Source organism: Fulmarus glacialis, unplaced genomic scaffold (genome assembly GCF_000690835.1).
Source record: "Fulmarus glacialis isolate BGI_N327 unplaced genomic scaffold, ASM69083v1 scaffold49381, whole genome shotgun sequence".
Classification (NCBI taxonomy): domain Eukaryota; kingdom Metazoa; phylum Chordata; class Aves; order Procellariiformes; family Procellariidae; genus Fulmarus; species Fulmarus glacialis.
In genome coordinates, this window is record NW_009196856.1 from 1 (window position 1) to 56287 (window position 56287).

The 56287-nt window shown below is 39.7% G+C and overlaps 1 protein-coding gene across 1 annotated transcript; it reads left to right on the forward strand.

The window, feature by feature from the left end:
• Positions 1-26593: 26593 nt before the first annotated feature.
• Positions 26594-43241, forward strand: LOC104072763 (protein FAM171A1-like). The gene is made up of 5 exons (XM_009572330.1): positions 26594-26681; positions 26760-26987; positions 32395-32487; positions 37552-37710; positions 42851-43241. Exons 1-5 carry the CDS (start codon positions 26594-26596, stop codon positions 43033-43035), a joined length of 753 nt encoding a protein of 250 aa, XP_009570625.1. The 3' UTR covers positions 43036-43241.
• Positions 43242-56287: the final 13046 nt, after the last annotated feature.

Genomic DNA, 56287 nt, shown 5'->3' on the forward strand with positions numbered 1-56287 from the left:
CATGAACCCGTGCTGGCTGAGCCTGATCCTCTGGTTGTCCGGGTTGTCTTATGGCTCAAGAGGCTACAACCTTCCTTTGGTTCAGTGACTGGAACTGGAATGTCCAGTTTTCTCCTTACACCAGCAAATGTGTTCATTTTGTGCTCTTTCTAACCTGATGAAGATATAATCACTGGCAATATGATTAGGACGTGTAGAATATGGAAAGGTTGATATTTAAAGTCACTAAAACAACTATAATGACTCATAACAGGGACATGAACCTACAGAGTAGACCTGTGAGGACTATTGATACATTTTTATCTGTGTAACTCAGCAAAGGTGCAGCCCATCAGATACTTTTTTCAGACTCTTCTGTGTCTGATAACCAGACAAATATGCGAGCTGGAAGTTACTGAAGTGAATTGTAATGACTGTTCATCTGCCCATCGATGCAACTGTTTGGCTCTTTTGTAGCTCTGGTGGATAGACTGTAGATATTGCAGTGATACTGAGCCACATCTGGTCTCTTGGTAATGTACATGTGCTGAAAGTACAGAAATTGGACTTATCTTTGTAGAATCAATACAAGGCAAGCAGCAATTTGAGTAACACCAAGGAAGAGCTTGACTCTTTGCTGCTTTTTTATGTAAATGATTGCTAAGAAGTAGGGAAAAAAAAAAGCTTAGATTTGGACGTAAGAAGAGAGAGGAAGTAGAGCTTTCTATCTGGAAAAAATGAAAGATCTTTAGACTGAGTCGGAATCTCATCTAGAACGTCATGAAGGTCATGTTGCCATCAGTATTCATAGCAGGTTTCCCTCCTTCTTTTCCCTTCCCCCTTGTAGCGGGGGGAACCCCTACACACACTCACACTCACTCACCCTCCAGTAACAAGCCAGGGCTTGGAAAAAGTAATAACCGTCATTCCTGAATCCAAGATGTAGAGCTCTCCTTGTAGCGTTACTTCCTGTAAAGTTGGAGAATCACTTCATAGGATCATGAGGCTACTAAAAGGGTAAATGTCTTTACTTAAAGTACCCATGAATATTAACATTGTTAATGGAGTTTTTCTCCTCCTGTCCAGACAGTATAGCCATACTCAGATAGCATTGATAAAGTTACAGAGCAAGACAGGTGCTGAATGGACAGACCTGCAGACCCTCTAGGTCTTTCCAACCAAACTTCCTTTAGGGAAAAGGACTGCCTTAATCGTTCATTTTCTTGATGTTCTTTCTTTCTGTGGTGTGTGTTGCCTGATCTAGAGCCCCAAACTGGATGGCATCTGTGTGCTATTGCAGAAGGAACTCAGAATAGTTCTGATACAACCAAATATGGGGTTCTGTCCATTACAAGTTAACTTGCTTAAAATGCCAATTGGGTTTGTACTTACCTGTCATCAATATCTTGGAGAAAAAAGTGACCAGTTTAAAAAATGGGAAAATAATTGAATTATACCTCAAAATCCTGTATGCTTTGCTTCCATGTGATAATTCCATCAATGCTGTTTTCCAGTGGTGCATGCCAAGAGGAGGTTTCTGTCCTCGGGAGAAGGAAACTGTGCACATTCTTTCCTTTTGTCCCTTTCCCCAACCCAATGCACAAAGGCAGACTGAGGGATAAGGGGTTGAGAGCTGCAGTATTCTTGTATGTTGTATACCCAGGAAAAAACATCCCGTCAGTCAAATATTCATGCAGATCTTTGAAGACATTTTCTGAAGATTTAAATTTGTTCTTTCTTCACTCACGTAGCTTCTCTCCCCCCCCGCCCCCCCCAAAGTAGACTGTCTGAAGTCGCATGTACTGTGTAGCTTATAAACACAGGCTAATGTGGTTAGTGAGCCTTTTCTATATTCAGCAAGAAAGTCTAATTGAAGGCATCCATCCAAAAACTTTCCTAAATATTTACCAAAGTTGTGGAAGTTTTGGTCGCTTACCATAATGCTTAAATCAGCTAACAGCCTTAAAAAAGAAACTTTTTAAAAGGCCCACAAAAAACAAGGTAGTGATGTAAGCCAATTTAAGTAGGCTAAATGTGAAAGATTATATGCAGTGTTTGGAAAAAATACAATTAAGCAATGTGGGTTTGATTTATGTTATTCTTGGCAGGTAGGTGGTGTTGCTTTTGCATCACCATATTGCCTTTTCGCTTGCTTGTATCATGTTGACTTGTGAGCAACCATATTAACTTGAAAGTGAACATTTCAATGCTCTTTAAGCCCTGTTTGTTCAAAACATGCTTTTAATGAGCACGCGCATTTAACTGTAACAGATTGAAAACAGGAGGACTCTCCAGTAGAAGAATTTGTATTTTGAAAGCTTGCCCACTACTGTCCTTTGTTTCCAACGCTATGGTAAACTAATGCAGTGTTACAGCTCTGGCTTCTGCTTGTGGTTGGGCTTTTTTTTTATTTGGGGGGGGGAATTGGCTGTAAGTAAGGGGATATATCCATTATATTCACATATAGGAACTGTTAAGTAGGATACTTTTACTTTCAACTAACATTTAATGTGTATGTTAAGTCAAATGTCAATGAAATTGAGGTGCAAATGCAGTCATTATTGAAAAGATCTTGAGGAGGCATCAGGAATGAAAGCACTCCAAGGAGAAATAGAATCCAATTGATTTTAAAAAGTGGCTTGATGATGATAATGTTCTCTGTTAAGCATGGAGGAAAAACAGATTGCTTTTTAAACCAGTTTCCAGGCTGCTTTAGTGTTATGTCTTTTCCATACTACTCTTTCACTGTTTTTTCTCAAAGGACATCTTTCAGCAAGATCACTCTTTCAAGACGGTTTAGAATAAGATAATTTATTGCAACACAATTTGAGTGAGGAGTGTTTCTTGCTATATAAAATCGTACAGCATCCACTTTGCTTTCTCTTTTAAACACAGTAGACAGCAGGCAAAAAACATATGGTTGCAAGATATGGGATATCTAAACTAAAATCTCAACACTATTCTTTTCTAGGTGTAACTAAAAGGAGAGGGGCACATATAAAATGCAGGAGTCCTAATTTTGTAGGCAGGCTTGTTTGTTATCAATATGTTTGTGGATTGACTTAATGAAGATTCCAGGAAAGCTGGGATTGGACCATCTGAAAACTAGAATATCACTTAATTTCATTCCCTCAGTGTATTGTCTTAATTAGGAGATGATTTTCCTAGAAAACTATGTGGTTTTTATGCATTGCTTTCACCCTCATAGTGGTATCAGTATTGATAACAGGCTGATTAACTACATTTTTAGCGACTTTGTAGTGGTCAGAAAGCAAAGGGAGATAATACCACTGAGGGTTAAAGATTGCTTTGTGAAATTGCTCTAAACTGACAAATAATGGTTTGCTGTCTTTGACATCTGTTGAATAAATGAATGCAGCTGAATTTAAGTCAGCTAAAGGGAACACTGCTCTGTTAATCAGTCTCCCTTTCCCCTTTGTTTACCAAGTACTTCTTGGAGAGACAGTTTGACTACAAACTTTTTTTTTCCAATTGCCACGTGATTTTGCTGCATAAATCTTCATGTAGATACATGGAATGTTTTTCTATATCAATGTTAAGCTAGTATGGGCATTTAACTTGCTTGCAAATCGAAGTACCAAAATAAGCATGCTGTATTCTTTGCATTGTCACTGGGAAATGGTGACCTTCCCTGGAAGTGTTGGATTTGAATGCTTCCTGCAGCCTAAACCAGATGATACAAAAACCCCTCATTATGTCTCCAGTGCAAGATTTTTACACTCTTAGAGCTTTATCTGATAATTGGAGCACTGCAAAGAAAAGAAGTCAGAATAAGATAAGAGCTGAAAAGCAAGTCAAATGCCAGGGAGTAGCAGTCCTGCATTGAACAGTCCTGTTGCTTTCTTCTTCTGATGAAACCTCCACAGCCCCTGAGGAGCTGTAGTAATGGGGAATAACCTCAGTAGACCTGGAGGGTGGCCGAAGACCATTGTGGTACAATCGTCCTGCCAGTACATGGTGTCTGGTTGACAAGGGGGAAAGGTGGATCTTCACAGAGTTCTGCTTCTGGCTCTGGTGCTGTAGGATTTTACATCGAGGTCATTTTTTATCAGTGGGCATGCTGTGCATAGATGGTGTGATTCAAGCAGCCACACCACATTGCTGGATCCATTCTGAGGTGTGACATATTTCAATTCTTAAACATACTGTGTTCTTATGGTACTGAATAAATATTCCTGGTTTTGAGCTACAATACTGAGAACCTTCCAGTCCTCAGAATGTCAGCTACAATAAGTTTTTGCTTGCCACTTACAATTAAACAACCGCCAGACTGAATGGTGCTGAACTGAGGTTTGTCTAAAATCGTAGTATTATGAAGGCCTTTCTGGTCAGGTTTCTTGGCTCTGTATTAATACCATATGATGAAGTGTTCTAGCCCTGAAACAAAGCCTACGTGGAGTGGAAACTGTGGTTTCTTGATTTAACTGCAAGGAAGTTAGTCCTCACTCTCCTTTATGCATCTGAGCCAATATTTCTATTAAAGATGTAATGCATAAGGAGTGTTATGCATAAAACCCACAGAGTTTTGTAGGAAAATAATCTCCTGATTAAGACAATACACTGAGGCAGTGAAATTAAGTGATGTTCTGATTTTCAGATGTTTCAATTCTACCTTGTCTAGGCTGAAGGAAATTATAAACTTCCCATTTAATTGTTTCCTTTTTATTAAATGACTCATCTTAAACATTCTTTCCTTCTCCTGCATGAAAATACGATTTTAGGATAGGCAATGTGGTAGTATCACTAATAGCTGTAAACTATATGAGGACGTATACTAATAAAATAGGTTGAATTCCTGTGGTGGCCAAGTCTTACTCTGCCTCTGGCACAGAGCGTGACAAAAGCACTTGGTGTGCAGCAGTGGGTTGTCAGTGTGTGTCCTGCTGTGGTGAACTGTTGCCTTCTCCTCCCTATAACCACAGATGCCATAGTAACCTTCTCAGAAGGGAAACTGCTGCTTTTAAAACACCACCCACAGATTGAATTTTCTGCATTGCAAAATCTCAGCAACCTATTATCTGTTTCACTAGCTGTCAAGGTATTGACTGTGAAAGTTTATAGTGCAAAATTAAAAACCCTGTATCCTTGTAGACTTGTCAAAAAGCTGCAAATCTATTACAAGTAAAAAAAGCAAAGCATAATTAGATGTCTCAGTGATCTGCACAGCCTTTCTTTGCTCTCCACCTTTCTTTTTTTTTTTTTTTTTTTTTTTTTTTTTTTTTTTTTTTTTTTTTTTTTTTTTTTTTTTTTTTTTTTTTTTTTTTTTTTTTTTTTTTTTTTTTTTTTTTTTTTTTTTTTTTTTTTTTTTTTTTTTTTTTTTTTTTTTTTTTTTTTTTTTTTTTTTTTTTTTTTTTTTTTTTTTTTTTTTTTTTTTTTTTTTTTTTTTTTTTTTTTTTTTTTTTTTTTTTTTTTTTTTTTTTTTTTTTTTTTTTTTTTTTTTTTTTTTTTTTTTTTTTTTTTTTTTTTTTTTTTTTTTTTTTTTTTTTTTTTTTTTTTTTTTTTTTTTTTTTTTTTTTTTTTTTTTTTTTTTTTTTTTTTTTTTTTTTTTTTTTTTTTTTTTTTTTTTTTTTTTTTTTTTTTTTTTTTTTTTTTTTTTTTTTTTTTTTTTTTTTTTTTTTTTTTTTTTTTTTTTTTTTTTTTTTTTTTTTTTTTTTTTTTTTTTTTTTTTTTTTTTTTTTTTTTTTTTTTTTTTTTTTTTTTTTTTTTTTTTTTTTTTTTTTTTTTTTTTTTTTTTTTTTTTTTTTTTTTTTTTTTTTTTTTTTTTTTTTTTTTTTTTTTTTTTTTTTTTTTTTTTTTTTTTTTTTTTTTTTTTTTTTTTTTTTTTTTTTTTTTTTTTTTTTTTTTTTTTTTTTTTTTTTTTTTTTTTTTTTTTTTTTTTTTTTTTTTTTTTTTTTTTTTTTTTTTTTTTTTTTTTTTTTTTTTTTTTTTTTTTTTTTTTTTTTTTTTTTTTTTTTTTTTTTTTTTTTTTTTTGTAAAATAAAAAGAGGCAGCAGCATCTCCTAGCCCAAACCCCGATAGCAACCTTTGTTTTCCATTGAGGTGCTGCTGTGTAAGTTTATAGGTCTTCCAGTCAGCCTGAGGCTCTGCTGAGAAAGCAATGATCTCCTCAAAGGAGAATAAAAGTCAAGAATATTTTTCTTGTCTAGTATGGCCTTGGCTTCAGGATGCTGTTTCCTTTTGACTGGTTCTGTAGTGTAACCGGAGGCTCCATGTGCTGCTGAGGCTGATTCAGTGAGAAGATTTGCATAAAGAAGTGTTTGTTTCTGTTTTTGATAAATCCAGAATAACTCCTTTATTATTCTTTGATATCATTGCCTAATTAAATTAAAAAAAGAGAGATAGTCAGCAACTCATCCTTGCCCACAAATCAGACAATAACCACTGAACAAAATGAACCCAGTCTAAAACATTACCATGTAGAAATCAACTTAGTAGATTTTTCACATTGGTGGCAGTGGGGGGTGGGCAGGGGTGGGTGGGTGTGTTTGTTTTAAGGCTGAGTAAGGAGAAGAGCCTCAAACTGTGTCTTTAGGACTTGAGTGTGGTGAGCCCACAAGGTGGTAGAAGAGTGGTTCTTGGTTCACTGTCTGCTGCTGGGTCTCTTGGTTCCAGTAATGCAAGGAAATCCGTTTTCAGCACTCCCACGTGATGGTTCCTGTGTTGCTGTGGCAGCAAAGCAGGGTGAGAGTTGGCTTCCAAAACAGGCACGTGAGGCAGTGAAAAATCAAGGCAGCGATTAGTGTGTCACCAGATTCCTGCTTGTTCTTGCAAGGAGGTTGTCATCCTCAGCCCACTCACCGCATTGCGAGCCCTCTTGAGCTAGCTTTGAATAAAAGAGACATTGTGATCGTACTTGCCAGGGAGGCAGTCTCCCCTTCAGCATAATGAAGAAATACTTCCATGTGTTCACCACGCAGTTCACAAAATATCAAGCCCCTATCAATCTCTTTTATTAAAAACTAAAAAAAAGGAGGTTAGGAGAAGCATCCATTCCCCTGCAGTCACCTGGTTCTCTGTTGGTCCCGTGTGTCATACTGAGCATCTCTGTCACGCTTCCCTGGAGGAGCAATGTGGGAAAGAGCATGTTGGCTAGATGTGCAATACAGCCAGGCTCCTTGGCATGAGGAGTGCCTAGAGCTGAGAAACTTCTCCCATGCCTGCCTGTGGTCTATTCCCTCAAACCCCAGGAGTGCTTGTTGTTCTTTCTTCCTTATAAAACCTTAGCCAGTCGTCTTCCTACCTGACTCTGTCTCCAAGCCTGGGCAGAACCCAGGCTGGAAACTAGAGGGGTCTGGTCACTTGGTGAACTTCACAGCTGGTTTTCCTACATGAAAACTACTATTAAAGTTGTATTCTTGGAATTAAGTTTCATACACATCAGATGATTTAGGGTTTTTATTATTTTTTTAAAAATGAGTTCTGTGAGGAAAGGACTCTTTTTTTGCTAGATGTGAATTGTAAAGATGAATGTAGGATTTTTCAGACCGGATATAAGTAAGAATAATTTTAAATACTCTATTTTGTGTGGTTTTTTGAAGCTCTTTTGTAAACTATGAATTTATTGTGTGTGTTCTATTTAAAAATACGGGTTGATTAAATCTTCAGATTGTAGTGTATAAGGCTTGAATTACATCTCTGTTTATTAATAAGCTGTCCTCACTAATAGTGCTTTTGAATCTCTCAAAAATCCCGGTATAGCAAAAGCCAAAATACTGCAAATGAAGCCTATGTGTCTGTAGAACGTAGGTATGATAGGCAATGCTACTCACACTTCTAATGCCGTTGGCCTTGGTGGTGTTGTCCATGTGCTTGCAGGTTAAAAGCTTGCTTTTCTGGGTGCTCATTTATGGCGGTCAGGCAGCTGGATGTGAGTAGGGTGTAGAACCAAACAACTGCCTGGTAAACACTTTCTATATTCTGTATGGTCTCTGGCACTTCAAAGTAAAATTGGATTAGTGTTAAGAACTAATTATTTTCTTAATGTACTAACCATTTGAACAATTCAGAACTAGTTTGTTAGATGTATACAGGCCAGAGCATTCAAAAATAGGAGCCTAACCTTACACTCCAAATGTTTCTTGACTTTTTCCCAAAGGTAATATAGGAGTGATGGTGATATAGGAGTGTGGACCTGGAATCATGGAGGTGCATACAGACTACTTGGAAAACTTCAGTTTCCAGACTTGCCAAAGCTTGCGGTTTCTGAAGTAGCTTAACCTGGAAGTGAAGAGAGTCCTGCAGTTGTCCTTTGCAGCACCAGTGAGCATTTCAAATAAAACTCTAGCGGAAAATTTCTGTGTAAAAGGTAGCAAAAATTTTACTGGCCATGAGGGACATAATTAAACTAATTAAAAAAAAAATCATCAGCTGTAGGCATTTAACATCCAAAAAACCACAAAGATTTTTGGAGTTAAGGTGGGATAGAAAAAGCAGCTATGACACATTTTGCATTTAAGCATACTATTTTTACTAGTTTTCACTTTAGGTATTCATATCTGATTGCTGATGTGTTTCAAAGATGTATAGGTGTCCTCCACCACCGTTCATCGCTGTAAGTGACAAATCTGTTCCATTTGACTTTTTTTTTTTTCCATAAAGCAATGTGCAGATCATCTTCTAGCACTTACTTAGCTGCTTAACCTATGGTTCACTTAAGTGTTTGCAAGAGCCATGTGAGATGCCTTTCTCATTGCAACTTGCTCTGGTTTTATCTTGCAAGCTGCAGCAAGTGACTCAGATGCTGAATGCTGTCACACAAGCTATGCCAAAGCTTTAGGGGGAGAGAGGGGTCCATCATGTGCCTTGCAGTTCTGGCCGGGGCGGGACCCAGATGGTTTACAGCTATTCCAAAATTTCATCTTGTGGAAACCAAGTTGCGGGAGTCAGAGGGGATGGCAGTACTCCTAGGTCTCCTCCCAGCACAGGACTGGGATCAGCTGAAGCAGTGCATACAGACCCGAGAGCTGAGAAATTTCCCTAAGTCCCATAGCAGAAGACTGGAGTTGGTGTTTCTGCACAACTCAGGTGGTTTCAGGGCACGCTGTTCCATATACTGCCCCGCACCCCCTGATACCCTACTGCTGGTTTTGATGCTTGCATGATGTGAAGTCAGTGCTTGTATGAGTCACTCTGTGCCTCTGGGGGGAAGGAGGGAGGGAGGGATGGGGAGAGGGGTGTAATATTCCTGCAGTCCCTGAGCAGCATCAGAGCACAATGTGTGGGTAGAAAAGTGTTTCTGTCTCTTGCAGCCTGTCTTGACTGCTGCGAAGGGAGAAGGCAGAGCTTTGGATTATTTTTCCTCCCCTCTCCACCTCACTACTTTACCAGCTAGCTGACAGCCCTGAGATGGTGGGGTGAGAGTGGTATCTGTGGGAGGTGAGAGGCCAAAACAACCTGGTGGGCCTGCAGGAGAGTATGCCGGCTGCTGAGCAGAGCCGCCCTGTTCTGCGGCCTGGCTCCGTGACAGCTCGGCTGCGTACAGCCCTTGGACCAAAGCCTCTTGGGATGCAGCGGTAATGTAGTCCTGTGCAAATCAAAGGGAGCAGCCTGAAATACTCAACTTTTCTTTTTTTTCTTTTTTTTTTTTTTTAAATGTTCGAACACTCCCACATCCAGGGGGAGATGATACTTTGAATATACAAACCCCACATGTGTAGGAGGATCTTAAACTTGAATAGCCAGCTGCTGTAATAACTAAAACGTAGCAAATGATCCCGAAGAGAAAGGGGAAATGGGAGTCAAAAGGCCAAGGTGTTCTGGCCTAAAACAGATGTTGGCAGTATCCGGGGTGGATGTTCTGGAAGAGGAGTGAATTTTGGATGATGTCAATGAAGTGTGTAGGCCCAACGATGGGGGATGGGGCAACCCCCCCCAGCAGAGCACTGAGGAAGCCCAGCTGCTCTTTGCTATCTGTGGGGAACATGGCTGTGCGCTGCCTCTGCTGCCTTGCACCTTGGTCCTGAAGAACTTGGCAGGCAAGGAAAGCGGAGCGATGGGTGTATCAGCGAGCAGGGCCTGTGGCACTGTGTAGGTGCTACACTTTCACTACCACACCAAGGAAAAAAATTTTCTCTGCATCTTGCTTCTCTTCATACTCTTGGATCAATTTTAAGGCAGGTCCAAGTAAGAGGAAATTGCAACAGTCAGATCTAGAACTGATGGGAATTACTGCAATATGATAAAGACTTACAAAGGAAGGAGGCTCCAATATTCAGGGAGAAAATCCCGGGGTTTTTTTGGTTTTTTTTTTTTTAAATACTCCAGCGAGACACAGGGACAGCATCTGCAGACCTATGACTTTCCCATAAGCATCTCTCCTCATTCTCATTTCCTTGTTGCAGTGGATGGAGAATGTCCACCTCTTCCCATGTCTTCCTGTCCCCTCCCATCCTGCCCAAGCTGACAGACATGGCAGGTAACCAAGCGGGCTCCCAGCTGCATTAGCTGTCTCTGCCTGTGGTGTTAAAGTCCATTTACTGCTCACACCAACTCAGCCCAAAGGCCTTTCCCTTCACAAGGATACATTCACTCATCTTTTTTTATCTAATAGGAGGTGAAAGTCCCACTGAACACGAAACCTTGTGTAGATCCTCTGCAAGCTAACAAATTGTTAGAATAAATGTATTCATAGGCTTTAATTTAACTCATGCGAAAGCTAGATGCTGCCCTATCTTCATTACATTTTCACCTTCTGGTATTGCACAATTTTTTGTTCTGCTAGTTTGGAGCTCCTTTTCTTAAGTGAGTCTGTGAGTATCTGCTTCTTAAGAACCTCAAACCAAGAAGCAACCCCACTGTCATCTGAATAGACTTCCTTTATGATTCAGCAATAGTTTTCAGCCTTTGTGCTTTTATGGATCCTATTAAAAACATTAAAAATTCCAGTAACTGTAAAAATGCCAGTATAACTCGGGTAAGCCTCATGGCTTGCTTTTTTAAGACTTGCTCTTTTTCAGGTGTCATTTGTGAATCTGTTGATGTAACCTGTAGGTTCAAGGGCCTTTGTATGGAGCCTGAAAAATACTGCAGTGAAAAATGAAATAGACCTGTAGGTGATTGCTTTCCTTGAAAGGGAGTAGGTCAAGTATCCATCTGTTAACTGTTGCAAATAAGTGATATACAAGAGTAATTAGGGCTGCCCACACAAAATCAGAGGAAGATGCTGGTTTTGTTGTGAGTCTGCTGGAACCTGTATTTTCCTCACCCTAGATGTGGGAGCTCCAGGGCTCTAGTGTATCAGGTGGCTTTCCTGTTGCTCTGAACTTCATGGTCATACCATGTTCCAAATATTCAAAGTATTGCGCTACATGATTTTGTGGGCTTCTTTTAACTCTGGATTTCATTGATTTGGGAAAAACGTTTATTAACTTCAGAACTGAGCTGCCACACTTGCTGGAATCAGCGTGCCTGCTGTCACTGTGATTTAAAAAGGATGCATATTTTCAAGAGGACTCTTTTGGGAGCAGAGTTAGCAAGGGTTGCAATTAAGCTGCTGAAAAATGAGTAGTCTTAATTTAAAAAGCAATTTCAAATTTCAGTGCACTTTGTAGGATGAACTTCTGAAACCTATTTTTCTCTGCAGGTTGGTACAATCTCATATGAAACTTGGGATTGGTTGTCTCAAACTTTTGCAAAGAGTAAAATATAAAAAGCATAGAAGTAAAAGTATAAAAGTAAAATTTATGTGTTTTGTTAGTTTTGTTAGTTTTGTTTTTTAACCATGTCAGGACTGCTATTTAAACATATTTGCTGTAGTTGGCTATAACTGCTATTTAAATAAAACTAAGCTTAAACAAGACGAATTGCTCTAGTGTAAATGCATTTTTTTTTCAGGTTTTTAATTTGAATCGCTTGATTGAATTCACCTCTAGCAGAGCTTTCTCTTTTTCCTTGTAAAAACACGTATATTAGTAAGTGATGGAGTTTTGGAGTGGAAGGATAGCAGGGCAAAGGTACCTAAATATGAAGCAAGGTGTTTGACAAACAGCTCTGAAAATTCATAGCTAAGGTACTAAACACGTCTTGTCATCTTGTCCAAGTTATTTCAGCAGTAGCTCATGAGGTGGTTGTTTTAAGCCAAGGTTGTTTTAAGACTTCAGCACAAGAGTGGATCCGCAGACCAGGATTCCTGAGTGAGACCATCAGCCTCATGCACCTTCTTATGCTGCGCCAGGAACCTGGGCTGGGGAAGATGCTCTGCCTGCCAGAGGGGCTTCCTGGCTTGGAAGCAGACCTTCTTGCCTTTCACAGACCGTTTCCCCATGCCCTCTGACGTAGCCTGGGCAGCAGAACGAGAGAACCATCAAGGCCAAGACCGCATGTCTTCAGAGTCCAGGCTTTGTTACGGCTGGTGTAACAGGCAGTCCCCAGGGCGTTTTGCCAGGAAACCCCTCTAATGTGGAAAAGGATAGGCATGGTGCAAAAGTAGCTTATGGCCCGCAAAGCCATCTGCTCCTACCACTGTCTGTGTTGATGGCAAGTTTAGCACTGCATCTCTAAGTGAATCATGAAATTTCACCCATTATGCTTCCCAGGTTTGAATTTGATTTTCTGAAAGTCCTTTCTACCAAGGGAATTGGAGCAGTGGCTCTAGAAAATACGTTTGCTGAGGTTCCTAGTTGAAAGGAGATTTTAAGAAATTCCACCCACCTCACTTCAGTCTTAACATGGCAGTAACAAAAGTGCATTTCACAAGTAGCCTTCAGAGTAGACAGCAATGTTTTACGTGTAAGCATATCCATTTAAAAGAATGTGAAATGTATTTTGCTTTCTTTGGTACTGCAGGTAACATAAGAATCACTTAACTGAGTTACTATCTTGCATATTGTGTGCTACTTATGTTCCCAAGTTTTTTGTGGTCCATGTGAATATAACCACAAAATAATTTCAGCCCAATTTTAATATTCATTTAATGGCCGGAAAGATGAACTTAAAATCCAAATATTAAAGGTTGTTTCATTCGCATTGGCTATTAATGATTGTTACGTGCCACCCTTTTTCTTTAGTTAACTACCCACTCAGATGGAAGTATCTGATTGAATGGTCCAAAACTAAAGTTAAAATCTTCTTGCTCACATTGAACATCTTGGCATTAGCGTAACTCAGCCATTTCTGGGAGAAACTTGAATCTGCAGATATGCTGTTTTACATTGCCATTTAAGACAATTTGAAATTTATTTTTAATTATTTTGTCTCTCTTATACTGCATCCACATGTATGTGGGTAGGGGATGTTAATGTGCCTGTATAATTTTGTTGTAACTACATAGAATCAGAACTGTCACTGTTCTGCTGTGTTGCATTGGCTGATACTCTACTAGAGTAGTGGACCCAAAGTCCTTTTCTCTTTGTAAAGATCTAAGGCAGCTCAGCTGATCGTCAGCATCCTTGGAGTAGACATCCAGTTTCTACTGGACGAGTGCTGCTAGTTTTCCGAACCTTTCCTTTAAAACGATGCGTATTGTGCTCTGCCCACTGATGGATAGAAGTCTCTGTAGTGCTAGTACGGTAGCGCGGGGCTGCCTGGGAATTTGGGCTGGCTTTGAGCAATAATAGCAATCTCCTGTCCTTTCACTCTTCCCTTAAGTAATTTTGTAACCTCAAGAGAACAACTGTCTGCTTGGGTTATCAGACCAGTTACTGAAAAGCAGTAAAACTGCTTGCTGTGGGTTGTGAGTGTGTGTATGCGCATACACACGTACGTTGGGTTATGTGTTTAGGTTTTTTTTCCCCAGGGCCTAATGTGAAGAGGGGAAAAAAAAGTGGGGAGCAATTTTGATTTAGAACATATGCTCAGCAAAGCAGGAAGAATACCTTATTTTTCTATTGCAGAATGTTAATTTCCCACATCCCAGGACATGTTGAAATTATCTGAACTTGAAAATTAAGTGTATAGTAGCTCAGAGAAGTGGATGTCAAATAAAATAATATGAAGCATGATACTGCTAAAAATTGGTATTTATAGATTTCATAAGCTGTTAGATTTCAGAAGGAAAGATGAGGATTCTGGTATCTCTGTTTTACATATTACAAGGTGGTTAGGACTTCTGTACTGCTCACTGGAATTGTATTTATGACTAAATATGGTAGAATAGGTTTTAAATTTATTGGGCTGGCTCCTTTAAAATATTGGTTAACTGTTGTTGTATACTGGTATTTTTCTTAGCAGTTCCTTTGTAAGTGAGAACAGAATTAATTGCAAACAAAAAAAAATAGAGATTATATCGCTGCATGAAATACATATTATCTTAACTTCAAGGAAGTATCTGTAAACTTCTTTTTAGAATGGGTGTGATATGGACTGATAGTGTTGAGGAAACTTTTAAGTAAATGCTGTCATTTTTAGTGTGATTAGCTGGACCTTGTCTTTTCAGTTTAATTTAGCATACACATATGTGTACATGTATGTATAACATACATGAACCCTTCATCTGCTAACCATATATTCGTCTTAGGCACAACGTAATAGAGCATATTTTGCCCTTTCAGAAGTTGATTATTGGCCTTGTATATGTATTTTTTCATTTGCTTCCCAGGAGATTTCCCCAGCACATCCTGTTAATGCAGCTTCTGTATAGAAGTTTAGCGTCTATATGATTTGGTTATTTAGAAATTCCTTCCTCCTGCTTCCCCTTTAAACATTGCTTGTACGCAGTAGATCATTTTCCAAACATACAGCTGTTTGTTTAAACCCGTATAATACTTTAAAATGCTTACTTAATGTATAGGCTAAAAGCGGCCTACAAAATATTCATGTTGATGTCTGCGCCAAGGAAGCAGAGAGTTCCGCTGGAATGTTTTCAGTTCTACGTATCTGCGTGTTAATGGGAAAGTGGACGTATTTGTCAAACTAAGAATGCCAGCAGCCCTTCGTGATAGTGTTACTTTTAACCAGATGTGTGTTTTGCAGCAGGAGTATAAGAAATAGAAGAGGTAAAATGAAAGAATCTGAGGGATTCTGTGCTGTGGGAGAGAGCTTAAGCAGAGTGATGTTTACATTATAAATATCTAAAATGGGTTTATGCCAGAGTGTAAGCAATAACCCCTTTCTGGTGTCAAATGGACAAACGAGTAAACAATACGAACATTTGTCAGTCCAGTACTTTCTGACTGGGCTCCTTCTGGTAAGCCACACGTGCAGGGTATAATGTTTAATATCAAATGTACTTATCTGAAGATATTTAGTGGGATTTTACGTGGGATTTTTGATTCAGCACAGTGACACACAATCACAATACCAATGTAACTTGCACTTAGCAAATAGGAAATATAGCAATGGCAGTAACAGTTAAATCACAACACCAGTGTGATCCCTGTTGCTGATCTCTATAATATGCTCAGCATCGTGACACTGGGCAACACCAGCCACCGGGAAGGAATATGTGGGTTGAAACCAGCTCAAGCCCGTTGCTCTCTTCGAATTTATTTATTTATTTTGTTAGTTGTTCAGTTTTTTACTCTTTGCTGGGCTGAGCCATGTACACACCCCTTCCCCATGCTGGTCTGGTAGACATTCTCTCTCTTAATGAACTCAAGGGAGAAAGGTTTGATCCACTCAACTGTGGTGTAGTCAGTTGATCCACTCAACTGACAGAGCTGTTCATCTAAAACAAAGGCCACCCTGGGGTCCTTGTCAACACATCCTTGTGTTGAGATGAAGTCAGCTCTGTTTGCAGCAGCTGCGTCAGTCACACCCTGCATTATTCCCTGAGCTTCAGGGCACGTTGCCCTTGCCCATCTCCTCAGCCTTCTTCCATCGTTTATTGGCCAATCACAGCATTTTACATTGAGATTTATCTCTAAAGAGAACAGATAATTCACCGATTTGTTTGATCAGCCATTTCTGCTGTGGTTCGTTGGTTTTCAACATTCTGATTTGTGAACCCCAGGAGTCCTTCAGCGGAGTGTGATCCCCTTCAGGCCCCCCCAGGCTGCAATTATACAACCTAAACAAACTTGCTTCTCCAAGTCACTTTCGCACATTTCCAAAGCCTGGACCACAGACCTCGAGGTTGAAAACCTTTGTCTCCTAGCTACAGTGGTAGTCGTGGGATTGTGATAAGCACCACTGGGAGCTGCGAGGTGACCAAGAAATACCAAGGTATGCTCCAGTGCTCTTCCCAATCATGGAAAGCAATATAAGCTGGATGAGCAGCCTATCAAAACCCTGGTCGTTGTCACTTTGTGGGTTTTATATAAAATGAGTCTGTAAGAAAGATGAATGTTGCAAGAGTAACTGTAACTGTACTTTCCAATTATGATTGTGAATTTGTGGAAGAGCCAATAACTTCCGATTTACATAACTGACTTCCAGTGTAGGGGAATAGAAAGTAATTTTTCAAAATTCACAATTTTAGTCTGATTAGAAATTTTTTTCTCATGAAATCTTAACAGCCCTAAAATTAATGCCCTGTCAAGAATTAAGATCACCATGGCTGTTATGATAATTCAAACTGAAGCAAGTTTTGGTCGCTGAGTCAGTTGTTAATGCTCTGCATATATATGCAGTCATCACAGCTGAAATATAGACAGTACAGCAGCCTGGTTCAAAAATATTAATTGAAAAATTAATTGACTTGGATGAGAAAGCTTCTGTGTGACTGAGATTGGATGAAGGAGTAAACAAAGGGTAATGACAAATGGCCATGTGTCAAGCTGGGGATACTTTACAGTGTTAGGATGCAGGGAACTGTAGTGGGTTCTATTTTATTTGAAGTCTTTATTCATTATCTAGAAGAAGATCTAGATCACAGGTTAATTAATTTTTTTTTAGCTATTCCAAATGAGGAAATATAAACATTGTTTTGAACAGGAAAATCTCAAAAACTTGGAAATATAATAAGTATTTTTGTAGGATAAGAAAGTTCCAATATAGACAAGTTGGGGGACGATTAATTCTAATGCTATAGTGAGGAGAAAACCGAAGTCACGGCAACTGGCACGTAGAGATGTTAATGAAAGCATGCTTTTCAGGGTCGGGAGGAACCCACAGTAACCTCCACCCTGACAGAAATGCCAACTGTGGCTGTAGAGGTTCTGGGGTGTTCAAGAGCTGTTGTAAACCCTGCGTAGTGCCCGTGCAGAAGTCCTCACTGCTCCAAATCAAGCCCTTCCCTGGCATCGTCACAAGCATCCAGGAGATTTTACTGCTGCGGTGCCGGTATGCAGTAGTAGAGGTACCGTAGTCAGGAAGTTATTTGGGATGCCGTTTGGGATTTGGGACTAACGCAGAATAAAGGTCTACCGCAACTGTTCATACTGTCAAATACTGACCTAAAGCTTGTCTAAGTCAGGAGAGGGACAGGCGGCCTTCCAAAGTGACTGTAGGGGTGCAGTTACTTGAGGACTCTCAGGGTGTGGTTCAGTGGTCAGCTGAGCTGGCCTAATTGCCTGTGGACCAGCAGGGGTGGTCCCAATTCCCTTCTTTTCCTCTGCCGGTGTTGCACTTGGCCAGAAGACTTCATGCCTCTCGGCCCCCACACCTTGCCTGTTCTGCTGATTTTGGCACTTGGGGCTGCGTTTCTTCAGCAGTTCAACCTGATAACCTGGCAACAAGCCATTTGTTTTGTTAGGCTGGTGCTGTGCCGGGTTAGTAAACGGAACCGACACGGTGACAGGTCCAAGGAGCGGCAGAGCAGCACAAGAGAAGGGGCAGGACTCCGCAGCCGGGCCACAGAGGTGGGAGGGGAAGGGATGCTTCTGGTTTTGCCCTGGAGTAGCTGAGCAGCAGTGCTGAGCTCCTCATCACCCTGCAGAGCTCTCTGCTCGGGCTGGCTGGGCTGGAGGAGTGAGGTTGTTACCATGTGTAGCTTCACCTATGTTTAATTTTCCTGCTGCCAGCTGGGGATAACCTCTTCAAGGAATGAAGTGAATATAAATTGACTATTTAGTTATTTGAAAAAAGAGAACATGCAAGTGCCTAGATAAAATTTTAATGCAAGAATTTGCCTCTGTACCTGTATTAGCTTACGTCAGTGGCATACTGAGATGAAAGTGGAAGTCTGCACTGCAGACTGCAATAGGAATGTAAAGAGTCACTTGAGTTGGGTTTGTTTGAATTGCTACAGTGGTTTGTTTAAAAAAAAAAAAAAAAGACGAACAAGTGAAAATACACTCTTCCAAAGTGACATATAGCTTTGCTTTCACAACAGGTTTTGGAAATAAGTAGAGATTAAACCTAAGATTAAAGTTACTTGGAAATAAGCAAAAAAAAAAAAAAAAAAAAAGGTGCTTGTCTCCTCCCTTGCCCATTGCACATACACCGGTTCACTTAAATGTAGAATACATCTGCTTTAAATAGTTTTCATCAGATGCATACTGTTATTAATAGAGTTAGCAAAAAGTTGTTCCAAGAAAATGTAACACATCCATTCATGGCTAAGCAAATCCAAGCTTTCTCTTTCTGCCCTCCCCAAACTAGACTGGTGATGCAGTAGGTATAAAGTTGGCTTAAAATCCTCGTGAGCTGTGCAGCGGCTGAGCTCAATGTGTTGTTATCCTCAGAGCTGATGTTGCAAAATCAGCTGTGGTCTTGTTTGAGTCAGTGGAGAACCCTAATGCTCAGCAGCTGAGCAATATCGGTGCATTAACTTTTCATTCCATATTGATCTCCAAACAGAGTTTCAAAGGACTTTATTAGGAAAAAAAAAGAGGGTTTTAAGCAGGGATTACTTTTTCATGTCTTGTAAAGAATGCATTATGCGTGTGGCAAGATGAAGCTTTGAAACTCAACTTCCATCTGTGCTCAATGACAGTATCTTTATATAATTCTGTGTCTAAAAGACAAGGTTTGGAAATGAAATTAGTTTGTGTCATGCACAGTTCCTGTAGAGATCAAAGGCAGACCTGTTAATGCAACTATTGCTATTCATGAGTTTTGTAACCGTGTGAGTTTCAAGTTAATTATAAATGCTTGTTTAATCACTTAACAATAGGGTATCAGTGTCTCATCTGGGCATTATGCATATAGCTCTCACTTTTTTTAATTAAAGCAAATTCCTACCTTTTTTCCCAAGAAATTAATTTTGGTAGTAATGCTCTAGGCTCTAGCAGGTCAGGATATACAAATCCTCTTTTAGATGTTGGACAGTTGTGTGATGAATGTCTTTATTTTATTATTCTTTAACTGCCCCTCCCTCCCCCTTGAGTACATGATTGTGTAGGAGCCTGGTTGTCACTGGAGATGGCGTAAATTGCTCTAGAGTTCCTTTTGTGACATTTTATTAAAACTTGTGTGCATTATCACTAGAAGATAATGTATTTTGGGATAAACTAATGTATTTATCGTTTTAGTTTCCAAATGCTTTGTTTAATAGATTTTAAACCTGAAGAGGCAAGTAGGGCACCTGTCTGACCTTCATATCACAGACCACTGTGCTTTATTTGAATATTGAGGATTGAGTCTAATTATTTTAGTTTCAGTCCCCTGGAAATTAAATTCTTGTGCACTAGAGGAACCAGCCACAGTGCCAGCAATGCCTGAGGCACTTGCAGTGTCAAGGAATATTAGATGAGAAATGCAAATGAATCAAACTGTGCTGCAGAGAAGGGCAAAAAAGCCTCATGTGCCACCCGAGAGCAGCCTTCTCCACAATCCTGGATCCTGCTTGTCCACTGAGATGAGGTGAGCAAGATGCATTGATCGGGCATCACAGAGGGGCTTCTCTGCACCAGCTAAGAGACTGGACTATATGGCTCCCGTTGCATCAGATCTCTTCCTCAGATCTGAGGAAGAGCAAGGGAGAGGAATAAAAGAAAAACTCAGAGATCACAGTCAGTTGTGCATTTGGGGGAAAAAGTTCCGTCTTCTGAGGTGTGAGAGTTAATTATAGTCATCACACTACAAGTGCTCAGAGTGTGCAGAGGACCGTGCTGATAGTCTTCCCCATGACCTGTAAAGCAGAATAGTGTTTAGCAAATTCAGATTGCAGTGCTAAAAAGAAGCACTGCAGACAACCATTTGGGCTGGCTTCATAAATGTTCTAGAATCAAACATTAATTCTCTTAACTCCAGAATTAAACATTAATTGTAAGCCTTAATTAAACACCTAGAACTAAAATTAAAACTATTTAAAAAAAAAAAAAAGAAAATAAATCTTCCCATAGTCTGTCAGCATGAGTGAATCTGCCATCTAATAAGCTGTTCTCTTGTTGCTAAGAAATGACACCTGAATTTGCTTAAGTTCAGTGTACAGCTGTTGGGTCTTACTGTATCTCTGTCAGCAAGACTAAAGGTCCTCAGCTGACTTGTTTTTTGCAGTTTCCCTGTTATGCACAGTGATCCAGCCTTCTCTTGCAATAACTGAAGAGGTCAGGTTCTTCAGATGGCCAGTCCCAAGGTTGCTTCCCTGTCTCCTGGATTTTTTATGTGGCTCTTCTCTGAAGTCCTCTGCTTTCTAAATCCTTGAAGTCTGGGCCACAAACCCTGTTGTGTGGTCCTTACTAGAGTTCTGACCAGTGCTGTGGACAGAAGTAAGGATCTTTCTGCTTGATGCCAGGGACTGCAGCAGCCCTGGTATAATCTCGAGAATAGCTGAACAGTCAACAAGCAAAAGCAGACCTCCTGCATCCCACCCTCTGCGTGGTCGGGTTATCTGGAAATCAGTGGCAGACGCTCACCCCAACCTTGGTCACCCGTGGTGGAGGAGAAGGCTCTGTAGCACCTGTAATGTGGACGAGAGCCTGTTCTGAACAGAGGATGTCATCGTCTTTGCTGTGAATCTTCTACGAGCACGCCTGGTTTGCCATTTGAGGTGGTACTTGCGACCTTACTTTTCAGGTGACGATGTCAATGAAGATCAGAGTCTGTGTGCTTCTGGAGGGATTTTACGTACAGGTTTCCTTTTTCTTCGTATGAACTTATTCTGCTACTGTTTTGAAGCATGGTTGTCAGTAGAGCCTTCTTGATGCAGTACATTAGAAAGATATGACGATATGTAAATGCTTGAGTTGGCATCTGTGGCTAGAGAATGGGAAACACTCCTTTTTTCTAGGAAAATGTTTTCCTTTAGATAAATGAAAATCCTATTGTTTGGCTGAGGAGTGACCTCGCACATGGGCAAAAGGTTAAGAGGCAGAAAGGCTTATCCATTTGGCATGTAGGATTCAAAATCAGGCATGTTGCCAGTAAGCTCAATCAGAGTGGGGGATATGATTTTAAATAAAGCTCATAATGGCATTTTTTAAATGAGCAGGAAGTTTCCTTTCTCTAATCAAAACCTAGATAATTTAAATATCTCTTTCTTTGGTAATATCCTGACATTGTCCGTGGATAGGGGACCCCCAGAGGAAAAGATAAGTGATAAAGGCTGCCTTGTCAGTTTGTTCCCAAAAGAGATCATCTGTCCAGCAGACGTCAGTAGGAGTCTGCCTGACAGAGAGGTGTGGGCACAGAAACCAAATTGCAGGATTGGGATCTAAATAAGATTGTGATCTTTGACTTCCAATCTGTGTCATAACTTTTCTCTGTTTATTTCAGTATTTGAGATCTGACAGTGTGCCATCACTCAGATCGCTCAGGATTTTTCTTTCTATGTACCAGTACTGGCTTAAAAAAAAAAAAACAAAAAAAACAAAACAAAAAAAACCCCAAACCAACCAAACAAACAAAAAAACCCCAGTGCTTTTCACTTTTCAGGAGTTTGGTTATAGAAGGCAGCACTGATGATACCAGTTCTGAAGGAACCATTCCCAAACTGGGAGTTCACAGCAATATAAAGAGCAGTTGTGAGTCTAAGAGGGGTTGCGACTGCAGAAATAGTTGTCTTAAGGTTACTTGTATTTCAGTGGAGGCAGTATGGATCATAAAGCAGATGGCACAGGAAGGATTGCTTAGAGAAAGTTTAGACTTAGTAAAATCTCAAAAATCAGATTAAGAAGACAGATGGGATTCTGGATTGGAATGCTAACATGTAAGGGTTTTTTTTTCCTTTTTTTATTTCACTTTCCTGAATTATAACCTTGGAGATGCTGGGTTTTTTTATATAGCTGACAATAAATTTAAGTGCTAGAAAACTGGGAGGGAGTTACACTTAAGCAGCTGTTTTCACTGTAACTAGTAGTTTGGTTTGTGCTTGTTTGAAAAACAAGATGTGATTGCTGAAAGAAGACAAAGAAATATAACTATAAGAAAAGAGATTTAGGCTAGACTGACTTGCTTGAGCATACACATACAGCATCCCTGATCTCTTTGAGGATTGTAACCCTGTATTTGCTGTTTTCCCACTAACCTCCTTTTCCCACTTTGCTTTGGGATTCTTGAAGCAGAGTTCCAGGGTTTCCCAGATGGCTTGCACGATTTAACGTTTGCTAGTGGCCCATTCCTAGCTGCACTTTTAGACAGGGACACACAATCTTTTTGCCCATCCAGACAGGATATCTTTGCCCGTGGTTTACCTGGAAATGAACAGTTATCATAAGTAGCTCTTGCTTTGAATGTGAAACATGCCTGTAGGAATATAATGGCAGGGCATGCGTTAGTGGTGCAGGCAAATTACTCTGGCTCTGCCTGTGCCCACCTGCGTTGCACTGCAAGCCGACGGGGAACCACGTGCCAGACAGCCCAGGTCTGAAAGAGTCACGTTCACACCATGCTGGTCGGGAGCCAGGTGTATTAGACAGGGCTGTGGGCTCAGGCATAGCCTGTCCTGAATGTGGCTGGCCTGTCTAGGGAGGTGAGAGAGATGACAGCTGCCCTGGGTGAATTCATCAGGGTCTGTCACCTCAGCCATCTCTGCTTTGCTCTGCGGTGAGGAAACATCAGCACTGTGCACCTTTATGTCCCCTTCCCTCCTCCAGGACCTCACTAGTAGCACAGAGCAAAGCTCTTTCAGAACTTAGTAATTGAATATTCCTGCTGTAGTAAATAATAGAAAGCACAACAGTATCACAGATCTGTGGAAGAATGAAGCATGCTTCTCTTCAGCAGTTCACGTTCCTGGAGTTCATCTTCGGCAGTGCTTTCGGTTCCCTGCCTCCATCGTGTTCCCCACTTACTGCAGATGTCCTTCCTCCTCCGAGTCCATGTGTCTTTAATTCTGTACGAGCTCCTTGCTGTGGTAGGCTGTAAAACTCAAGAATAATGTATCTGCTTTATCCCCACTGTTTTGCTGAGAGTACCAACTAAAAAGTTTGCCAGATATTTTAAAGACTCTATTCCTTAGCTAATAATGAGTCTTCTAAGCAGCTTTTTCTAATTAAATACTTCGGTTAGTATACCTAATGCTTTGGTCTAAGACCTCCCTATTAATTTGAGGTCAGACTGATCTTGGATCACTTGCTGTCCTTACTCTGCTCTCTTTTTTCCCTTCTTCAGTCCTCCTGTTCTTCAAGATGTACCTGAATATCTCCTAACAATTCTGAAACTTACTATATAGCTTTAAGTTTTCATAGAAGTCTCTCTTTATAGATTATTCTCATCAGTCTCACTGTTTGAGAGGAGGTTTTCTTCAACAAGTTCTCTCCAGTTAAAAGCTTGTAATCATTCTCTTGCTGTGGAAATTATTGTGATAATGCAGGTTTAGTGTTCATGACTTCACTGCTGCATTAGATAAGAAAAAAGAGCTGTTGCGTGGCAGAAAGCCCTGAATTAAGCAAGTTGTATACATTTCACACGTATGTCAGGGAAGATAACACATGAAAGGAATTAGGGTTGTTCAGACTGCTAGGATTTTCTCTACCTTCTCAGGAAAAAACAAGTGTAAATATTAAAAAGGAGGAGAAAAAAAGCCCAATGTCTGATCTAGGGCTGTGGTTTGGAACAGCAGTTCCAGTCTGTTGCCTTTCATCAGTCTTCCATCTTGGGTGATGGCCTTTGTTGTTTCCATTTGGAAACAGGATTTTGGAAACGCTTATCCTTCCTTATCAGAAAGAGAGAAGGATGCAGACAGAAGCCCTTATATAGCAATAGAGTGAAGGGTAAAGGAATTTCCTACCGGACATACCCATGGCTAGCTCTCTTGTTTGGGAAGAGAGAGGTGGATTTGTGTATACAAGAAAATTTTTGTTTATCAGTCTTTTTCTCTTGATCAATTTTAGTAGTAGTTGCTATTCTAGAATTTTGGATGTGTATAAGGAATTAAATAGATTTGATACTTCTATTGTTTTGTTATCCTCTTCCTTGATTAGTATTTAATATTCCAGAGCTCCTTGGTTCCTTCTTACATGTGGTTGTTTTAGAAAAGGCTAAACTTTCATGTTACTGAAATTGCTAACCACAATGTTCAGCTTGTCCTGTTTCCTTGCTTTTTCTTTAATGCATGACCCATTATTCTTAACCGCATCTGTTCTTCAGCATTCTTTGCTAGGCAATTCAAAGTGGGAAACATTAACAGCACAGCTATCTGGCTTTGGATCTAAGCATATTGTTCCTGCACATTTTGAAAATAAAAACTTATATTGCTTTTTGCCCTCATGTTTGTAAATACATGTACAGTTCGTAAATACATAATCAAAGGAGGAAGGCGTGTGTATTTAATGTGGCTGCCTTTCACATGCACAAGATTTCACAAGTTGCTTGGTGGTCAAGGCAAGGTTTCTAAGGTGGCATTCTGTATGTGCACACCAGAATCTATGGACACTGTTTTTCAATATACGTTGTTTTCTTTGAATACTAAATGCAAAACTGTGAACAAGTCCAGAATCTTTAATAACTAGAATGTATTCCATGCTGATTCCCTCTAAATTGGCATCCTCCATTGCTAAGTTCTAAAGTGAGGGCTGTGATGATGATGAATTTCTCTAATGGGGTTTTTGTTCAGGGCTGCCTGATACCTATATTTTCTGTACTGTAGGATTCAGACAGAAGGTCTCTGTTTATAAAAAGGCCCGGTATCTTTCTGGCTGAAATGCCCTTAGGAGAGAGGTGCTGATATTTTTGTATTAGATCCTGACACCCTTTTAAAGTTTTATATTGTTATAGTATGTTTCTCAGCATACTCAGTTGTGTCATTTCACTATTGAAATTTGTAACAGAGATTTTATTAATTTTTTTTGTTGTTCTTCTTGGTGTTATGTCTTGCTGGCTCAGGGCTTACACCAAAATAAGTTCTTAAAATCCTAGCACACAGTAGTAATGCAACAGAACTGTATCCCCAATACTGTTATGTAGAAATCATTGTATTGTTTTTTAAATATATATGACAAGGAGGTCATGCTCTCTTTTCTGGGCAGCACATGAAGAAATGAGTTGCATGTGGAGTTTGAGCCTCTTGCTTGTTAGCAGCTGAATTCCCCTGACAGAAAAAGGGAGTTTGCAAAATATCATCTATTACCTTGGGGAATGGAGTAAGCTGAGGTAGGGGACTTCATGCAAGAAAAACAGAATTTCCAAAGATGAGGGCGAGAACTAGAGAAAGGGGAGAGTGGGAGAGAAGAGAAAAGAGGGAGGTAGGTACTCATTTAGGAGAACAAGGTGACTGTAAATGAAAAAATCCAAGGAGTGGCTTGGTGGAGGCGTTGGACCGTTGCTGGGTCTTTTCAACACAGCATTGCATTTAAGTCATAGTTACTGAAGAAAGGCAAGAGCTGCTACTGTAGAGTATGAGGCAGAGGAACTATTGGAGGGGCAGAAAAATAATCGTAGATATAGAGGAATGCCTTCCAGAGGGACTGTCTTGCACAAGCCGCTCCACTTTATGTAACAAAAGCCTGGTGACACAATGCATGGTTTAGTCATAGGAGTGCCCCGGAGTGGACAAATATTGTACATCTGGAAACATTTAAACAAGTAATTAGTTTCTGGAAAAACGGCAAATTACTCAAGGAAAATGTAGTCCATTGTGTTAGCTTCTGACTGCATGTCTACAAGATGTATGATTCTCCTGACTGCCTTAACCGTCTTTGCTCCTCGTACCCACCCGCTGCATGTGGGGACAGGTGATACTGTAGTGTCAGGGCTGACAAGCAGATAGCACTAGGGGCTGTGACATTTTTGCCTCTTCGGAAAAAGGGCCAGCGGACAGGGAGGCAAGGGGGGAAGCGTTCCTCTCTTCCTCACTGCTAGCACTCTGCATCCCACCTGTCGTCCTGTGCTTTGAGGACAAGGACCTGTTCCTGTGGGATTTCACCGTCTTGGTTAGACATCACCAGGGCAGTCCTGTGCCAGCTGGGGCAACCTCTCCCATCGGGGTTCAAAATCTCTGACTGTTACACAGCCCGCTCCATTGCCTACTTTCTTCCTGGGCTTCCGTCACAGCAGATTTCCTCTGTTCCTTTGCTACACAAAGAGATAAATGTTTTGGGGAAGGGGTGAGGGAGCACAGCCCACTTCCAGCCTTTCCCTCTCCCCACTGCTGGTGGAGAAGGCTGGCTGGAGCAGAGGCACAGCAAGGCAGGGACCTTACAGAGAGTTATGATGCCGTGCTATCTGTGACTAATACATGATGTTTAATAGCACACACATTTAGAATTATGTGAGATTGACTTGTTGCCCATCAAAGGAATATTGCCTGCCCCTGGTGATGTGCTGTCCAGCTGCATGTGGGTCATAGGTGCAATATAGATGCCTCCACAGCTGGAGTTAACAGTAGGGCAATAATTCAGGACCTGGTCTGGCTTGTGGCAGAATCTGTGGTGTCTCTAAAAAGCGACTGCCCGAAATGGGGAACTGCAGGCCAGGACAAGAGGCCGTACTTGGCACCGAGGTGTCAGAGGTTAGCATTGAGCCCCGTGTCTTTTTGGTCGTTGGTGTGCTAGCATGTTCTAACTGCTGCCTCCTGCAGAAGGTTTTCGGACGATAATTGCTGTGGTTGTTTGTCATTACAGAAGTAACGCTGAAGGTCCATGTAAGCGATGCCAGCACACATCAGCCAGTAACTGAAGCCTTCATTGAGATTTTTACCAACCAGATCTCCATTGCATCTGGAACCTCAGGAGCAGATGGCACTGCCTTCCTCAAGTTTCAGTATAAGTTGGGCAATCAGCTGATAGTGACTGCTAGTAAACATGCGTATGTGCCAAATTCTGCACCATGGAAACCTGTAAGATTGCCTGGTAAGAGATCTTTATTTTTGTTCTGAGGTAAGATTTTGCATCTAAAGGAAGTTACACAGTTTTGTATGATGTGTTTTAATGCTTGCGATCCTGGGTGGGAGGAAGAACATCTGTGCATTTCAAAAAAAGCAAGGTTTCTTCCTCAGTTAAACTGTGGCATCAGGGCTGTGCAGAGATTCGCTCTCCTGCTGGCTGTCGTTGATACAGTGCTACGTCAGTTTTCAAACAACTGTTGATGCTCTTACAGCTTCACAGAAAATACAGCTCTATTCCAGATCTTTTTCTTTATGGAACTCTGTTTCCAAGTGCTTTGTTTCAGCAGCTGTAATGTACTCATTCGTTTTTCTCCCAACAATTGTTGCACCGTAGGCTGTAGTATACAAAAAAAGTCCTGGCCTTTCAGTTCTTGGCCATGTCCATAGGACAGTTTTAATCTGCAGTTATGTTATCCAGATGTAAGGATTTTTTCTAACTTAATTAGTACGGTTTGTTTCTTCTGCAGGCAAACAAATATAAGAATAATACTTGCATATTAGTTTTTATCAGAATGCCTCAAAATTTTATGGGAAGTGGGAGACTTTACATTAGTTGTACAGGAGGGGAAACTGAGTCATGAAGACTATTTCTGTACTGCTAAATAGAACAGATTGAGGGTGGCTTTCAGACCTTGAGACATAACATCTAGATGAAGGTCACATCCCCAGTTTTCATCTGCCTTTCCTCTAATCCCCAGCCACAATTAGGGTCCAAGTAGTTTGGGAATGGCCCCAGGCTTGTATTATACCCAAATCACACCTAAATATCACCTCAGATTTGATAATTAGCCCAGGCCAAAGCCATGCCAGGTTTTAAGTGCACTAATATTTAACTAGTATAAATGATCACTGGGCAGTGTTCAATCCCATGCCTTGGCTCTATTTTATTTATTAATATCAGCATAGCCAGAAGGACTGTGTGGCTTGCCACAAGGTCAAGCAGCAAATGTATTTTCAGATGGGGAAAGGAACTTGAATCTCTTCAAACCCAGAATTATGCTTTAGGAATTTCAACATGCTATTTACTTACCTGCATTCTCTTGCTTCAGGTAAGATAGACTGACTTCTTCCACATTTCCTCTACTGTATTCTGTCACATTTTCTAGCTACTTAATGGAGCTATAGTGAAGACTAAGCCAGGCTCTTAGGTGCATAGTGAAAGAATAACTGAAATGAGTTGCAGCAGGGAGAGTTTCAAATAAATAAAAGGGAATAAATCTTTACAGCAGCAGTAGTCAAAGATTGGAACAGGTTGCCCAGAAAGGTTGTGAAATCTCCATCTTTAAAGGTATTCAAAACTCAACTGGACACCCCCCTGCTTGGCTGAAGCAGGTGACCTCCAGAGGTTCCCAGCAACCATAATTGTTCTGTGACTGTTTAGAAATTTCCTTGATGTTTTTTCTGTTTAAATAAGATGGGGTGCAACTTCCTCAGCATACTTCATGTACTTCCTTAAGACACAATCATATATGATTAAAGCATGCAATAACCTTTTCTTGCCTTGTGTCTCATATCTTTCTGACTCATACCCTAGATCTTTTGAATGCGTCCTACTCTTCCGTGGACTGGAGTTTGTTTGGTTAGGTTTTTTGCTTGTTGCTTTTTCTTAAATATTGATTTTGAGGGAAGGGAATCAAACATGGCATTATTGTTTTGGTAAATCATTGAAGTTTAAAGAGCAGCAATCGTATACAGTTTCCACAAAATCCTTCTTTCCACGGCTGAAATGTGAGCTTACTCAGAAAATAGATTCTTTTCACCTCTGATCTTCCCCCATTGAAACTAGTAGATAGTTTGCCATTGATTTAATTGGGAGTTGAATCCTTTCTTTTGCTTTCTGTTCCTTGAACTTAATCCTTTCTTTGATTAAAGAAACAAGAAGTTACAACTTGATACGCCCATGTAGATTTAATAGGGTTGTTCTTTGAATTACTCTTTAAAAGGGACATGACATGAAAGTTCAGACCCAAGGTACTTAGGCTGTTATTTTTTGTATTGACTAAAATGCCTATAGTCTTTAAAAAACTTTCCAAGAACTGTTCGTATTTAAATGTCCTGTATTTAAATGCCTATCATGCTTGTAACCAGCACAGTCTAGAAGTTTTGAAAACCGTGGAAGTTTTGTTGTTGTTGTATTTTTGTAATCTGGGATGAATGATGGGGAACAGGCAGCATATTTAAATCTTGATTCTGCAGTGTGCAGTCTGGGCACACGCATACAGCCGGATCCTCATTTCCCGAAAATGCCTTTTAACAGTACTAGTAGTTGTCACCCCACAGAGCAGATATGCCATTCTGAGCAGTGTTCCACCCATGGCAGTGGTTTAAGCTAATATGCCGACCTGTGTACTGTGGTGAATGAACTATGGACACGTTTACTTCAAATGTGGAAATGATAACCATGAGCAGGGAGTAGGTTTGAGAGCTATAGGGTGGTAATGTTTAAAGTACTGTAACAGGACCTTGCCAAAGGGTCATGATTATTCCATCACAGTCAATATGCATTAGTTATAATCTTATGCTGAAAAGCTGTGCAGCCACTGAACTTGTGATATTATTGTAATAGCTTGAAGGAGTAAGCATCGAGGGTTTTCTGTTCTCATAATTTGGCAGAAATTAACTTTTCTTATATTAACCAAAATAATTACTAGCTCTTTACCACTTAAGCAGGAGGATTATTTATTTACATAGTGATAAATGGTAGGAGGAAAAGATTAAGATCTCTTTTTCCATTAAACTATTTATCAGCAGAGCCATGACTCCACTTATTAAATTAACAGTTCATTAATTTAACATCACTTGAGTTGTTGAAGTGTTCATGATGGAAGATGTGCTCATCTATCTGCTCTTAGCTACGCATAGGTTTTTCTTTGTAAATAATTTGGAAGAAGAAAATTTGTGACGGGTAGTCCATAGTTAAGAGGACATTTTTGGATTGTGTGCAATGGAGAGAGGGAAGTTGCTGAGGCAGCACAGTTCAGACTAGCTGGTCGGGTCAGTCAAAGCAAACCATGGTATTCACTGTGGTGAAATGCAGTTCTAGGAGCAGAGGATGCTCGTGGTATTTCTGGGAGAGGAGAGCTCATCTGGAAAGCAGTGACTCTGCAGAAGACGTGTGAGTGATGGTAGATGAATGATTGAAAATAACCTCCCAATGCAGCACTGCAAGAAAGCAGAATAATCTGATCCTTAGCTGTAAAATAAGGTAAAGACTGAGAAGGAGGAGTAGTATTTCAGAACTTGTCCTTGGTGTAGCCACTCAGGGAAATGTGTGTCCAGTCCTGGATCCACACTTCAAGAAAAATGTTTAAACCTGCAGGGTTATAGTTATATCAGGAGTGATTAAAAGATTGGAAAATACAGCTTACAGGGAAAGACTTGGAAGTGCTTAATTTATTTTGTTCACCAGAGAGAAAGTTCATGGGGTAATTTGATCGTAGTCCATCAGTACCCGCGTAGAGAACAGGAAACCGGTAAGAGAGAATTCTTCTGTCTAGTGGGCTTGTATAAAAAGAAGATCAAATGGCTGAAAGTCTAACCTCAATAAATTTTGATGGGTAAAAAGGCACATAGTTTAAGTGACCTCATAATAATTTATTAGAACATTGATGTTGCGGTGTGTTCTTTACCACTGGACACCTTTAAAAGAAAATTGGATAGTTTTTCTACAACATGTTTTCTAGTTTAAGCACAGCTATTGGATCTGAAGCAGTAATTAATTCAGGGAACGCTGTAGTTATACAGGAGTAAGACAGGATCATCACAGTCATCCTTCTGGCCTCAAAAACTATGACTTTCTGTCTTTGTCATGCTGAGAAAAGATTGTGCAGAAAAGCCCAAGGGAAGTTTAGAGGTTATATATGCATTATAGTCTGTCATATATGGAAGAAGATGTTGGCATGGTTTATTGTATTGAGCTCCCCAGGGTGTCTAAATTATATTAGCTTTCTTCATACAAATTAAGTTATTGGAGTAAAGACAAACAAATTTTGTAATTGTGTGGCCTTAATGCTACTTGCACCAGGCTTTCTTACTTATGTTGTAGATCTGTTTCACATGTAGAGTGTTAGAAAGAAAATTCTCAGCTGTACTTGCAATAACATGATTTTTTTTTTTTTTTTTAATGTTCATATATGTTGTTAAGACCATCTTTTAGGTGGTGGTTCTTATCAGCGTGTTTTTCCTAGTTTCTTCTCCTTTCTCCTGTCTTTCTCCCAAACACTAAAATTTCTGGTTTTTAAAAAGAGAATATATTTCTTAAAACAGAAATAGTGTACAGTCTCCCCATTTGTAACTAACATCTATATGGTCTCTTGGATTAAGTAATACATACTAATTTAGAGGAAATTTATGAAGCTCCAGAAAATCAGAAGAGCTTGCGCTGTTCTTTTATTAATTGGTTCTGGAAATGTCTTCCTCAGCTTATGGTCACTTCAGAATGGGATGAGTACTTTCCAGGTGCAAATGTGGGATGCTGCCCAGTTACCAAAAATTACTAGTCTGCATTAATCTCCTCCTCTCCTTCTATCTTTGAAAGCCATGCATGGACTGCAGGCAGGTCTACTTCTTACTGTTTTCGTGGGTGTGGGAGTCAGGTGTGCTCGGTGGCTAATTCCATACATATTTCTGGTCTTCTGGGTGTGAAGAACTTGGCATGAAATTGTATCACACTCTTCATTCTCCAAAGATCTGTGTGCATGCAGACATAGCCCCCTATAAGGAATGTCAGTACCCAGTGGCAAAGGAGGTCCTTGCAGGCAGAGTTCTTGCAGCAAATACCATTTATCTGTCCCTTTTCGCACCACTGGTAGAATGACAGTAGTTCTGCTATATATAGCACTTCTGTAGTGTAGGTGGTGACTCAGTAAGGACATGCTGTATTTTAAAGCAAATTATTCAGACTTATTCATCATACTTTGCTTTTCTGTATGACTTTTTATGTAAGCATCTCAAAGTATTTAAAAGTTAAGTTTCATTAAAATCTTCCTAAGGTAAGAAGTATAGCCGTTTCACAGAAAAATAATTCAGTCAGACTGAGTTAGTGTTTCACTCCTCTTTAGGTAATGACAAGTCTTTCTGTGGAGCTGGGAATTATAATCTGAAACCCTGCTTTACACTGCGCTCTTCTGTACTTTGAGCTACCATGCATGACTTGCAGGAGTCAAAGCGTAGAACATGTTGTTTAGTTCAGTAATAATTACTCTCGCAATTCAGTTATTTGGTTTAGAAAATGCATGTGGTTTCTGTCATGTATACAATATGACTTTAATAGTTTGGGTGGCCTGCTTTTGCAAAAATGTAGAAGAAAGTAAGTGCTGTTGTTGTTGGGTTATGTTTACAACAATTCAAATATATCCCACTCTCTCCCACAGTGTTCTCTTCACTGAGTCTCGGCCTTCTTCCTGAACGCTCAGCTACTCTAATGGTCTATGACGATGTAGTCCAGATAGTCTCAGGATTTCAAGGTACGCTGGTTTTTGGAAATGGGAATGGAAATTTGAGTGACACTAAACAAAAAGCCTGACAGCCCAATATTTTCTGAACTCTGTCCCGTGGGTGAGACTGGTATCATGTGGGGAGTTCTTCTGAGTTCCCCAAGGAATGCTCCTCTGTGGGATGGTTTTACCAAATTGATTAATAGCTAAATTCGTCCCTAACTGCTGTGACTAGGGAATTTGAGTTACTTGGTAATAAACAAGTCTGGACTTTAGTGTGCCATTTGAGAGCTAGAGATTAAATTTCTTTCGCTATCTGTTGGATGTTTTTTCATCTAGCCTCATTTAACCATCCTTGCAGTAAACATTTTGTGATGTGTTCTTATTGTCTAAGAATTGTCTCTGTTTTGTTTTTTTTTTTCTCTTGCTCCCTACTGTAATGCCTTAGAAATTTAGGGCATAGAAAAACTGAAAATTTTTCATATCTGCATTGTTGTATACCCTATATAAACTTGCTTTTCTTAAGTACTTCCTGTGGACCCCTTATCAGACTGCCTGCAAACCCACATACTGCAGGATGAAATCCACTGTATTAGAAGAATAAAGTTCAAATCACCTTTTCATAAGGCCAAACACAGAAGTTAAAGCAACTGTAGTATCAGTCAGATGAACACTGTGTTTTCTGAATTGCACAGTAAAGAATAAAATGTTCATCTGACCTGGGGATCTGACCTAGCTTAGCCCAATTGATGTGATAGCTGAGGTAGGTCTGTTAACAAAAGAGCAGAAGTTTTTAAAGATACCTTGATGAGCCAAAACAAGGGGACATCCTTCCTGTGAGCACTCTTACTGTGCATAAACTATGTCTTATTCCCATGTATTATGATTACCATTATTTTAAAGTCTACCAGATAGTTAATAAACAGGGGAATACTACCTTCAATAAGATTCCAAGATAACCTTGTTTTATCTGAGGGAATATAATACAATTATGCCTTCCTGACATCTTTTTTTATGGACAATAGGCTTTTCATTAGTGATAGCACTAGGTACAACTGGAGCTGAAAAAGCACTAAACAAATTAGGTAGCTGATAGAACGCTCAGAAGGGGCTGTAGAACAGCACGGCTGCCATATGTATATTCTGCAGTTTGAGAGCTGACATTATCTAATGGGGTAAATTAGATGGACAGTGAACTGTGTTAAACCACAAGGGATTCCATTAGACAAAACATGAAACATTGTTTACCAACAGTATTCTACTAGCATTAAATACTCTTATTCTTATGCAAATGTGCTAATATTATGCAATTAATTTTAAAAGAACACTCTTTTCATGTTTACAGCTTCCATTCTTCAAAAAAATGGGGGATGTTAAAGGGCTAGAGGGACATTTAACAGCCCAGTGACACTCATAAATATTTTCCACGTAATATTGCTCCCTTCAGTGAATTGATCTGGGTGTTCCCAATATATTTAAACTAGATTAATATAACTGGTTCTGCTAGTTTAGCAAAGAAAGAGGATAAAGGAAGAAAGCGGTACCCGGAGTATTCTAAGGGCTGGGATTTGAACTCTCAGTCATGCTCAGTAAAAACTATTTTATGGGACCAGCCCATGCTCCTTTTCTTGGAATTCTCTTGTGATGAAACCTAAATGAAAGACGGCCTAGACATTGTACCAGCATTTGAATGGTCTCTCCAGTCTCGATGCAAAATCCTTGTGACCTAGTTTTTCTCTGTTACTTCTCCAATTTATTTCCCAGTAACTTCGTGCTCCTTCAAAAGAGCCGATCAGGAGTTACCTTAGTGCAAAAACGAGCACAAAACAGAACTCATTATACCAGGAACAGACTGGGAACACTGGTGTTTGAAGCAGTAGTCGAAGGGAGAGAAAGGCCTGTCTAGTACAATAAGTTACCACTTGCTTTTGAATAATTAATCAAGCGACTTATTATGCCGTTGAGAAGTTTGTCTGAGCTGATGCAGCCAGCTTCATTTTCATGATGGCATTACAATCCGCTGCTGTGCTCTGTCAGTAATTGCGAGGGATGGAGCTTGCCAGCCACTGGGTCATTTAAGTTATTTAATACCGGCACAGTGACAAGCTGAACTTCAGCATTCAGTGAATGGGAACTGTACGGGTTCCCTCTATCTGCCTCTGACATATGAGCAATCAGAGCATGAATTGATCATACTTTGGATGTTACTTCACATAGATTGAAGCTCAAATGCCAGTGTGGTGCCACATGTCACACATCCAGCCTGACAAGAGGTGCCTTACAGGGACTCCTTGAGATGGTTACATCTTCAGGAGTGCACTGGCAAACTGGAGCTGACAGCATTTGAATCATGGCCGGTGTGTTGACAAGAGGATGTTTAAAGAAGATAAGATCAGTGCTCAGCAGTCCTTTACCTCATGGCACTCGCCAAGTGGAGGGGAGCTCACGTGCCAATTTTATACTTGAATGTGTTTGGGTTTTCTTTGGGTTTTATAAGTCAAAACTAGATATCTTCAGTAACAGAAGCAATAATAATAATCCACTCCCAGTGATAAGTGTTGATTTGTTGAAAAATACTTTTAAGAGTCTGGTCAGCACAAGTCTTTCTCTCCATTTTAGCATTTCCAATTCCCTCAGTAAGTCTATTCCCAGACATATGCCCCAAAATCCTCTATGACCTCTGCTAAAGGAGTACATTGGATTATCTTTTAGCAAGGTGGTGAGAGAAGGCGAAAGCCTTGGTAGCTGCTTCCCTCACAAGCCTTTGGCTGGTAGCTCCCGGTCTTCTGCCCCTTTGAAGTCTCTTGCTGGGTTTTGGGACACCCAACTGAAGAGCTGAGGGGAGACTCTGGGTGAGTGGCAGGTTTTGGGTGAATATCAATATTAAGGAGTTTGTTAATCTAGGGTGTGAATTAACTACTCTGCACTGATTTATTGTATGTATATGCACTATCTACAGAGGAAGCTGTTTCTTCCACCTTAAAGCTTGCATCCGCAGGTTTTCTGCCAGGTTTGGGGCTCAGCCGTAGGAATACTTTGCGTTGCCTGTAGGGTTCAAGAAACTGAGGTTAGAGGCTTTCTGAGTCCTCACTCTCTGGTTGAAATTTGGCAGCTCATGGCTCTCCCAGTGCTACAAAACAACCATTTTTTAATAGAAAACCCCAGAGCCTCCGCATAAACTACTGTGTTACAGACTCAACAACAGTTACTTTGTTTTTAATTCTTAATTAGTTCGCATCTTCAGAAATATAGTACTGGTTCTTGGCAAGTTGAATAATTCATCTTAACCAGAGATTTAGACAGCAGAAAATCCTACAGTTTTACATTGAACTGTTAGTAATAATCCTAATACCAGTTTCTTTGTTGTGGGTTTTTTTCTGTTTTGTTACTGTGGATGCTTATCCCGACGGGCCATAGGAGCCTGCTCAGCAGTGCGGTCAGAGCTCCCGAGTGCTTGAGCAGATCTGTCCCTGGGGTACAGCAAACTACTTCGGTATTGCAGAGAACTCGGGAGATAAGTCTTCCCCGAGTTCATTGCAGTCAATTTATTTAGTCTTTTATGTTGTTTCCCATTTAAGCCTAGAAATTGGGTAAGGGAGATTTCTTCCCGTTTCACACAGGTGTTGTTTAATAACTGTCTTAAACACTTAAGGATACTGCCAGTCTTGAGAGGGTGCTGTAAATACTTAAATGTTTCAGAAATTAAAAAAGAAAAGTGGTTTTATAACTTTTTCTTGCAGAATTACCAAAGAAATGACAGCTAAACAATGATCAGCTCTTTGGAGATACTTGCCCGCCTACATAGCAGTTTTTGTTGGCCAATACAAAGTTTGTTCTGTGGAATTTTATGTTTTCACATAGCTAGAGCTCCTATGAGCTAGAAAATAATGCGAGAAAAGTCTCCTGGTTAATGACATCGGCAGTTATAAAGTTAGGAGTTGTGAGTCAAGCTCTTTAATCCTTCTCACAGTGAAGTTACATGTAACCTAAAAGTGCTGCCAGAGACTAATAGAGGAAAAGGAGCAAAATTGGTTTGAGTTGACATCTTTGAACTGCATAGTCAACTGTGAATTAAGAAAAAAAAAACTGCTTGCCTCTTGATTTTGTGCTGCGTGGGGAGTGTTCTGTGAGTATTCAAAATGAGCTCTGGAGAATACAATAGCTTTTGATTTAAAAATTAATTTGCATGTTGCACACACAAACTTGCAGATGGAGTCTTGCTGTGTGTTGCTAAACAGTATTAATGGCGAGCATCCATTGAAAAAGACTATTGACTTTATAAACTGGGATTTAAATGAGACATGAAATGCAATTGTACGTGACACAGTCTTAAATCATGTCGCAGCAAAGACCCTTCAATTAACACCTAGTGATCTTGAAAAAAACAACTAAAACTGTGCAAGACAGAGGAAAAGAGAGAAATCTTACATGCCAAGTAATCTGGTTCTGTTTAGATGTGTTCTTTGCGTGGGAAAATATGGAAACTCTTCTCACCCAGGCTTTGTCAAGTGAATCTTTTTATGCAGTGGTTTAAATAAAAAGTTACTATTATCTCAGTACTAGTGATAGTTAATGTGGCCAAAGCTTTGTAAAAATGAGACATGGAAATTACACAAGTTAATTGGGACTACAGATAGAATTGTAGTCCCTTAGAAAATCACTTTAAAGAGTGTAAGCTAAATTTATCTTGCTATTTCAAGAAAAACAGAGTTTAAACAAAAATGGTGAAATGGATGCTTTTCTAAGCTTTCACATGCCCTGCCTCTGAACTCAGTTTTAGTTTCAGTTATATTCACTATAAGAAGTATGTAATGAAATTTGAGGTGATCCTGGGAAATAACATGGTCAGAAAAGCTTCTGACATCAGATGCTTTCACAATTTTGCTCAGTGGTACTTGTGGAAAAATAATGGCAACTGCAAAATAAATGTAAAAATACTGGGTTTCCTCCTCCTTTGTTATAGCCTTCTGATGTCTCTGTCCTTCTCAAGCTATTTCAGTTTATAATGAAAAAACCTGTAAATGTGCTTCCATAAATATGAACATCTAAATGTTCTGCCTGCCTTGGATATAAAGTCACTTTTAATTTTTTTAGGTGCACGGACTCAGCCGCAAGTTCACTTTCAGAGAAGATCTGTGAAATTACCAGAGAACACTAGCTACAGTGATTTGACAGCATATCTAACTGCAGCCAGTTCACCCTGGGAAGTGGACAGCTTTCCTTATTTGCAGGGATTAGATGGAAATGGAACAGGTAACCCACTACTTTGGTTTTGCTCTGATTTTCATTTTGGTCCAGGGATCAACTTTTGACCATATCATTTTTTCCATTTCTTGTTCCAGCAAACATTCTTTAAAATTTGGATGACATGATAGGTTCAACTGCCCTACCACAATGCTGTTCCAATAAGCAAGAGACCAAGGTCCGCTATCCCTTAAATGGGGCCACTGAATAGCAAAGATGAAGACTCCTTGGCTTTGGGAGATCAAAAAAGTTTGTTACACTTGTAGTTTAGAGTTAAGTCCCCAAACGTGTTGCATGTGCGCATACAAAGATGGAGATTAATGTGAACGGACAAAAGAAAATTTAACTGGAGATGCTGTAAATTCTTGTTCAATTTTTTTCTAAAAATAAATAAAATGCTTATACGTCACGGATTTAATACTCTGTTGTTTCAGCTAAGAGTTGTTTCAATGGCTTTGTTAATACTTTCGAATCTAGCTTCAGCCAAAAATATGCAAATTCATTTAGCACCAAAGGGAAGACAGTGAAAATTCATGGTAGAAACACAACCACTGTTAAATTCAAAGCTGTAATACATTTTTATGACTGCAACTGCCTGTTATTCTTCTTCCACTTCTCATTAGTCTTGACTGAAATAATTGGTGGTGTGTAGGCTACAGAAAAATAGAATAGTTGGGCACAGAAATCTTCAAATTCTTAAAATGCTGCTGTGAAAAGGAGAATAATGTTTTCTCTGTGTCCGTATTGGGTTAGAAAGCAAGCAGCGGACTTTGCAGTGCAGCAAGAGAGATTCAGACTAGTGATTAGGAAAACCTTGCGATGGTGAGGATAGTTTAAGCTGTAGAATCAATTGCTTGAGGGTGTTGGACAGAATTAGACAGTCACCTCTGAGGATGGCATAGGCATAGCTGAGCCTGCTTTGAAGCAGGCTAAATAACCCCTGGAGGTCCCTCCCTGCTGTTTCTCAGGATGCATTTACTTGTGATATGTTGATCTAGGTGGCTTTGAATGCTGGGTCATATGTATAAACGGTATGTACTGAGCTTGCTAGCTTTTCTGTTTAAAAAAAAAAAAACAAAAACAAAAACAAAACAAAAAAACACATAATAAACTGCCTCTTCCCTTTGTGTTGGGTTGACGGTTGGACTCGATGATCTTAGAGGTCTTTTCCAACCTTAATGATTGTATGATTCTAAATCTGAGTATCTCCTTTTCTATTATAATTAGAAATGTGTCTGCTACCTTAGTCCAATCCTTCTGTCTGCTCCAGTGAGTACATCTCATCCTATCTCATTCTATATCTCTGTCATTTCCCTATTCTCATCTTCAAGATTAAGTTTTCTCTGGCTCTTCATACTCAGACATGATCAAATATCTCTTATCTTTTTTAAAACGAAGGAATGCACTTGATCTCATTCGTCTGTCTACTTCCTCATCTCCTTTCTTTTTGTCTCTAAACCAACTGAACAAACTGTTGACAATGTGTGTGGGATTCCTCTCCCAAATCTTTCCTTAGTACTCTGCAACCCATCTTTCCCACCCTTGCATTTATTTAGTGAAAACAGGTCTTGCCAAGATTTCAGATGATCACCTGTCATGGGAACTACACAACCAGGACATCATCTTCCTCCTATTTTACCTCCTACCCTCCTACAAAACAGATGAACACATCCCTTGGTTTTTTCATCTTCTATATGCTCGCATGACGGGAACTTTTCTACTTGAGCATGGGGGCCCTGGATTTCTCTTTTATTAGCCTTCAAGTAAAAGTATGTCACAAAAGACCAAAATGACCAGCAAAGAAATGGGGTTTAAGAGACTCAGAAGAGCCTTGTTTTCTGAATAGTGTAGTATTCAGTATGGTGTAATACAGACTACAAATACAATATATCTGTATATGCACAGTAGTATAGTTGAAATGTCCTCTATTTTTAGTAGAAGTTTCGCCTGCTGTGGAAACATTAAACTTTAAAATCCTAGACTTGGATTGACTTCCTTTCTTCATCTCCAAGCGACTTGCTGAAGATTTCACCTGAAAAACTTTTGAAGGAATAAAAAATGAAATTACCACCTGCTGGGGATGACTGAATATTTCTGTTCTCAAGAGAAAAAGAGAAATATGTACAAATTTTAGAATTCTGAAAAAACTTAGCATTAATTTGCATGGGAATTTTGGAGTGTTCCTGAACACTACCCCTTCGCCCCTCTCTCCCCCTCACCAATTACTCTTCTGTTCTTTCATAGTTTATTTACATGTCTGTAGAGTTTTGGAGAGTCCTGCTATTTGTTTCAGTCAGCTCAGTTCTCTGGCTAGTATTTATCCAGAGTGACTTTACAGTTATTTTGACTAAAACCTGTTCTCTGTGAGTTCAACAGTTTTCACAAAATCTCAACTGGGTGTTGAAGTAGTAATATGGCGCAGTGAAAATTCATTGCATGAATCAGCATGTTCCAAATATAAAAATTCAATTTAGCTGCAAGTAGTGACAAGCCTGTATAGTGTTAGCTTATTGTTTGTATTAATCACCAGTTGGAGAACAGTAGGATGGTTTCACAAAATCTTGTCCTTTTAACCAAATTAAGCAAAACTTCCCTTCTTCTGCAGTAATGGACCAAGCTGGCTAATAACCATTACTCCTGCTGGTTTTGTAGGTTGTTTGTTTCTTTATGAAGAGTCAAGTCTAAGGCACGGTGCATTTTCCTCTGATTATTGTTAGAGCTCTTCACAGGTCACCAGAATTCAAAAATGACAAGAAATAAATGAAAGCTGACATTTATTGAAGTCCATTCCCATTTAATCTGTGCATGTGCTTATCAGTTTTATAGCATGTGAGAGTTCCATAAGCATTGATTTTAATTTATCTTCACAACAGAAAAGAAAAAAATTTGTCTTTTTAATGAGCATTTACATACTGTGCAAGATGGCAAACTGAAGGATTATTTCTTCTTGCCAGAGGTCAGTGGATTTCAGAAATTTATTCATCTTCTAATATATCTTGTTCAGCCCAGTACTGAGCAAAGCATCAGTGCATCTTAAGTAAAAAAGATGCCAAAAAAGTGTTTCACCATCAGAATGCTATTTCTGGGACTGAAAACTCATTTTTACAGATATTAGGCAGATACGCTTTATCAAGACAGTAATGAAAGAAAAATTAAAAACTTTCAATATCTAAAAATAAGTAAAATATGAAACATAATTTAATCTTTAGATATTAATCTAAATGTTTCTAAAATCTGGAGTTATACCTTTTGTCATTAGGAATTTGTATATGCCAGAATGTTATCAGGTCAGGTTATGATACTTAGCAATAGGAATTTATTTCTCTGATACCAGCCTGAGAAACTTAGTGGCCCAAGTCCAGTGACTTGGGGACAAGCATCAATCTGATAGAAGTTACAGGTGCATGGCAGAGGCAGTGGATTGAACGACCAGGAATAAAGGAACAACTTTTTCCCCACCAATTCCCTCCTCTCTCTCTGTTTTATATTCTAAGGCTGTAAGGGGATGATATTGTGCACCATTGGAGCCTGTAATACAAACGCTTGGGTAGGCTGGCAACCTTCCCCTACACCTTAGCTGAATTTCCAAACCTTATTTTTCTGTTTTTTTTTGTCAGCTAGCTCTGTGGGTCTTTTACATGGCCATCTTCAGAGTGCCTGTTTTCTCAGCACTTTAATCCCTCTGGAAGACATGCTTCTGCCCCTCAGTTCACAGCAGATCAAAGCAGAGCGTGTGCCCCTTGCGTGTGCTTTCATCCATCCTTGGCCTGTCAGCCGTGCAGCAGTGATACTCGCCTTGAAATCTGGGGAAAATGTGCGTCAGAGTAGATGCTATAGTAAACAAGCCACATGCAAAGTTACTTCTGGTTATTTTCCATGTCTTCAGTTTGGCACCTCTTGCAAAATCCAAAGAATTTAAAATTCTGAGGAGTTTTGTCTTTTTCCCTTCCCTTTGCCTTTCCCCCCGCCCCTTTCCTGGTGATGTCTTAACTTTGGTGAGCTGTTACTCAGAGACAACAAATTCAATAAAGGCCATTCCTTGAGACTTACTCGCTGTTAAGAGAAATGATAAAGGTCTTAATGCTTTCCCACTGTTCCCTGGAAAGTACTCATCCTAATGAACACTGGCGCCGAGATACTGCATGTTCCTCAGGACCCCTTGCCGTGCCTTAGCGTCGCAGGTGGCACACCACTCTTGGGTGCGAATGTGCTTTTACCAGCAGCTTATGCTGATGTGAGGCACTAGGATTAGAGGGGGGCAGCGCCCTGCTCTCCACCAGCCAGGCACCCCTGTTCCTGCTCTCGGATGAGCCCCGAAGCAGGATGAGCGGCTGCAGGACCCCGGAGCCAGCCCCGAGGAGGCAGCAGGGCTGCCGCTCTTAGCAGCAGCATGCACCCGGGCGGTTCAAGCCCCTTGCAAAACTGGAAGTTCCATCTCTTCTGGTTTAAACTGCTACTGCTATTGCTTTGAGCTCCAGATCTCCAAGGTTTTTTTCCCCTGAACGCATACATATATATATCTGTGGTATTTTTCCCTATCATTGATTCATTTGGTTAAATGGTTGAAGGGTTATAATGCTTTTTTAAATCGTGTTGTCATGAAGTAACGTCTGTTGGCATGCAGTTTAAACAAAAAGAATAATTATTGTCTTACATAGATAAGAAGATAACACTGTGTATTCTAATAATCCATTTAGCTTGGTTTATTTCAGTGAAAGGCCAAAGGAAATACATCCTGGCATTCTTAAACATACGACCGATCATCCTTGCAGTGTCACTGCATGTTTGGGTGTTTGTTAGTTATAATATGGGCATGTGAGGCTGTAATAAAGGCTTGTGAAATTTTTTTTTTTTTGCCATGATTATGGCTGTGGTACTCATACATACTTACTTAAGATGAATTAAGATGAGAAAATATAAGCAGGAGATTTTTGCACTGTAGTTTTCTTGTTTTCAGAATTTTCCAAAATTAAGTGAAAAATACAGAAGCATATACATCTTGCTTGTGTGAATTTTGTAAGGCAGGGAAGATTACTACTACCATCCCTTGAGAAATATATTGGTGCAGTACTGCAGTGTTGAACCACATGGGTGTATCTTAAGTTCTGGGAAATTCTGCAGTCACAATGTTCGTTCATTCTCTCGGTAGGAAACAGCACTAGGTATGACCTCACCCCTGTCACTGCAGTCAGTGTTCATCTCCTCAACAGCGATGGGACTCCAATCCCCGTGAATGGCCCCATCTACGTAACAGTGCCTCTGCCAACAAACAGCAACTTGAAGCACAATGCACACGTTCCAGCATGGAGGTTTGACCAAAAATTTGGTAGGTAACACCTAATTGTGATTCGCTAGATGGCTTCGTTTGTCTGATACTAATGTCTCACTGCATTTATTATTTTAATATAGTAAGGTCTTCATTGGAGTGTACAGAAATCTGTTTTCTGTCTAAATGGAGGGAAGACTGAGTTTTATTGATCAAGTGATATATAGTGTATTTGCAATTATACTTGAGTAGCATTGTGTGCCACTTCTAGACAAAATTTTTTGTAAATGTAACATTTTGCAATTATTAAATATTTTATGTAAAAACTATCTTGAGAAAACTTGATTTCACCCAGGGACTGAGAAGCAGAGCGACGCATTCGCTGTGGCATTGAATTGGAAGTCTGGAGAAATGAAAACTAGCCTTATCTTTGCCAGCAGCCAGCTATCTGACCTTTGGTCCGTCTCTTGTCTCTAGCTCAGTTTCCTGCCTGTCAGATAGGAAACATAATACTGACTTCTTTTGTAAATCACTTTGAAATTGACTAATGCTATCAAGAAGGAAAGTACATGTAAATTATTTTAAAAAAAAAATAAGCAACGAGCAAAATTCATGAAATATCTTGAAAGGACAGAATGACTAATCCACGTGAGCTGTAAAATGCACTCAGTTTTTTACGTTGCAGGACAACTTTTGCTGTTGCGAATAGGAAGTCTTCCAGAAATGTGTGCTTTAGGCTCTCTATTTTTGTTTTGGCTTGTTTTTTTCATTGCTAGGTGGTATACCGTGCTGGCCACCTTTACACCTTCAAAGTGTAAAGAATTAAGGGGTGCTTAAGTCTTGTCCTGGTGATTCCCTTCAGTTATTCCACTGTGTCCTCTGAAGTATGTACTAGATGGTTATTAAGAAAAAGAAGTCAAAAAAGAAGATTGGAAGGTGAGAAAGGCCAAGACTGCAAGGAAGAGAGGAAGAAAAAGGAGCCAGAAATGTGGATCTGTGTAGATGGTCGGTGGGGTTTTGTCCCTGCAAGGCAGACATTTTGACACAGTTTATGATCACATCCAGAAGTAGAATAACAAGCATGAAACCAGCGTATTGGAGGAAGGGGAGGGGAAGGGGGAAGAGAGCGGTGAAGGGGGAAATAACGTTTTTGCTTCCTTCCTGCCTCTGTTTGCTGAAAAAGGTGATGTATTTTCAAACAGCATGCCTGCTAAATCTTTTGTCAGAAGTTGGCTGTATTAGGGAGTAAAGCAGTAGGATTTAATAAAGAATAAATTTGAATATGATATAAAATTGAATAGTAGAATAAGAGTGCGATGAATGGATTCGGGGTTTCCCTTAACTGTGGAAACGTCAAGTTTTCTTGTGGTGCCCTGGCAGTAAGTTTCGTTACATTCTTCCTGAAACTGATTTTGATTTGTGATTCTAGAAACTATTTTGTTTTCCCTTGTTCAAAAAAAGATGTGGAAGACTGACTCATGTTTACTTTCCCCACAAGAAGCAGTCCATCCCCAGCCCTTCCTGTCAGCTGTGTTATAGCTGCAGCCCGCCTCATTGCTAGTTACTCGCTGCTAGTAAATGGTTCTGATTTTGATTATGGAGCTTTCTCCTTTATGGCCAAATTTCCATGCCCCTGTAGTGGGGCCACAAAAGCTATCTCTTACTGTGGAATGTGGTTTTTACTGTTGCATATAAAGAGCTAGTTAACCTATTGTGTGCGGTACATATTAGTATAGATCAATACGGATTAGTTAATTAGTGCTGCAGGCTTGAGGCTCCCAATCTTGAGACAAGTTCAACCTTGTTTGCTTCATGACAAACTGCGGGAGCACTTGTGCTGTTGGGAGGGAAAGGCATGAGGACCATTAAACAAAAAGGGTTTTTGTCAGACCACTTAGCTTCACCAAGCCATGGAGAGGAAGGTATTGAAGATGTTACGCTTAGGTTCCAGCTCACACTTCAGCTGAAGTAAGCATCTTTCTCTGCAGCCAAAAGATGCATTTAAGATCTGACTGCAGCATGCCAGTTCTAGCAGAATTTTGGCCACATCCCAACCAATTTAAATTAGAGTAGTCTAATTTAATAAGTAGAGCAGCCACTCTATCTTGTGTGGGCTACATAGCACCCTAAGGGCTGTCAAACTAGCCATATGTAGCGCAAACATGGTGGTACCCTGTCATTCCCCATCCCTGTTGTGCTTGGACTGTGGAGGAAGGAGGATGGATGATGACTGGGATGGCTCCATGCTGGAGAAATGCTGGCAAATAAGTTGTTGTAACCCATTTGCCAGATCTGTGCCTTGTCAGGATAAGCCCTCTAACCTCATTATTCTGATTTTGTCTTTCATTTCAGGAGCTGCTTTTTTCAGTGCTAGTTATGTTGCGGTCTCTTCTTAATAGATTTTCAGTGGCTTAAATTTTCACACTTTTATCTGAAAATTGGGTAAATGCCAGAGATGGAAAACTATGACTGTATTACCAGGCAATAATGCGGAGCTTCTCTCTAGCGTATTAGCAGTACAGTGGGTGCTTGTTCGTGCAAGCCATTGTTTTTGTTTAGAATCCATGTGGTTGTCATCATTGCTGCATGAAGTATAATTTCTGCTCTAAAAAGCAGAAGTACTTTTCACTTTTAGGGGAGGGAATGGAGAAGGGACAGAAATACTAGAAATATGTTTTAATCCTTAGAATCTCAGACATTTTGTTTAGCTCATGATGTACTAATATAAACCCAGGGGCATCTGACGGGGAGGTGCAGAGATTTTCATAGTTTCTACAGAAATTATGCTTATTTGCATATTACGGCAGCCAAAAATAATTAATGGCTTTTTAGGATGTTTACCATAAACAATCTGTATTTTCATTACCACAGTTTCTGTCCTTGAGAGAGAACTGGGGAGAGAAGGGGGAGAAGCAGCATAGTCTACTTAAGGCTGAGGGTGGCTCCATTGACATTGATGAAACAGGCAGCCAGAAGAAGCAGGCTGACATCAAAATAAGACAATCTGCTGCATCTATTTTATACTGTTCTAAATGAGATTTTTCGTTAAAAAACAAACTTGCTGCCTTGCGTGCATGGCAAGCAAATTAAAGCAGTAATACCTTTTTGAATAATTAATAAAATGAAGAGCAACTATCTATGCCCTGGAGAAGTTTTAGGGTAAACAAATACATCCAACCTTGTTCTTGTGTTGGAGATGCACTCCACCACCTTTCTCTGCATCATTTCTTAGTGTTGGTAATAATAAGCACAGATGCATTGATGTTATAGAGACATATACACTAAAATGCAACTTAATCATTCCGTGCTGTTGACATACCCGTATCTCTTGTGTTTCGCACAGCTGTGGGAGAGTGGTTTTATTTCATAGTACACACTTGAAGATTTGAACATAAGAGATACAGATTCTCATTTTTATAATCAGGATTGCTCAGTGGGGTTTTCTGGGTTGTTGGCTTTTTTTTCCCCCAAGCGCTGTCTTATTTTTTTCAAAATCTGAAGGGGCTGAAAAACTTTTTTTTTCTTTATCCGTAAACAGATGGTTGGGATCATGACTTCCTCCCTGTATATTTGCCTTGATGTCAGTAGGATCTACAGCGATATAATTAATCTCTCTATTCTTGGACACCGAATTTCTGTCCAAGACTTCTTTCTAGCCTTGTCCTCTTCAGTCAGAAATGAATGCTACAGATCCCAGTAGAAATGAAACTTTGTACCTCCTGTATCATTTCCAGCTCCCGCCAGCTGGACCGAATAACACAGCACTTGCTCAGCTGTATTCTCCTCAGCCCCCATTTAAATGGTTTATGCTTTATGTTAAGGTGTCTGTTTTTCATTGGATTCAGTGAGCAAAACCGTAAAACCAGAATTCTCCTTTTAAGTCCTCAGTTTCATCCCGTGTGATATGGAGGCATTATGTTGCACCTAGACCTCTAGATGCACATCTAGGGCTGTATGAAGGACTTTAAAATATTACCAAGTATTCCAGAGTGCATAATATGGAAATGGGATTTATTCTTCAGTGACAACATTGATGCATCTGCTAGTTTGTTAATCCCACCAAATAACAAGAAAATATTTTTCAACACTGTTTTCAACCTTGCATGGCAAAGGACTCTGGAGTGAAGAGGTTAAACCTCCACCCTTTTGCTCCTCCTTAAAATGTGTTATTTCTTGTGCACTATGTGTAATTGAAGTTCAGAGTACTGTTCCTCTGTTCTTCCTCCTCCCTCAACACTTGGTGTACATCTTTGACGTGACCTTGTTGTCCTTAAATTACTGGCTTCTTCGCAGAGGAGGATGTTTTCCCAGTGCCTGAAATCTCAACCATGTATTAATGTAAAGCAATGGCAGAATATGGAGAAGAGTATCTTGGGGAACTCTTTTTATAGCTTTATAGCACAATACTTTATGTACTCTGCTGTGCTTGGTCAGTGCTTTCTGACTGCATTTAATGCCATAATAGATTTCTAAAGACATTTGAAAGTCTGGTACTTACTTTTTCTGGGTGATGTCCTGCCTTCAGTGGTAAAATTTCCATTGATTTTTGTAGAGTCAGAATTTCCTGATGTTCCTTCCTCAGCAAAATGAAGATAATGTTTCTGTGTTCAAAAGAAGTCATGAGGATATACTTACGTATAAACGGTATGGGTGCCTACTTAAACTTGACTGCAATATGGTTTTGCTGTATTTCATGGAGGTAAAATGATGTTTGTTTTTTATTCATAATATTTATAGGGAGAGAGCGACAGCTACTGTCAGGCAGAAAATGTAAGCAGGTTACTGTACATCTACCTGTCTAGTTCACTGCACATTTTTTGTAAATAAGATGATTTGTAAAAGTCTCTGATTTAAGCTTCCCATGTGGTAGCAACGATTATCTGCCCAAAGAAAAGATTTCATAGTTTAAAAATAAAACATATTCCTTTTTGTTGTGAATTTGGTTAAGTTCTGATTGCCGCCACATTCATACACTGCATGACAGACAGAAAATAATCATTTAACAAAAACATTTGCAGTCGGTTGCTTGGTCTGACACTGGGTATGAGTACATGCCTCTGAACTTGGATAGATGGCCTGCATTTGGACTACCTGCACACATGGTCTGGGACTTCATGCACTTCTCCATGGGTTTTACTGGGTTTTCTATGCGTGAGAAATGGACATGTTCAGGAAAACATATTCCCTGCCCCCAGAAGTTTGAATTTAATATAATCAGATCCAGAACATTTGGTTGTAGATCAGATTCATTGGTAATATGGAGATTTATTTGCAATTTGCAAGGAGAAAACCAAGCCTCCACAAAGTTCATAGTTAGACTATTTCTGTAGTTTACAAGTTCCTTGACAGTTTGATTTTGACTTCCTTTTAACCTTCACAGCTGAGGTAAAAATTATTCTTAAAGACTAAATACACTGAGGAATACAGATTTTTAAGTAACTGCTCTCAAAGAATTTCATATTTTGTGTGTTGCCATAGAAATGGCAGCTACCAAACCCAGCTTTTTACCATGTACGATGTCTACATAATAGGTGCAGGTATAATTGCAGAGCAGTAGACAGACCTCAGCATGGAAAGGAAGAGAAGCTCTTCCTCCAGTGCTTCACAGTGTAGCTCACTGAGGTATGTTCTCACTATCATGATTGCTCTGGAGAGGTGTCGTGGATCACAGGAGGCAGTTGTGCTTGTTTATCAATATGTATATTGTTTTTAAAATGGATGTTGTGGCTTACACATGTGAAAGTGATGCGAATGGATTGTTTGATCCTCTCCCACCTTACATACCATCTGAGTTGCATTTGTGGCAAAGCAGACATGGTATGGCATGATGGTGGAACTTAAGAAGACGTTGAAGGAATCAGGTTAGTGCCAAAGTGTAGTGATATATGCAAATAATCTGCTATTATGTAGTCAAGGAAATAAAACTGGAAACAAATAGTATGGCTTCTGGGAGCAGGTTTTAATAACAGACTATACATTGTATCATGTAGATGGCCCTGGAGCTCCACCTACAGAAGCCATGCAGTAGAAGGTGGCAAGAGGTGGCCATCAAAATTCAGGAAGTGGAGAAAAGACTATTGTGCTTGTGCTTGAGTTGGAGAGGACATGGAGACTAGTGGAAATACAGGCAGGAGTGCATAGAGCAGGAGTGTGAAGTGCCTGGGTGGGGCTGGAAGAAGCTGAGGAGGACCTGGGACCTGGGACAGCCTTCCTCTGCGGCCTTGGGATGGTAGATCAAATCCCAACGTGCGTCTGCTTCCGCTTCCAGCTTGAAAAATAGAAACTGAACCGTGAGCGTGATGTGAGGCTGAATGAAGGAAAAGGCATGCAGTGTTTTGAATAACCTTGTGCTTTTATTTATTACTTGTTCTAATAATTTTGTCAATAACTGACTGAATGTGATTAATAATGTGATAAAGTGAATATTAAAGGCAGTATCTTTCACATACACCGGTAACTAGGGATGGTGGTCCAGCAAGCATAACTAAGCTTTTCCTTTTGACATATAATTATTAACCAGTAATTACGTATGGAAGTAATTTTCTTTAATAAGTCTCTTCTGTTCTGGCATTCTGGAAGGAAATGCTGAGGGGAGTAGAGCAATGCAAGCAGTTCTCTGTACAATGTGCCCTGCCTTCTGCCCAGATGTAATTAAAATTATTAAATATGAAAACTGGCATGTTCTTTTGTTAAACACTTGACAGGTGATTTAAGGGGAAAAATGAGTAGAGATGGCAAAAACTTCAGAGCTTCTCAGACACTAGTAATAAATGGAACCGTTAGACTTCTTTGCAAAAATCTTCATGGTATGGTGTTAAAAATGTTTCCCTTACACTACACCAAATAATGGTGGTGCTGCTAAAACAGTAGCAGGATTTAGCCCTGGAAGGCTTGTGCAACAAATTCTGTAAGAGTGGAAGAATAATGAGCTCAGAGCAGGGACGTTTGTTTTTTGATGTTGCCTAGCGACTCCAAAAACAAAATTGTAATATTAACTTAAATACTATGAATTTTTAAACCCGTGTGTATTGGGGGGAGGGAAGGAGGAGAGTAATCTCTACCAATATTCAAGAAGGAATTTTTCAACTTCCAATTTCAGTGGCTTTTAGCTTTTTAGAAAATGAACACAAGTAAAACCAAAAAACCCATCCTTTTGTCGTAAAACTTCCCATGCTGATACAGATTAGAGGTCATTTTCGGTTGGAAGAAGAAATCTGATAAGCAGCTTTCAGCTGGTAGAATGAAAAGCTACAGTTTATGTATGTCAGAACATGCTTTAGAAAGTTATTTTCACAAACTTGCCCTTGATTAACTCTCCATAATAACATTGCCATTTGAAATGTCTAAATCAATTACTTCTAGAAACACTGTTAGTATGTTTTGAATATCCTTTGCTGTCCCACACTCTGTCTGATAACCTGCCTCATTCCTTTTGACATGTATATCCATTTAACTGTGAATCTCTGCCTAAGCAAGGCAATCTTACAAGACATCGTAGACATCACAGAAGAGATCTGTCCTGAAAGAAAAGCACTTCTCATTAAGGAATATTTATTTAAAACATCTATGCTATTAAGTAGTACGGTTAAAAGTATCTTTCTTTTCTTTCCAAAACTCTTTTGTCCAGGGAAACTAATCTTGTGAATAAAAATAAATTCATATAATGGGATTATGCTTAATTTGCTCTCTGGCTAATTAAATCCGCTTATTTGTCAAACCTATTGGATGGAAATAATTCATGCTGTAAATAGCACAATTTTGGTTCCCTGCTGGAGTGGGATTGGATGATCCTATCGCCAGTTGAAAGAAACAAAATAAAAAGCAAACAGTATTTGATCAATGGAAGAGTTTCCTACCAAAAGCTCACATGTAAAAGTAATTTATGGAAAAAACCCACCATAGCTACCATATATTTAAACACTAGCAATATTTAGACTTTATGACTGTCCTTAGAGGAAGCTGCTGGCTACCGCACACTCCTCTGACAGTCATTTACCAGAACTGTTTTGATCGGTGATAGGAAGAATACACAATCAAAGTCAGCAGAAGTCACTGCAGCAGTAATGATCAGGGAGGCTCTGAAATGGTCAGCTTGGAAAGTTAAACCTGAAGTAAGCAGTATTATATATCCTCCCCCAGAGCCGAGTTCTGCGCTGGGGTGCCAGCGTGCAAGCTCCCCTCGCAGCCAGCACACGCGGCTAAGGGGGGAATTTGTCTCCTCTCTTCTTGACTTTAATAGGAGCCACATGGGTCTCTCCAGAGCAGATGGCCTGGTGTGGCAGTCCTGCCTGAGCGAAGCCCGGTCCTGCCTCACCTAGGCCAGTAGGAAGTTGGCCATTTGCGTGAGCTGGAGCAGCACGGGATTGTCAGCATGCACGGTCACACACATGGAAGCTGGAGAGGCGTACGATTCCCTGGATTTCACTACAGATTAATTTAAAATAATAAGGTCTAGATTTAAAATACGAAAGTAATGTCTTATTCAGAGGCATCGTGCATCTAGACTACAAAAGCAAATCCGTTCGTGCTGCCTGGATCCAGCAAGCTGTCACATTGAATAGTTAGTGTCTTTGAAGACAATAGGACATCTCTTTTCTGGGCAGACTGGCTGTACATGCAGTGACCTGATTGTGCAGGGAAATAGTCTAGAATAGCTGTTCTGCAATGGCTTTTCTGCAGTAGCTGCCCATCTGGACACTCTCCTTGCTGAAAGTGCCATTTTTCAATCTGATTTAGAAGTAAACTAAACTAAATTACAAAAAGGCATTTTTAGTGCAGAATGTGTGTTGAAACGGAGATTTAATGTGCAAATCCTTTGCTGTTAAATTCACTCGTGATAACCCCCTCTTGCCCCCATTGGGAAGTCCTAAAATCTGCCTGAGATAAATAAGCATGTTCATCAGAATCAAAGTTACTGCAAAGTATTAAGATGCTTCTCTAACAGAATTTGTTTCTCCTGCTCTGCTGAAATCTTCAATTTGTCTCAGATATTTGGGTATTTTTGCAGCCAGATGGAGCTCAGCTTTCTTTATTTGATTGTTTTTTCATTTGTATTTCTTTTAAAGTACTCTCATTTTTATATTCTTTGTAGTGTTAATGATGGTAGTTCTCTTACCTTGCTTTGAAGTTACATATACGAAGGAGTGCTGGGTAGCTGCTTTGTAAGCTTTTTAAGAAGAAATTTGTTAATTCACACCAAATTTATTCCAAAAGGTCAGTAACACTAAATATAATTTCGGTGAGGAAAGAGTTAAGAAATTTCTTGGTTCTCCCCCTGCCATTAGTTTGAGCCAGGAGACAGCTCCCCTGACTTGAATCCTGGATCAGCATGTTGGCTCCACTGAGCAGTAATAGAGGAAAAAGAGGAAGAGAAATGTAAAAATGATCTATAAGCAAGAATGTCTCTATATATAGAAGTTTTCCGTGAAGCACCAGACACTCTTTAAGAATTAATGGCAAATTGGCCCAAGTCATGCAGTGCTTACAAACTATACTGAACTTGCTGTTTCTGCTCCAAAGATGCATTGACATGTTTTCTTTGGAACTGCACAGTCTTGAACAAAAATGATCAGTTGCATTACATCCAGTTATTTGTACTGCTTTTTATTTATAATCCTGTATTGCTTGTCACTTAACAATTATTGCACATCATGTATAAAACTTAATAAGCAGTCAAGCTAGTTGATTGTGCTGACTTGGGCAGGGGGAGGAAGTAGATGTTATAGGATATTTGGAGAATAACGAATTAAATTTTCGTAACACTTAGCCATGCAGGGAGGTAAGACCTCTCTTCCCTCCGAAATCCTTCTGCTTAGTTCTCCTGCAGTTGTAATCCTGCCTGCACAGAACACTGCTTGCGCTTACTCCATTTGCAGGCTGGTGGATAGGAAAGGACAGAAAAATGGAAGTTCTTTACTCAGAGCCCCTCAGTCTCTTCCCTTGCTTACAAGAGCAAGTATGTGAGGACACAGAAGAAGGTAATTAGCTGCATTTTTAGAACAGGAAAACATCTCGTTTCCCACTGCAAGGAAGAATCTGGGATGGGATAGGGAATTCATTCTCGAGCCTGCACAGCAATGAACTCTTGCTTACTCAAGGCAGCTTGAAATGCTAGAAGCATAGCCAGTAAGTACACTGCAGTTGGGTTTTGCTCAGTAGAAGGTCCGACATTAGTCATTACAGCAAGGCATTGCATGTAGGAGCTACAAGAACACTGCTTGGTGTTTAATGATAGTTGAAAAGCGACCACAATATTAGAACCTATAACGGATGAAATATGAGAGAGACCTGGAAACTCCCCGATGGATTTGCAGAGTACTGGAGGCACATCAGTTCCCTCCAGTAATACTATGTTGGCTTTCGGCTATTTGGTCACGCAAGAAACAATACAGGACTTTGTGGTTCAACTGTTTCCACTCAAACCTGTTTTGCCGCTGCTATTGTGAAGGATGGAGTTCTGTATTCTCTTCATCACACCATGCGGGAGGATGCTCTGTTTTATTAGTGGACTATTGGTGAGACATGGTAGAAGTATAAGAGGCGAGTTTATCACCAAAGTGTTGGACCAGGAAAGTATTAAAAAAGGCAGCTGATGAGATTGTGTATCCCTGGTTCCCAGGAACCCGCGCTTGGTGTTGTCCTGATGAAAGAACTTGAGACGGTGCCATTTAAAAAGTAATTCTTGTCTAGCTGTCATCACATACTAATGCGTAGGGTACGGTCAACAAAAGCTTCATCACTCTTGTTTTAAGATGACCAATATCGGATATATGTTACACTTTTGAAATTCTTAACTGTCCATAACGGAGAGAGGGAATTACATTTTTCCCTAGGTTTATACAGACCAAGACATTTCCTCGAGTATATCCAGTGGTTACCAAAAACAGGTGACCTAAATGAGCAGAAGACAAGCATGTAACCTGACTGACCTTGTGCAGTAGACTCTATTGTTTGCTTCCATTGCAAATACAGGGATTCCTTTCGTTGCTAAAATATGAGCAGTCTGAGCTGCTGCTTGTTTGGCAGGATGACAGCTGAGCTCTGCTCGCAGCGATAAGAGTGCAGCCTCTGTTAGCTTCTTGATCGCTGCATTATGCATGCGGAGTATTACTGAGCAAAAGGCTTTTAAAGAGGCATTAGGAGGATTGTGTTCATTAGAATGCAGTGTAATGTGAATAAGGCAAGCTGGACACAAGTTCCCCCTAGTGAGGGAATCAATAATAGCTTCTGCTCAAGGAGGTAACTATAAAAAAAGACTACGAAGGTAACGAACTTTGCTAAATTACATACGTATGTGTTCTGCTTGTGTGTGAATTTAAAGGGCTTAAGACAGTAAGAGAAGTATGGGAAGCACAATGAATTCATCACCCAGGTCCTTCCATTCTTTTTTTTTTAATCAGCACTTTTATACCTCTTTTAGTCTTGAAGTTTTGTTTCACATAGTTGCCTATTTGAAAAGTTGGTGCATATTCTCATTGTCCAAACCTTGCAGAAAAAAAATGACAAAGTTTAAGCTTACAGGAGTTTTCTTACCAAATGGTATTTTAGGCACAAGATAGAAGCAGTTTTTGACCCTATGGGCTATTTTTCACTTTGTGGTTCAGGGCTATTAGTATGACATCTTCCCCAAAATTGCATGGGTAGGAAATCTGAAGGGATAGTGGCCCTCTTAATGGAGAAAATGAACCTACTTTTGCTAGTTTTTCCAGAAACTTTACACATAACTGTGGACAATTCAATTCTATTCTTCCTGATGATGTTTCCCTAAAAGAGGTAAACTAATAGCTACATCAGGGTGTTCTGATACGATGGTTATAGATGCCGTATGTGCAAATCTGTGTACACAGATTTTGGTCCTTTTGGTACTGTGAATCAAAATTACTTGTCTTGTGTGACTTTCTTTATGAAATAACAGATTCTTGCTACTCTATACAGACTGGAAATGATACTTGGAAAACTGAAAATTACGTCAGTAGTTCCTTTCCCCTGTTGCCCACAAATTGAGTTTGGTTGCAAATACAGAGTCACTATCTGGCAATAATAGTCACCTAGATCTAGAAATCCTCTCAAATGTGTATTTTTCTAAACCTTTCACTATATTCAGATGGGTTTATTATTAGCCAAAGATGGTGGACTTTATGGGTGTACTTACATAGGAAAAATCAGTAGTAGAGAGGAAATAAATACTCAGAAAAGCCATTCTCATATGTACAGAGTTTGCACAGATGGATAATCTAAGGAACACAGAGGAAATCATCAGGATCTCAGTGGTATTAAAAAACCAAAACAACAGCAGCATCTCTTCTGTGTGTTCTGCGCTCGCTGCTAAGTGTTCAGATGACTGTCATCCAGAAATGCTCGCGCTTAGTCCTGAGTGACATCTGATGAAAAGCACCGTTTCGGGAATTACATGCAGGAGACTATTTAAAGGAAAGGGACTCACAAGTACAAGATGCAGCTTGCCTTTAAAGTGAGCATTTGAAGCTGAGTAAGGTAAATGCAGCATTCTGTCCCCCTTTGCACAGAAATACAGAGCTGCGCTGAAGAAGTGCAGAGGGGTTTATCCCTTCTCTGTACACAGATCAGCTGTACTGGTAGTGGCCACCAAAGCGTGTGAAGAACCTCCATGGTGGGTTAATGCCCTCTGTTTTGGCACCCGCTGGAGATGCCGAGCCAGGGCTGCAGCTTCAGGAAACGCTGCTTGGCGCCAGGGGTGGCTTCCCAGCGACTGCTCTCAGTGTCCAGGCCAGCAATTCTGTCCTTCTTTCAAAGAGAATAAATATGGGAGCAGTCTACGAGCCATACTGGACATTTAATATATCAGAAACTAAGGTGAGTTTTTTCTCCTACAGCCCCAGAATCAGGAGTCTGAAATGAATTACAGAAAGGCATACAGCTGATTCAGTTGTAAAGGTTTTTCGTAGCCCAATTCTTGCAACAAAATTTATCTTCTGAAAGTAGAACAGCTCTCAACTAGTGCAGATTGTCAATCTGGACTATTTAAGAGTTATGTGTACTTAAACACATTGTTTTAAAATTGTCAATCTTATTTATTTTGAAATGATCATTTAATAATTCTAAAAAATCTATTACATTTCCTTTGAGAAACATGTTTTTAAAAACTCATCATCCATTACCAAACAGTATTCCTGGATGTATACACATTCTGAATGACTAACATTGCTGAATCAAAGTGATGGTGCAATTTAATTCTACATTTATTGGCAGTAACATTTATAAGCTTGTTTTCTGTATAGGAAAACCAATATTTGGAGGAAGTATTTTCTTCAGTCTTAGAATAGAATCATAGAATCATAGAAT

Coding starts and splice junctions, on each gene's coding strand:
- LOC104072763 (XM_009572330.1), top strand. CDS start 26,594: ATGGGGAACTGCAGGCCAGGACAAGAGGCCGTACTTGGCACCGAGGTG. Junction 26,682..26,759: donor CCGTGTCTTTTTGGTCGTTG/GTGTGCTAGCAT, acceptor TTGTCATTACAG/AAGTAACGCTGAAGGTCCAT. Junction 37,711..42,850: donor ATTAGATGGAAATGGAACAG/GTAACCCACTAC, acceptor TTCTCTCGGTAG/GAAACAGCACTAGGTATGAC.